The following is a 60,526-nucleotide window of genomic DNA, read 5'->3' on the forward strand; positions in this document are numbered from 1 at the left end:
TTGTCCTCGTCCTCCTCCTCCTCCTCGTCCTCCTCGTCCTCCTCCTCCTCCTCGTCCTCCTCCTCCTCCTCGTCCTCCTCCTCGTCCTCCTCCTCGTCCTCGTCCTCCTCCTCGTCCTCGTCCTCGTCCTCCTCCTCCTCGTCCTCCTCCTCCTCCTCCTCCTCCTCCCCCTCCTCCTCCTTCTTCTTCTAAAGAACACAGAGAAGGTGGTGTAGAGAGTCTCTGTGGCTCAGCCTCCTGAGAGGTTGGACTGTCCCAGTCTGTACTGACTGGTTTTGTGTCAACTTGACACAAGCTGAAGTTATCACAGAGAAAGGAGCTTCAGGTGAGGAAATGTCTCCATGAGATCCAGCTGTAAGGCATTTTCTCTATTAGTGATCAAGGGGGAAGGGCCCATTGTGGGTGGTGCCATCCCTGGGTTAGTAGTCTTGGGTTCTATAAGAAAGCAAGCTGAGCAAGCCAGGGCAAGCAAGCCAGTAAGCCACCTCCCTCCATGGCCTCTGCATCAGCTCCTGCTTCCTGCCTTGCTTGAGTTCCAGTCCTGACTTCCTTGGTGATGAACAGCAGTATGGAAGTGTAAGCTGAATAAACCCTTTCCTCCCCAACTCGCTTCTTGGTCATGATGTTTTGTGCAGGAATAGAAACCCTGACTAAGACAGTGGGCAACTGTATGTTTTGAAACACTACATAATGCTTTTTTAAAAAAAGTGCCACTGAACTATGTTAGTCAGCTTCCACTGTAATGAATTCCTAAGGTAATCAACTTATTAAAATATCAGAGTTATTATGGCTTAGCTTTTGAAGCTTCAGATTATGAGAGGTTAGCCCCATTGGATTTTGCCTTATGTAACCATATACATCTCAGGCAAAAACATTCACTTTATAGCCAGAAACAAGTGGGAAGGGCTGGAGAGCAGAGTTTCACAATTTCCTTCAGGGCTCACCCTATGACCTAAAGGTCTCCTATCGGGCCCTGACCTTCAGTTTCTATCACCACTCTGCGATCTCATCATTGCAGACTTTCCCTCTCTTCTTTTCAGTCTAGTTTAGTCAGACCCCTCACAGGCCTGAACCTTTACTTCTCCTATCAGTGTCCTCACCTCTCTCCTCATCAACCCAACACTAATCATGAGAGCCAATCTGTTTCTTTTTCCTTTCTTTTTCTTTCCACTCGTATTCACAGTAACTAGTATATCATCACACGTGATATTATCAGTCTTCTTTTATTCCCTAAAATGATTGGTGTTTAAGGGCTAATTGATTTTTTAATTTGCTATCAATCCATTTTCACAGCTTTATCCCTGGAGAGTGAGTATTGTTTCAGAGTAGCATGCTCCTCTGAGGGAAGTATTAAGGATAGATGCTGGTGCTCCCAACAACCATCTACCAGAGGAATGACACCCCGGTCTTACTAAAACCTAGTTCTTCCAAGGCACTGCAAACACCTCCACTAAAAAAAGAAAGGTGAATTAAAAATTTAAAAGTTAAAAAAAAAACCCAAACCAATCAATTTGTAAATTCCAATTTAAAAACATAAGTAACCCGAGAAAACAAGAGGATGTATCTTCTCTGAAAGCTACACGATGCAGTAATGGCACCAATAACAGTGATTTAAATGAAAAACCAGACAAAGAACTGTAAAGAATGATTATAAATACATTCAAAGAAATAAAGGAAGGGACACAAGTAAGCTCCTCAATGAATTCCCAAGAGAACAAAAACAAGTGAATTAAATAAGGAAGTCAATACAGGATGTGAAAATGTAACAATAAAGAGATAGAAATACTAAATAGAAACTGAAGTGAAATATTCACTCCACCAGATAAAAAGATCGTGGGACAGCCTCAGAGGTAGAGTGAACCACAAGGAACACAGACTATCAGGCATTGAGGACAACACAGAGGAATTGGAGCACTTTGTCAGGGACAACGACAAATTAATAAAAAAATAATTACTAATCGAAGCTGTGAGATCTCTGGATACTATGAAAAAAAAAAACCTGTAGCTGTTATTTACAGGCATGGACAAAGGAGAAGGATTCCGTGACGAAGGCATTGGAAACATTTTCAGTAAAATCTTCTCTCAAAGTTACAAAATGCAGTAATGGCCCCAAGGAGAATGACTTAAATGAAATCCCAGACAAAGAATTCTAAGAACGATTATAAATATCCTCAAAGAAATAAAAGGAGGACACAAATAAGCTCCTGAATGAATTCCCAGGAGAATAAAACAGCTGCGTTAAATAAGGAAGTCAAAACGGGATGTGGAAATGAAACAGTAACGAAAAGCAATATTGAAGAGAAACTGAAACGAAACTCAGAAATATCAGAAAACTTCTAAAGTCTAGGGAAAGAGATGTGCATCAAGGCACAGCAAGTGTACAGAACAGCAAACAGGCAGGACCACTAAAGAAGTTCCCAGGTCGTCTTCATAGTTAAAACACTAAAGGCACAAATGAAGAAAGCACGTTGAAAAGTACAAGAGAGAGGCCAAGTCATATATAAAGGTAGGTCCACAAGATAACAGCTGATCTCCCCATCAAGTTATCTCATAACCGAAGGAGAAAGAAAACCGTTCCACGACAAAAGGAAGCTAAGGAAATCGATAACCACTAAACCAAGGTCTACAGAAGGCACTGAAAGGACTTTTTCTTCAGACTGAAGAGAAAAGTAACCACACTCAAAGGCTTGGAGAAAGAGAAAAGGATGCTGTTATCGTAGTTAAGCAAAGGAGGACCAAGTCAATTCCAAACACTGCAAGCTCAACAAAGCGGCCCCCTCTGCGCCCCTTAACTACTTTATTAAGTATCCCAACATCTCTTACTCTGTTTCTCAACAATGTCCTTCATTCTTCAGCTTGTCCCCTTTCAGCCAAGTGTTACCAGCTTTCTTTTCTTTTTCTTTTTTTTTTAGTATTTTTTAATATATATTTTTATTAGGTATTTTCCTCATTTACATTTCCAATGCTATCCCAAAAGTCCCCCATACCCTCCCCCCCCCAATCCCCTAACCACCCATTCCCACTTTTTGGCCCTGGCATTCCCCTGTACTGGGGCATATAAAGTTTGCCTGTCCAATGGGCCTCTCTTTCCAGTGATGGCCGACTAGGCCATCTTTTGATACATAGGCAGCTAGAGTCAAGAGCTCCGGGGTACTGGTTAGTCCATAATGTTGTTCCACCTATAGGGGTGCAGATCCCTTTAGCTCCTTGGGTACTTTCTTTAGATCCTCCATTGGGGGTCCTGTGATCCATCCAATAGCTGACTGTGAGCATCCACTTCTGTGTTTGCTAGGCCCCGGCATAGTCTCACAAGAGACAGCTCTATCTGGGTCCTTTCAGCAAAATCTTGCTAGTGTGTGCAATGGTGTCAGCGTTTGGAAGCTGATTATGGGATGAGTCCCGGACATGGCAGTCTCTAAATGGTCCATCCTTTCATCACAGCTCCAAACATTGTCTCTGTAACTCCTTCCATGGGTGTTCTGTTCCCAATTCTAAGAAGGGGCAAAGTGTCCACACTTTGGTCTTCGTTCTTCTTCAGTTTCATGCGTTTAGCAAATTGTATCTTATATCTTGGGTATCCTAAGTTTCTGGGCTAATATCCACTTATCAGTGAGTACATATTGTGTGAGTTCCTTTGTGAATGTGTTACCTCACTCAGGATGATGCCCTCCAGGTCCATCCATTTGCCTAGGAATTTCATAAATTCATTCTTTTTAATAGCTGAGTAGTACTCCATTGTGTAAATGTACCACATTTTCTGTATCCATTCCTCTGTTGAGGGGCATCTGGGTTTCCAGGTTCTAGCTATTATAAATAAGGCTGCTATGAACATAGTGGAGCATGTGTCCTTCTTACCGGTTGGCACATCTTCTGGATATATGCCCAGGAGAGGTATTGCGGGATCCTCTGGTATTACTATGTCCAATTTTCTGAGGAACCGCCAGACTGATTTCCAGAGTGGTTGTACAAGCTTGCAATCCCACCAACAATGGAGGAGTGTTCCTCTTTCTCCACATCCTCGCCAGCATCTGCTGTCACCTGAATTTTTGATCTTAGCCATTCTGACTGGTGTGAGGTGGAATCTCAGGGTTGTTTTGATTTGCATTTCCCTGATGATTAAGGATGTTGAACATTTTTTCAGGTGATTCTCTGCCATTCAGTATCCCTCAGGTGAGAATTCTTTGTTCAGCTCTGAGCCCCATTTTTTAATGGGGTTATTTGATTTTCTGGAGCCCACCTTCTTGAGTTCTTTATATATATTGGATATTAGTCCTCTATCTGATTTAGGAAGGTAAAGATCTTTTCCCAATCTGTTGGTGGTCTTTTTTGTCTTGTTGACTGTGTCTTTTGCCTTGCAGAAGCTTTGCAACTTTATGAGGTCCCATTTATCGATTCTCGATCTTACTACACAAGCCATTGCTGTTCTATTCAGGAACTTTTCCCCTGTACCCATATCTTCGAGGCTTTTCCCTACTTTCTCCTCTATAAGTTTTAGTGTCTCTGGTTTTATGTGGAGTTCCTTAATCCACTTAGATTTGACCTTAGTACAAGGAGATAGGAATGGATCAATTCGTATTCTTCTACATGATAACTGCCAGTTGTGCCAGCACCATTCGTTGAAAATGCTGTCTTTTTTCCACTGGATGGTTTTAGCTCCCTTGTCAAAGATCAAATGACCATAGGTGTGGGGGTTCATCTCTGGGTCTTCAATTCTGTTACATTGGTCTACTTGTCTGTCGCTATACCAGTACTATGCAGTTTTTATCACAATTGCTTTGTAGTACAGCTTTAGGTCAGGCATGGTGATTCCACCAGAGGTTCTTTTATCCTTGAGAAGAGTTTTTGCTATCCTAGGGTTTTTGTTATTCTAGATGAATTTGCAGATTGCTCTTTCTAATTCGTTGAAGAATTAAGTTGGAATTTTGATGGGGATTGCATTGAATATGTAGATTGCTTTTTGCAAGATAGCCATTTTTACAATGTTGATCCTGCCAATCCATGAGCATGGGAGATCTTTCCATCTTCTGAGATCTTCTTTAATTTCTTTCTTCAGAGACTTGAAGTTCTTATCATACAGATCTTTCATTTCCTTAGTTAGAGTCATGCCAAGATATTTTATATTATTTGTGACTATTGAGAAGGGTGGTGTTTCCCTAATTTCTTTCTCAGCCTCTTTATCCTTTGTGTACAGAAAGGCCGTTGACTTGTTCGAGTTAATTTTATATCTAGCTACTTCATTGAAGCTGTTTATCAGGCTTAGGAGTTCTCTGGTGGAATTTTTAGGGTCACTTATATATACTATCATATCATCTGCAAAAAGTGATATTTTGACTTCTTCCTTTCCAATTTGTATCCCCTTTATCTCCTTTTGTTGTCAAATTGCTCTGTCTAGGACTTCAAGTACAATGATGAATAGGTAGGGAGAGAGTGGACAGCCTTGTCTAGTCCCTGATTTTAGTGGGATTGCTTCCAGCTTCTCACCATTTACTTTGATGTTGGCTACTGGATTGCTGTAGATTGCTTTTATCATGGTTAGGTATGGGCCTTGAATTTCTGATCTTTCTAAGACTTTTATCATGAATGGGTGTTGGATTTTGTCAAATGCTTTCTCCGCATCGAATGAGATGATCATGTGGTTTTTGTCTTTGAGTTTGTTTATATAATGGATTACGTTGATGGATTTCCGTATATTGAACGAACCCTGCATCCCTGGGATGAAACCTACTTGGTCAGTAAGGATGATTGTTTTGATGTGTTCTTGGATTCGGTTAGCGAGAACTTTATTGAGGATTTTTGCATCGATATTCATAAGGGAAATTGTTCTGAAATTCTCTATCTTTGTTGGGTCTTTTTGTGGTTTAGGTATCAGAGTAATTGTGGCTTCATAGAATGAGTTGGGTAGAGTACCATCTGTTTCTATTTTGTGGAATAGTTTGTGAAGAACTGGGATTAGATCTTCTTTGAAGGTCTGATAGAACTCTGCACTAAACCCATCTGGTCCTGGGCTTTTTTTGGTTGGGAGACTATTAATGACTGTTTCTATTTCTTTAGGGGATATAGGACTGTTTAGATCATTAACCTGATCTTGATTTAACTTTGCTACCTGGTATCTTTCTAGAAACTTGTGTATTTCATCCAGGTTCTCCAGTTTTGTTGAGTATAGCCTTTTGTAGAAGGATCTGATGGTGTTTTGGATTTCTTCAGGATCTGTTGTTATGTCTCCCTTTTCATTTCTGATTTTGTTAATTAGAATGCTTTCCCTGTGCCCTTTAGTGAGTCTGGCTAAGGGTTTATCTATCTTGTTGATTTTCTCAAAGAACCAGCTCCTCGTTTGGTTGATTCTTTGAATAGTTCTTGTTTTCACTTGGTTGATTTCGCCCCTGAGTTTGATTATTTCCTGCTGTCTACTCCTCTTGGGTGAATTTTCTTCCTTTTGTTGTAGAGCTTTTAGGTGTATTGTCAAGCTGCTAATGTGTGCTCTCTCTAGTTTCTTTTTGGAGGCACTCAGAGCTATGAGTTTCCCTCTTAGAAATGCTTTCATTGTGTCCCATAAGTTTGGATATGTTGTGGCATCATTTTCATTAAACTCCAAAAAGTCCTTAATTTCTTTCTTTATTCCTTCCTTGACCAAGGTATCATTGAGAAGAGTGTTGGCTTTCTATTATTTATGTTGTTATTGAAGATCAGCCTTAGTCCATGGTGATCTGATAGGATGCATGGGACAATTTCAATATTTTCGTATATGTTGAGGCTTGTTTTGTGACCAATTATGTGGTCAGTTTTGGAGAAGGTACCATGAGAAGAAGGTATATCCTTTTGTTTTAGGATAAAATGTCGTGTAGGCATCTGTCAGATCCATTTGTTTCATAACTTCTGTTAGTTTCATTGTGTCCCTATTTAGTTTCTGTTTCCATGATCTGTCCATTGGTGAAAGTGGTGTGTTGAAGTCTCCCACTATTATTGTGTGAGGTGCAATGTGTGCTTTGAGCTTTACTAAAGTTTCTTTAATGAATGTGGCTGCCCTTGTATTTGGAACATAGATATTCACAATTGATAGCTCATCTTGGAGGATTTTACCTTTGATGAGTATGAAGTGCCCCTCCTTGTCTTTTTTGATGACTTTGGGTTGAAAGTTGATTTTATTAGATATTAGAATGGTTACTCCAGCTTTTTTCTTCATACCATTTGCTTGGAAAATTGTTTTCCAGCCTTTCATTCTGAGGTAATGTCTATCTTTTTCTCTGAGATGAGTTTCCTGTAAGCAGCAAAACGTTGGGTCCTGTTTGTGTAGCCAGTCTGTTAGTCTATGTCTTTTTATTGGGGAGTTGAGCCCATTGATATTAAGAGATTTTAAGGAAAGGTAATTGTTGCTTCCTCTTATTTTTGTTGTTAAAGTTGGCGTTTTGTTCTTGTGGCTGTCTTCTTTTAAGTTTGTTGAGGGATTACCTTCTTGCTTTTTCTAGGATGTGTTTTCCATCCTTGTATTGGTTTTTTTTCTGTTATTATCCTTTTAAGGGCTGGATTCATTTAAAGATAATGTGTGAATTTGGTTTTGTCGTGGAATACTTTGGTTTCTCCATCTATGGTAATTGAGAGTTTCGCTGGGTATAGTAGCCTGGGCTGGAATTTGTGTTCTCTTAGTGTCTGTATAACATCTGTCCAGGCTCTTCTGGCTTTCATAGTCTCTGGTGAAAAATCTGGTGTAATTCTGATAGGCTTGCCTTTATATGTTACTTGACCTTTTTCCCTTACTGCTTTTAGTATTCTATCTTTATTTAGTGCATTTGTTGTTCTGATTATTATGTGTTGGGAGGAATTTCTTTTCTGGTCCAGTCTATTTGGAGTTCTGTAGGCTTCTTGTATGCTCATGGGCATCTCTTTCTTTAGATTTGGGAAGTTTTCTTCTATAATTTTGTTGAAGATATTTGCTGGTCCTTTGAGTTGAAAATCTTCATTCTCATCAACTCCTATTATCCGTAGGTTTGGTCTTCTCATTGTGTCCTGGATTTCCTGGATGCTTTGAGTTAGGATCTTTTTGTATTTTGTATTTTCTTTGATTGTTGTGCCGATGTTCTCTATGGAATCTTCTGCACCTGAGATTCTCTCTTCCATCTCTTGTATTCTGTTGCTGATGCTCGCATCTATGGTTCCAGATTTCTTTCCTAGGGTTTCTCACATCTATGGTTACAGATTTCTTTCCTAGGGTTTCTATCTCCAGCATTGCCTCACTTTGGGTTTTCTTTATTGTGTCTACTTCCCTTTTTAGGTCTTGGATGATTTTATTCAATTCCATCACCTGTTTGGTTGTGTTTTCCTGCAATTCTTTAAGGGATTTTTGTGCTTCCTCTTTAATGTCTTCTACCTGTTTAGCAGTGTTCTCCTGTATTTCTTTAAGTGAGTTATTAAGGTTCTTCTTGATGTCTTCTACCATCATCATGAGATATGCTTTTAAATCCGGGTCTAGCTTTTTGGGTGTGTTGGGGTGCCCTGGACTGGGCGAAGTGGGAGTGCTGGGTTCTGATGATGGTGAGTGGTCTTGGTTCCTGTTAGTAAGATTCTTAAGTTTACCTTTTGCCATCTGGTAATCTCTGGAGTTAGTTGTTATAGTTTTCTCTGTGTAGAGATGGTTCCTCTGGTGATTCTGTTACCCTCTATCAGCAGACCTGGGAGACTAGCTCTCTCCTCTGAGTTTTAGTGGTCAGTGCACTCTCTGCAGGCAAGCTCTCCTCTTACAGGGGACCTCCCTTCTGGCCAAAGATGAAGGCCCAAAACAGAACCTTTCCCAGAAGTTGTGTTGCTTTGGCCTGTCACGGAAGCTCTCAGGTTCTGTGTGCACACTCTCACCTGTGCAGACTACTTTTCGGCGGAGTCTCGGAACCAAGATGGCTCCCGCCGATCCTGAGGCAAAAGCCTCCCAGGTCGGGTGGACACCTGCCCTCTGGCCGGGTAGGTGGTCGGATGTCTGGAGCCCGAAAAGGGAGCTGCCTCAGAAGCTCTTTGGCTCCCGCCTGTCCCAGAAGCTGTCAGCTTCTGTGTGCACACTCTTACCTGTGCAGACTACTCTTCGGCGGAGTCCCGGAACCTGTTACCAGCTTTCTTGACACATCTGCTTTGCCTTAGTTGTGGGGAGCTGATGAAGCCCTAAGTGAATGTGTATTGTTGGCATGATCATGGTTATATCAAGAACCCCACTGGCTCAGGCCCATGGGAACAGCAAAACCTTCCCATGGCCAGGCTCGGTCAGGCAAATCCATTCACTGGTCCATGTGTTAATGTTGACAGAGTGTACAGAAAGCATTGACTTACCCCAGTGTTTTCCTTCTAAGTGTTTAGAGCCTGAGATTGCTCATCTACAGAGTTCCAGCCCCCCAAGAATAACTAAGCCCTCTTTGTTCTGCATGTTACAAGCACACTGAGTTTCTGGGTTGGGTAGTAGGTGCTCTCCAGCAAAGCTAGTGCAGCCTACCGGATCCCAACTTGTTTTGGATGTGTGCCTGTCATATTTTCATCCCCATGTCTGCCCCTAACTGTTTCTCAGGACCCTGTAGTTCAGGATGCCACACTTTGTGATTCCAAAAATTCTGACTGACAAAGACATGTCTTAGTGTCCTCAGAAACCAAGGTAGTTGCCAGGGTGATAGCTAGTGCTTATACATTTGTCAAACGAATTAATAAGGGGATTTCTGTCAGCTATTGGCATAGAGTCATGTATAGTCCTGTTTCTACTCATTTCTAGGAGACATTCCAGTGCAAACTTTCTGACTCTTGTTTACACACCACTAGTGCAGTGGTAGATAATGCTGCTGCAGTTATAGGTGTTAAATTCTTCAGCAGAATTAGCTGAGGATGTAGGTCAGTGGTAGAGTACTTATCTAGCAAGTATGATGCCCTGGGTTGTAAGTTCCTACACAATTCTTAGACCTGCAAAATTTATAGTCAGAAATCTATAAATATTAACTTGAGAGTTGCACTCTGAAACTGAGAGCAAGGACAGATACAGTGAAGGAGGGACTGAGGCATAAAACTAACCAATGTCTGGAGACCTATGTTCTTAGTCTTCAACAGAATCTACAAAGGAGCATGAGCTGTGGTATGAGAGGCCCCTGGAGGAGGGCAGAAGTTTTATTTATCAGATTTCTTTATATTCAGATGAAATTCAGGTAACCTGTCTTATAAAGGAAGGCATTATTTACACAAGGTTGATTAGATACATTTAATGAAATGTTATTTTTAAATTTTAGCTGTGTGTGTGTTACACATGTGTGTGTAGGCATGCCATATATACATGCAGATGCCAGAGGAGAATGATGGATGTTCTATTGTGTTACTCTTTGCTTTATTTCCCTGAGTTTTTCAGTAACAAGACAACTAATGAGATCTTCCTGCCTCTGTCTCCCACAGTTCTTGAATTACAGGCATCTATGGCTATAATTTCTGTATTTTTTCTTAAATATTGTAACTGAAAATTTGAACTGAGGTTCTCATACTTGCATAGCATGCACTCTTATCCATTCTGGACTCATTGCACAACAGAGGATGGGAAACAAATCCAATCAAACTTCAAGAATGTTCTACCTCAGTGAAACTTCTAAGAGCCCAGTGGTGTGGGGATGGCAGAGCTGTTTCTTATAGGTTGAATGATTAATTGCTGACCTAGTCCCTCTTATCACCAAGAAGTAGAATGTCTCATGGGCCTATTTGGATTTGACAGAATAGGATATGCTAAACTCTCATGAGAAGAGAAAGGGAAGGGAAGCTACTTGAGGGAGCAGAGCAGAGAGAGAATGGAGACAGTCTTACTGGGATAGTTGTACAGCAACAGGTTACAGAGAGAGATTAAGCTAGACACAGGTGAAGACAGAGCCAGAAGACTAGAACAAATTGCCAAAAGTTAGTATAAGGTTAAATGGAGCAATTCAGGAGAGGGAGGGAGGGAGGGAGGGAGGAAGAGAGAGAGAGAGAGAGGGAGAGAGAGAGAGAGAGAGGCAGAGAGACACAGACACACGCACACACAGACACACACACACACACAGAGACAGACAGACAGAGACACAGACAGGGACACAGACAGGGACACAGACAGAGACAGAGACAGAGACAGAGACAGAGACAGAGACAGAGACACAGACACAGACACAGACACAGACACAGACACAGACACAGACACAGACACAGACACAGACACAGACACAGACACATAGAGAGAACATTGAATCAGCCAACTTGGAGAAGAGTTTGAGGCAGAACAGCCTAGTCAAACCAGCTAGGCAGAGTTCAGAAAGAACTAGAAAGGGGTGAGTTTATTCAGCAGCAAGTTTCAGGGGCTGAAAATATTCTTGGTCTAGATTAGATTGTACAGATGTTAGAAGCTTCCCAGACTAGGCCTTGAGAGACCGACTGTTCAGTGTTCAAGAGTATTGGCTATCTTCTAGAGGACCCAAGTTCTGTTCCCAGCTCCCACATCACGGCTCACAACCATTTATAAATTCCAGTCCCAGGGGATCTGACATCTGTGGCTTTTGTGGAAACCAGACACATACACATTCTTTAGTGAGTTTTACTTCCAGGTTGTAATTACTATGTTTTCCTGTTGTTGGGAAGGTTTGTGTAATCTAAGTCCAATGGGCAGTCCTTGGTTCATAACTCCAAAGATAATTTTATGATTCATAGTCATATGCATCTGACCCAACTTCCCATCTCAACTGATCAGGGAGAAGAAAGGTCTACATGGCAATTAACCAAGGTTGAAAGTATTTCCCCAAACACACAGCACAGTAAAGGCTTGACTCATGTAAACAGTTGCACCACCTAATTAATCATGGCATTCCCAGAAGCAAAATAGATTAGGTTTCAACTACGTTTTTGCTTGATCTCTATAAGCAAAGGAACTTCAGAGAAGGCAAAGAAAAGTTACATTGAATTACAGTAAAGTTACACTGAATTACTTCAATAGAGAATCAAGGTCCCCTCAATTAATTTTCAATCTTGAGTCAGTTACAGACATAGATCCCCTCAGATGAGAGGAAGGCCAGGCCTCCTTGAGGCAGAACCTCCTACAATACCAGAAAGTTTATAGTATTTATGAAGGTAACATCACATTGGAGAAAAGTAGGCGATCAGACTTCCTCTTACCCAGGAGACACAGCCTCTGAATTGACATTGATTTCAGAAGGTTGCAGGCAGGGCAGTGCCCAGAGTCAAAGAAGAGGCTTATGAGAGTCAGGCCATTGATAGAGGTTGTTTTTTTTGTTTTTGTTTTTGTTTTTTGTTTTTTGAGGCAGGGTTTCTCTGTATAGCCCTGGCTGTCCTGAAACTCACTTTGGAGAGCAGGCTGGCCTCCAAAGATATAGGGTGAACTCAAAAATCTGCCTGCTTCTGCCTCAAATGTTTAGCCAAAGTCTGACTCACACTGGGTCCAGTGGCTCCCTATACTTATCCTATGGTTATTTTCCCAGTTCCAGAATGCATACTTGGGATAGATACATTTAAATGTTGGCAGAGTCCTCACATTGGTAACCTGATCTATGGTTGGGAAGGCCAAATGCAAGTGAATAGAGCTGCCCTAGTCAGGGAAAATAATGAGTCAAAACCAGTGTGCAAAGCCCAGAGGATTACAGAAGTTTGTGCCACCATTGAGGACTTGGAAGATATAGGGTGATGGTTCTCCCCACATCTCCTACTGGCCTGTGTAAAAGACACAGGGAACATAGAGGATGACAGCTGTTCACCACAAACTTAATTAAGCACTGACTACATTTGCCACTGCTGTTCTAGATGTGGCTTCATTCTCTCAGTAGACAAGCATATTCCTGGCACTTGGTATGAAAACATTGACCTAGCAAGTGCTTTTTTTTTTTCTTGATACTTTATTTTAAGAGTTCACTAATTCTGTAGCCTGGTGTCCTAACTTAGTTTGCAATAATCTTGATCACTAGTATCTTCCACAGTGATCATACTGGTCTATTTTACTGAGGATGTTATGTCTTTCAGACCAAGAAAGAGGTGAGTGACACCACTTTGGACTTGTTGGTAAAGCATATGTACATCAGATGATGAGAAAGAAACTGGACCAAAATGTAAAGATCTTTTACAACAGTGGAATTTTTAGAAGTCCAGTAGTGTGGGACAGACAGAGCTATTTCTTTTTCTTTTTCTTAAAGATTTGTTTATTTATTTTATGAATATGAGTACAGTGGTGCTGTCTTCAGACACACCAGAAGAGGGCACCAGATCTCATTAGAGATGGTTGTGAGCCACCATGTGGTTGCTGGGAATTGAACTCAGGACCTCTGGAAGAACAGTCAGTGCTCTTAACTGCTGAGATATCTCTCCAGCCCCAACAGAGCTATTTCTTAGAAGGTGAATGAGAGGTTGTGACATTTGGTCCCTCCCACAACCTAGAAAGAATCATGCTGCCTTCTGGTCCTTTTGGATTTGGAGGCAGCCTATTCCTCAGTCAGGTGTGTTACTCCAACACATATACCAAGTGTCTCAAAAGGCTGCTGGCTTTAAGTAGGACCTGGAATAAGAGTTTTTTTGTTTTTGTTTTTGTTTTTGTCTTTTTGAGACAGGGTTTCTCTGTATAGCCCTGGCTGTCCTGGAAATCACTTTGTAGACCAGGCTGGCCTTGAACTCAGAAATCTGCCTGCCTCTCCCTCCCGAGTGCTGGGATTAAAGGCATGCGCCACCACTCCTGGCTGTTTTTTGTGTTTTTTTTAAACTTCTTTTTTTGTTTTTTGTTTTTTGTTTTTTTGTTTTTGTTTTTGTTTGTTTGTTTTTTTTAAACACATCCAGGCCACTGTGCAGGATGCTAGGGCAATTGTGCTTATGACCAGCAGACCTGATGGAGCTTGAGGTGTCAGTGGCAGACAGGGATATTGTTTGAGGTGTTTGGCAGGACTCCGTAGGAGTATCCCAATGGAGGTTCTTGGAATTTTGGTGACAAGTCCTACTGTCAGCTGCCTGTCAAGTCCTGCATGGATGCAGAAGGGACTTTGTGACACAGTACCCACTCCTGGAGCAAAGACAACAGGGTATGGCCTCCACCAGTACTGACAGGTGCTAGGCATGAAGCTTGTTTTTATACCATACATATTTTCATGTTCCTCCTTCAGGGAATGCTCTCCCTGTTAAGGTTAATGACTCCATTATAATTAGAAACAGCATGAGTCCAGGAGGCAAGAATGTATTCTTCAGCAAAACAGTAAATACTGTGTGACCTTCAAGACAGCCCTTAAGGCTGTGGAAAAGAACTCTGAAAACATGGGTTCAAGACTATATAACTTCTTAATTATGCAAAATATAAGAGCACAATATGAATTTTATGAGGGGCTTCATGGGCCTAAAACAAACAAACAAACAACAAAGGCAGCTGCACTAATGAGCCAGCTCATCAGAAATATATGAGGCAGGTATATTTCTGAGTTCAAGGTCAGCCTGGTACAGAGCAAATTTAGGTCCAGTCATAGTGGGAATGGTGATCCCAGAGCTTGATGTCACCCAGCTAGCTTATGGTGTGTGCTTACAAAGGTAGGTGGATCTCTAATTCATTTGCTTTGTTAAAAATTGTATTTGTTGTCTTTTCCTAAGAATCAAGGGGCTCAGGTCATAAAACTCTGATTCATGGAATACTCAAAAGGGAACCTGGGGTAAGGATTTAATTGATATGTAAATAAAGACTGGGATTTGGTCTATAAGAGCTGAACTATCTAGATGAGTAATCCAGAGAGCTGTCTCTCCAGCAGAAGACAGAGTTTTCTGCTTGCACCCTTCACTGACTTCAAGTCATTTCTTCTCCTGCTCCCAAACACCCCCTCCTCAGGAGCCCCTCTCCAAGACAAAAGGGGTAATCCTTGGCATGTGCTGATAGCCATTCTCCCTTTGAGAAGCATCTCTCTTTTTTTTAATTAGGTATTTTACTCATTTAGATTTCCAATGCTATCCCAAAAGTCCCCCATACCCTCCCCCCCATCCCCCTACCTACCCTCTCCCACTTTTTGGCCCTGGCGTTCCCCTGTACTGGGGCATATAAAGTTTGCAAGTCAATGGGGCTCTCTTTTCAGTGATGGCCCATAGGCCATCTTTTGATACATATGCAGCTAGAATCAAGAGCTCCGAGGTACTGGTTAGTTGATAATGTTGTTCCACCTATAGGGTTGCAGATCCCTTTAGCTCCTTGGGTACTTTCTCTAGCTCCTCCATTGGGAGCCCTGTGATCCATCCACTTCTGTGTTTGCTAGGCCCTGGCGTAGTCTCACTAGAGACAGCTATATCTGGGTCCTAGAGAAGCATCTCTTGATCTGCTATTCTGCCTTACTTAGTGGAAAATGAGCATTTGACAATGATCTACAAAATTATCATGTGACATGATGGGCTGTCAGTCAAGAGCTGTGTGCTACCTGATCCACCAAACTGCCTCATTGGACATTCACAGCAGCAATACACTATATAGATGACTGGATCTAAGCAGATGCACAGTGCACAGTGAAGTTACATGAATAAGTTGACAAAGCCTGTGTACTACTAACAGTATGCCTTCTGTCTCCAAGCATGCACCTTAGGTCTTATTGGATGTGATTTATGATTGATTGCGAAACAGAAGCTTATGGCCTGCTTTACAGATGGTTCTGAATGCTCTGCAGAGTCTTCCCAGAAGTAGTGCCTGTAGCATCACTGTTCTATCCTGTAGAAGACATGAAAGACACTGGGAAAGGGAAATCTTCTCAGTGGACATAATTTTGGAGAGCAAACATGGTCTTGATCACATACTTTTTTTGGTGTAAAAATGATCATATGTGGTATTATATACTGATGTTTATATACTGTTGTAGGTAATGATTTGTTTGGATAGTCAGAGACTTGGATATGTTATTGGAAAATCAGAGTGAGTGACATTTAGGGAAGAAGTATGTGGGTAGACCACTCCAAATATGAGGATATTTGTGTCTCATATAGTTGCTCACCAAGCTTAGCATCAGCAGAGGATTTTAATAGCTAAATATATAGGTGGACTGGTGAGTTTTAATTCATCTTCTACTCCTTCTCTATTATTGGCTCATGGGGCACATGACCATACTTGCCATGGTGGCACAGATGGGAGGTACACATGGGTTCAACAGCATGGACTTCTTTTCACCAAGACTGACCTGGTGCAGTTGCTGCTCGGTGTTAAATCTGGCAACTACAGAGACTAACTCTGAGTTCCTGGTAACATGCCATTCTGTTGCATGACCAGTCAGAAGCTAGGTGATAGGTGGACTGCATCAGTTCACTTCTATAGTAAAGAATGGCAGTGATTTGTTCCCATTTTAAGAGATACTTCTTCTGGTGATGGATTAGCCTTTCCTGAAGGTCAATGATTCAGACAAAGTACAGTTTTTTGGATTAATAAGAGCTTTTGTAGTATTCCACATATTGTTTCTGACCAAAGAATTCACTTCATATACATAAAGAAGTACAATGATGGGGTTATTAGTTACACTTCTATTGTTGTGATAAAATACCATGACCAGAAGTAACTTAAAAGAAATAAAGTTTATTTTTACTTATGGTTACAGAGAGCTACATCCAGAATGGCAGGGTTGGCATGGTATCAGACAGGCATGGCAGCAGGAACAGGGAGCTGGGAGCTCACATAGCAATCACACACAGGGAGCAGAGAGAAACAGGAAATTGGGTGGGGGTGTAAGCCCTCAAATACCAGCCTTGAGATGTACTTCCTTCAGTAAGGCTGGACCTAGACATTCTATGATCTCTCCAAACTGCACCACCAGCTGTTGGTCGTTGTTGAAATGCACAAACCCATGAGGAACATTTCTCATTCAAACCACCATGTTCTTCATCAGCATGAAGCAACTGACTTGAATAAATGGTAGGATGGCTTTTTTAAAGACATAGATACAGTGCAGGAAAATTAATAGGAACAGAAACTATATTGAGGTAACTGAACCTCAACTCTCCCTCAAGGTGGATCCTGTTTTCCAACCTTTATATATGTACATTTATGTGAAAGTAACTGTGCAGATCCCAGAAAACTAGAAAGGAATGCATGATAAAGGAGGAAACAGAATCTTTAGTGGAAGTAGACTGTTTGTGATATGAAACTGTAATGGGGAATGCTGGGAGTGGAGAGGTGTGAGGAGGTATGGCCAGGACACAGAGGAGAGGAGTCAACACAAACTAAGGATGCTTGAAAACACCACACGGAAACATGAGTCTTGATAGGGGAACAAACATAAAATAAACAGTTTAAATAGACGAACCTCCAGTAGGTAGAAAAAGCTGTCCAGTAACCCCGAGTCCTGGGTTTTTTTTTTTTCTGGGTTGTTTAATAAAAACCTGTGTCAGGAATGAGATTCTTTCCTATGGGTTGTTGGTCAGGGAGTCTCACGGGAGGGGGCAAGAGCTGTCTCTGGTACTGTTTGCTCACCAGGACTAGGTAGCAAAACCAGATTGCTGAAGATGCCCCATCTTTTGATCACAAGACAGAAAACCAAGCTAGAACTTGGCTAGAAATCTCTTTCTTGCTGGCTATCTCTCGCAAAGCCAGAAGGTGATATGCAGGCTTTTGGGGGAGAAGTGTTATCAGTATTCTTACTTAGATGTGGACCCTGTGCTCAACAATTATGACAGACTAGATAAGATAAACCCACCAGTACAACCAACAGAAAGGGATGCTCATCCAAAAAGGCTTTGGTTGGGAGGTTATGTTTCCCAATAGGGAAGTACTGCTGCTGCTGTGCTAGATGGACATGATGTTCCCATTAAGTTGAGTCCTAATAACTGTTTATGTTCAGGGGATAGGAGTTATCTGCTTGGGTCAGTGAAATTTCTTTGCACAGTGGTCAGTGGTGTCTGAAGAGATAAAACTGCTCAATATACTCAGAAAACGTACCACTTATTTATTGTCCAGCAATAAATAAGACATCTATTAAGTCACATACAAGTCTCAGTGAGTATCACAGAAAGAAGGTGGGAAAACTGTCTTACATGGAGGAAGGGAGTTGGTGATGTTGGTTGGGTGATGACTTCTGGGAAAGATATGACTGCTGCACTCTTGGACTGACCGTAGCTATGATTACGTATGCAAGACATGTATAACATTAGTCCTATACTGTCAATATTCTATTTAGGGAACAAGAGATACTTGTTGATCCCACCCCTTCCTGAGGGTTTATTTATGGTAGTTGGTGGTTGATAGGGAAATGAGACAACTCTACTTCAGGTATAGATGTTGGCAAGGTGCTCATGACCCTGTAAAGAAACCTTAATGAAATTCTCTGGGTTGTTAAAAAAAAACAAAAAACAAAAAACAAAATTGAGACCTAAAAGTAGAGGAGTCGCTAGTTTGGAAGAGAAGGACAATTAATGGGAGTAGAAGGAGACAGAAGAGGATAGTAGGGCTGAATAGGAATAAAGTGCATTATGCACATGCATGAAAATGTCATAATGATTTCCATCCTCTGTTTGTAATTGATTTATGTTAATAAGAACATATCTCTGGTTCTACCTTGAAAAAAATGCAGTTATATAGCCAGCAAACTGGCTGCAGGCTGGAATGCTGGGGTTCTCCAGAAGGTGCAGTGTGCTCAAATCAGTGCCCAATATATGGTTTCTCCCATTACTCAGGCTTCACAGGTCCAGGATGGAGATGTGGAAATGGAAATGGCACCTCATCAGCATCCCCATTGAGCCACCAGCCAAACTTTTGCTTTATGTTCCCACAAGCTTATGCTCTGTTGGTCTAGAAGTCTTGATTTCAGAAGGGGGGTGCTTTGGCCAGGAAGCATAGGGGACATCCCACTGAACTGGAAGCTAAGACTACTCTCTAGCCACTTTGGAAGCAACAATACAGTTAGGAGGGGTGGTTGACCCAGACCAAAGGGAAATTGGACTCCTTCCCCACAATGGAGGTAAGGAAGATCATATCAAATGCAAGAGATCTGCACTGTGATTAAAGCCAATGGGAAACTACAACAACTCAACCCAGGTAGGATGATACATAACCCAGACCCTTCAAGAGTGAAGGCATTGGTCACTTCTCCAAGTAAAGGACCAAGAATGCCTGATGTGCTTGCTGAGGGTGGAGGGACTAGGAAATGGGTGTAGAAGATAGTTATAACTCCAGGTAAGGTTATGAAATCTGTTATAGAAATGGGGATTGTTAGTGCCAAGAATGTTTCTGTCCCAATTGTGTTCAGACTATGTTTGAATAGATAGATGCATTTATTAATCAAATATCTGTGTTTTCGTTCCTTTTGTGTTCCTTTATCCAGTAATGTAATGACTGAGATGCTATCAGTCGTTAAATGTTCTTAAATTTATCTTGTCATAGTTAAGCCATAGGACAATAAAAGACCACATTCCTCCAGGGACCTTGCCAATTTTCTGAGGAAAATACAGTGCATTTTCACTGGTAGTGAGATAACTATATAGCATTGGTCTCAAGTAAGAAACACATTTCAAAGAAGCTCCTCCCCTAGAGGTGGCCCTTTTCAGTGGTAACCACCTACATAAAAGGAAGTCTTCTGGGGGAAACTCTGCTGTTTGCTGGCCTGCTTCACTTCCTGCTGCTGGTGAGGGTGTTAATCCTTGCTGCAGCTGTGCATCCTCGCTGACATCAGACTCCAGTGTCTCCGGGATCCAGTGGACATTGAAGATCGGTAGCTCTCCAGGAGTCTTCAAAGCACCAGGTTTGGAAGTGCTGAGGCTTCTGGCTTTGTAACCTGAACAGCTCCCAGGTTCCAGCCATTGTTGAACTGGGCTGTGTGGACCCATCCAGCACACTGTAAGTCATTCTTGGAAGCCCTCTCTTATATATCCACTCTATGTTGGAGAACCCTACCTAAAACAATCTGTTGATCTGTTGTTTTCCCCAACCCCCCAGCAATGCTGGGCACCCAGCACTTCATCAGCTATCATTTTCTCTCTCAATCTTTTCTGCATAGCTCAGTGGGGCCTGCTGTAGAAAAAAGATAAAGAACAATGCTATATGACCCTTGGTTTGAGAGAGTAAGTGGGTTATATTTCAACCCAGGTCCTGGGGCTCTGGGAGGGCCAACGATTCATTCCAGGTCCTCCCACACTTCTTGTCTGTCATATTGCCTCTTTCCCATAATCATTTACAACAAGAAAGCAAATTTTGCCTTTCGTTATTTATCATATTAATCTGTTGACAATCTTTCTACTTCTTATTCTTAATGGAAGCATCAGTCTTCTTGGACAGGTCAGTTTTGTGTTTTCTGAGAAGAGACAGCCATAAAACTTCTCCTTTGCCCCACATGACTGAATGGCAAATCAGCCAGAGTTAGCCTTGAGTTTGTTTTTCAGCAGGTGATAACAGGAGATGGAGAAGTCAGAGGGAAGAAAATCTGTTTTCCAGGCCACAGTGGAGAATGGCATGGAGAACCCAGGTCTCGAGCTCATGGTAATTCAGTATGGTGGCTGCTGTGCGGCTCTGGTTGCTTTCTCAGTCTCTAGATCCCCTGAGAGGACTGCACAGCTGATCTCATATTTACCTGTGCTTGTAGGAAGGTGTAAATCTTGAGCAAAGATACACCCTGGAGGAAGTGACACAGGTACTCAGTCTGGAGGATGGCTTGGGTCATTCCTCTTTCTGGAGGTAAGGGTGGTCTGGATTCCAGCTTAGTTAGCCACCAAGAAACTGGGGGCGGGGGCAGGGAAGAAAAGTGACTGAGAACAGATCCAAGCTACTCATTCTTAGATTGCTTAACTCACAGATAGGACCAGGATCACTGCATGTTACTACATAAGCATGTGTATTTTATAGAATTAACTGAATGTCAGCCCATGACTTAGACAAGCCCATCAGTGCCTGCTGGGACAACATTAAGAAAAGAATAGCAAAGGCAATAACAGTAAATGGCTAACATTGATTGAGCACTACTATGATGAACAAAGTACATTTTTGTAGACACAAAATTTCATCCTTTTGTTAGCAGTTTAACAGTCACTAATGTAAATTCTATGGTCAGTCTGCTTAGAGCCATAGCTGAACTCGGCCCAGGAGTGTCCTGGTTCGTTTGTTTTGTTTTGTTTTTCTTGTTTGGGTTTGGATCTTTTCTTTTTCTTCTTTTTTTTTTCTTCTCTTTGCTTTTTGATACAATGTTACTACTTAGTTATAGCTGGCTTGGTACTCATTTATAAGCTAGGGTGCCCCGTTGGATTTACTGGTATGCTCTTGCCTCAAACTCCTGAGGGCTGGGATTAAATTCTTGCTGTTAAGTACATGAGTAGAATTTCATCCTGGTCTAGTGTTACACACCTGTCAACTCTGTACCTTGAAGGCTGATACAGGAAGATGAGTTCTGGTCTTAATGAGTGTAAGAATAGCCTGGGAAGTATAGTAAGATGCTCTTTCACCCCTCCCCCCATCAAAGTTTCTTTTTCCTCTTTAAGCACAATTTAGACATGAATGTTATTGATATTTTTTGCTTACCTGCCAAGGATGATTGCCACTTGGCACACTAGTGTGCTGATCTGAGACCTCCACCATCACACAGCAGGACTGATGATTCTCAAGGGCTTGAATTCTTTATTTAATATATGTGAGTGCACTGTCGCTGTCTTCAGACACAACAGAAGATGGCATCAGATCCCATTACAGATGGTTGTTTGTCACCATGTGTTTTCTGGGAATTGAACTCAGGACGTTTGGAAGAGTAATCAGTGTTCTTAACCACTGAGCCATCTCTCCAGCCCATGCTTGCACTCTTTAAATTCTAGTTGAGCTTTCCATTTCCCACTCAGGCTTAATGTCCTCTCCTTCTGAAGATGCTGTGCTTGTCATCCACTGCGATAGATGTGGGACTTAAGCCCTCATTCTCCTGTTTCCCTGTTATTCAAATAGCACCTATAATTTTCCTTGCAAAAGAAATAAACCCAGGGGCACAGCCTGAAATGGGCATGAGGCATAGTCATGAGATAGAATCACTTTTCTTGGAAAACTCCACTGCCTGTCAGAACAAATGCTACCTCCAACTTGAGGAGAGATGAGTTCTGGAGGAAGAAGCTGAGGGTAGGTTGGAAAACCCACTGTGTAGGTTCTTCATGTCTGCCTGTCCATCTACTTATTTATGTATCTATATATTGATGTATCTATGTGTTTATCTATGTATCTATCTATGTATCTAGTATTTATGTACCTATATACTTATGTATATATCTATATATCTATTGATGTATATACGTCTCTATCATCTACCAATTTATCTATGTATCCTTCTATCTATCTCTCTATTGGGACATTCTTATTCTGTCACTCAGGCTGGCCTCAAAACTTTTCTGGGCTCAGCTGGGCATACAGCTGTGACTCATCTCACCTAGCTTGGTACTTTGTTTCTTTAGACTTTTGGTATTACTCCTCCACAACACAGTAAAGATCAAATACTGGCTATCTTCTGTGAGGGCTGTATCAAGTAAGGATGTGGGTGTTTTGTGGAGGAAAGTCTTCTCCCAGACAACACACCTACGGAGACTCGGTAGTGGCTATGTTCTGGTTTAGGTCCTTTCTTATTGTATTTGGAGTGAGATGCTTTAGAACTAGTTATTTCCAGCTCCTCATAGCTATCACCTCTGATTTAAATATGCTGGCCTTCTCTGATAGACTTTGCCCTGGCTTACTCCTTTTTTGGCTTTACACACTGGTTATTAGCCTCTGTTTGTGTGTGAGGCACAGTTGCCATTCTCCTTGTATGTATGTGTAAATTTCTCTATTCTCTATGCAACAAGATAATCCAGCTCTTAGGTTCAAAACCAGTTGTGTAAAAAGAATAACTCATTTGAGCTAGCACAGAATATCTGTCAGCTGTGAGAGGGCTGTCCTCCCATACAGACACTTGGAGGTAGAGGCACAGTGCCAGTGTTCACTCACCTAGCAGTTAAACGTCTCAATTCAATTTCTACTTATAGCACTGATACAACTGCTCAAACCGTACCATCATGTAGGTAAGAGCTTGGTTCTGTTAGCAAGATGCTGGACCAGGCGAGATACAGAGTTCACGGACCCTTGTGTGTGTGCTTCTGTGACTGCTTGTTTAGTTTAAAAGGTTGCATTGTTTTTTCTTTTTCTTTTGGATGTATAGTCCATCATTTTTTTTTCTTTTTCATACTCAGTTCCAACCTGGTTTTCTAGGATTCCATTGTTCATGGGTTTTGCAAATATTTAGGTGATTTCTGAAGTACTTGGAACTTCCCAGGAAATGGTGGTTTGTGGTGAGGAGGTGAAACCCTAAGCTTGTGCTTTCTATTGACGCTTAGACTCAAGCATGTCCCCTCCTCTTTTGCAGTGGCTTTGCCCAACAGGTATTTAATTGGGTTTCACCGTGTGAATTAGGAAACAGGTAGCATATTTATTTATTTACTTTTTAAAATATTTATCTATTTATTTATTATATGTAAGTACACTGTAGCTGTCTTCAGACACACCAGAAGAGGGCATCAGCTCCTTTTTTTTTTTTTTTTTTTTTTTGGGTTTTCGAGACAAGGTTTCTCTGTATAGTCCTGGCTGTCCTGGAACTCACTTTGTAGACCAGGCTGGCCTTGAACTCAGAAATCTGCCTGCCTCTGCCTCTCGAGTGCTGGGATTAAAGGCGAGTGCCACGATGCCCGGCTAGCATCAGCTCTTATTAAGGATGCTTGTGAGCCACCATGTCGTTGCTGGGATTTGAACTCAGGACCTTCGGAAGAACAGTCAGTGTTCTTAATCTCTGAGCCATCTCTCCAGCCCCAGGTAGCATATTTAAACTAGAATAACCAGAAGAGAGTTTACTCATAAAGAGGCCATTATGTGCAAATAAAGTATAATGACAGGTGTGTGAAAATACCATAATAAAACCCAATACTGACCTAAAAATAGAATTAAGAAAAAACAAAAAGAATGGCTAGAGAGGTGGCTCAGTGGTTAAGTACATCACTGCTCTTTCAGAGGACTCACCATCAGTACCTAGAGGCCACATCCAGTGGCTTACATCTATCTGTGATCTTAACTCCATAAGCTCTGGGGTTTCCTCTGGACTCTGCATGCACAATTCTCACCTCCACAAATATACATGTAACAATAACAAACAAAGATGGACATTTGAAAATGTTATGAAGTAGAGCTGAGTCACGGGAAGGATGGTACTTGATCTAAGGTTTGAAACAGTGAACACAATCTATTTCTAGACCAGAAGGGTATTGTGCAACAGAACCTGGTAGTATAGTCAGATCAGAATCCCTCCCTGCTTAGATGTGAACTTTATGTATTGTGAGCTCTTGTGAGGTCCCATTGGCAGAAACTCACTAGACAAGCCAAGGGGTTTGGAGCTCAGTGGTATATCCTCACAGATTGAACTCCCAGGATCTAAGCAGGGTGGAGTGAGGACCTGGAGGAGCAAATAAAAGACCTGGAACTCATGGGAAGTCTAGAGTCAAATTGCTCTGTATACTTTGTGAGTGATATTCAGACTGCAAGCGCAGCCATCTTCATGGTTATTAGAGGATCACTTCTGTCAGGTACTGACACTGTAAACTTTCTGACTCATTACTTTTCTCCTGAGCACAGATGGTGTCAGAGGCCTTGAGATCCCAAATTTCCTACTGAAGTGATGGGTTTAGACAATCCAAGGGTGATAAGAACAGTTTTGCTCTCTCTTTTACTTCCCTGTATCTGAGCAGGTACACCCTGTTGAGGCAAGTCAGGGTTAGTCAGTGAAGGGTGCAAGTAGAAAACTCTGTCTTCTGCTCGAGAGACAGCTCTCTGAATTACTCATCTAGATAGTTCAGCTCTTACAGACCAAATTCAAGTCTTTATTTACATATCAATTAAATCCTTACCCCAGGTTCCCTTTGAGTATTCCATGAATCAGAGTTTTATGACCTGAGCCCCTTGATTCTTAGGAAAAGACAACAAATACATTTTTTAACAAAGCAAATTAATTAGAGATCCACCTACCTTTGTAAGCACAGACCATAAGTTAGCTGGGTGAGATCCAGCTCTGAGATCACCATTCCCACCATGCCTGGACCTAAATTTGCTCTGTCCCAGGCTAACCTTGAACTCAGAAATCTACTTGCCTTATATCTTTCTGACGAGCTGGCTCATTAGTGCAGCTGCCTTTGTTTTTTTGTTTGTTTGTTTGTTTTAGGTCCATGAAGCCCCTCATAAAATTCATATTGTGCTCTTATATTTTGCATAATTAAGAAGTTATATAGTCTTGAACCCATATTTTCAGAGTTCTTTTCCACAGCCTTAAGGGCTGTCTTGAAGGTCACACAGTATTTACTATTTTGCTGAAGAATACATTCTTGCCTCCTGGACTCATGCTGTTTCTAATTATAATGGAGTTATTAACCTTAACAGGGAGAGCATTCCCTGAAGGAGGAACATGAAAATATGTATGGTATAAAAACAAGCTTCATGCCTAGCAGCTGTCAGCACTGGTGGAGGCCATACCCTATTGGCTCTGCTCCAGGAGTGGGTACTGTGTCACAAAGTCCCTTCTGCATCCATGCAGGACTTGACAGGCAGCTGACAGTAGGACTTTTCACCAAAATTCCAAGAACCTTGCGAAAGAGAAGACTATGGCCTGCTTTACAGATGGTTCTGAATGCTCTGCAGAGTCTACCCAGAAGTAGGTACATGTAACATCACTGTCTTATCCTGCAGAAGACATGAAAGACACTGGAAAAGGGAAATCTTCTCAGTGGGCATAATTTTGGAGAGCAAACATGGTCTTGATCATATGCTTTTCTTGGTGTAAAAATGATCATATGTGGTATCATATACTGATGTTTATATACTGTTGTAGGTAATGATTTGTCTGGATAGTCAGAGACTTGGATATGTGATTGGAAAATTAGAATGAGTGACATTTAGGGAAGGAGTATGTGGGCAGACCACTCCAAATATGAAGATATTTGTGTCTCATTTAGTTGATCACCAATACTTGCATCAGCCAAGGATTTTAATAGCCAAATATATAGGTTGACTGGTGAGTGCTAATTCATTTCCTATTCCTTCCTCATTATTGGCTCATGGGGCACATGACCATACTTGCCATGGTGGCACAGATGGGAGGTGCACATGGGTTCAACAGCATGGACTTCTTTTCACCAAGACTGACCTGGTGCAGTTGCTGCTCGGTGTTAAATCTGGCAACTATAGAGACTATCTCTGTGTTCCTGGTATCATGCCATTCTGTAGCATGATGAGCCAGAAGCTAGGTGATAGGTGGATTGCATCAGTTCACTTCTATAGTAAAGAATGGTGACCAATCCCTTCCGGTCCACTCCAACACTGGGGTGCCTTGTCCTCTGAGTCTCCGGACACCCGCAAGGACCCACACAGGATCCCCCATGGCATCCTAAGACCTCTGGTGAGTGGAACACAACTTCAGCCAGGAGGCAGGTTCAAACACCAGATATCTGGGCACCTTCCCTGCAAGAGGAGAGCTTGCCTGCAGAGAGTACTCTGATCACTGAAACTAAGGAGAGACCTAGTCTCCCAGGTCTGCTGCTAGAGGCTAACTTAATCACCCGAGGAACAAGCTCTAACCAGAGAAAACTATAACAACTAGCTTCAGAGATTACCAGATAGCGAAAGGCAAACGTAAGAATCCTACTAACAGAAATCAAGACCACTCACCATCATGAGAACACAGCACTCCCACCCCACCTAGTCCTGGGCACCCCAACACACCCAAAAAGCTAGACCCAGATTTAAAAGCATATCTCATGATGATGGTAGAGGACATCAAGTAGGACTTTAATAACTCACTTAAAGAAATACAGGAGAACACTGCTAAACAGGTAAAAGACCTTAAAGAGGAACCACAAAAATTCCTTAAAGAATTGCAGGAAAACACGACCAAACAGGTGATGGAATTGAATAAAACCATCCAAGACATAAAAAGGTAAGTAGACACAATAAAGAAAACCCAAAGTGAGGCAAAGCTGGAGATAGAAACCCTAGGAAAGAAATCTGGAACCATAGATGTGAGAAACCCTAGGAAAGAAATCTGGAACCATAGATGGGAACATCAGAAACAGAATACAAGAGATGGAAGAGAGAATCTCAGGTGCAAAAGATTCCATAGAGAACATCGGCACAACAATCAAAGAAAATACAAAACACAAAAAGATCCTAACTCAAAACATCCAGGAAATCCAGGACACAATGAGAAGACCAAATCTATGGATACTAGGAGTTGATGAGAATGAAGATTTTCAACTTAAAGGGCCAGCAAATAACTTCAACAAAATTATAGAAGAAAACTTCCCAAACCTAAAGAATGACATGCCCATGAACATACAAGAAGCTTACAGAACTCTAAATAGACTGGTCCAAAAAAGAAATTCCTCCCGACACATAATAATCAGAACAACAAATGCACTAAATAAAGAGAGAATATTAAAAGCATTAAGGGAGAAAACTCAAGTAACATATAAAGGCAGGCCTATTAGAATTACACCAGACTTTTCACTAGAGACTATGAAAGCCAGAAGAGCCTGGGCAGATGTTATACAAACACTAAGAGAACACAAACGCCAGCCCAGGCTACTATACCCGGCCAAACTCTCAATTACCATAGATGGAGAAACCAAAGTATTCCACGACAAAACCAAATTCACACATTACCTTTCCACGAATCCAGCCCTTCAAAGGATAATAACAGAAAAAAACCAATACAAGGACGGAAATCACGCCTTAGAAAAAGCAAGAAAGTAATCCCTCAACAAACCAAAAAGAAGACAGCCACAAAAACAGAATGCCAACTCTAAAAACAAAAATGATAGGAAGCAACAATTACTTTTCCTTAATATCTCTTAATATCAATGGACTCAATTCCCCAGTAAAAAGACATAGACTAACAGACTGGCTACACACACAGGACCCAACATTCTGCTGCTTACAGGAAACCCATCTCAGGGAAAAAGACAGACACTACTTCAAAGTGAAAGTCTGGAAAACAATTTTCCAAGGAAATGGTCTGAAGAAACAAGCTGGAGTAGCCATTCTAATATCTAATAAAATCGACTTCCAACCCAAAGTTATCAAAAAAGACAAGGAGGGACACTTCATACTCATCAAAGGTAAAATCCTCCAAGAGGAACTCTCAATTCTGATATCTATGCTCCAAATGCAAGGGCAGCCACATTCATTAAAGACACTTTAGTAAAGCTCAAAGCACATATTGCACCTCACACAATAATAGTGGGAGACTTCAACACACCACTTTCATCAATGGACAGATCGTGGAAACAGAAACTAAACAGGGACACAGTGAAACTAACAGAAGTTATGAAACAAATGGACTTAACAGATATCTACAGAACATTTTATCCTAAAACAACAGGATATACATTCTTCTCAGCACCTCACGGGACCTTCTCCAAAATTGACCATATAATTGGTCACAAAACAGGCCTCAACAGATACAAAAATATTGAGATTGTCCCATGCATCCTATCAGACCACTATGGACTAAGGCTGATCTTCAATAATAACATAAATAACGGAAAGCCAACATTCATGTGGAAACTGAACAACACTCTTCTCAATGTTCTCTTCTCAACTGAACAACACTTCTTCTCTTCTTCCATGGTCAAGGAAGGAATAAAGAAAGAAATCAAAGACTTTTTAGAGTTTAATGAAAATGAAGCCACAACATACCCAAACCTATGGGACACTATGAGAGCATTTCTAAGAGGGAAATTCATAGCTCTGAGTGCCTCCAAAAAGAAACTAGAGAGAGCACACACTAGCAGCTTGACAACACATCTAAAAGCACTAGAAAAAAAGGAAGAAAATTCACCCAATAAGAGTAGACGGCAGAAAATAATCAAACTCAGGGGTGAAATCAACCAAGTGGAAACAAGAAGAACTATTCAAAGAATTAACCAAACGAGGAGTTGGTTCTTTGAGAAAATCAACAAGATAGATAAACCCTTAGCTAGACTCACTAGAGGGCACAGGGACAGCATCCTAATTAACAAAATCAGAAATGAAAAGGGAGACATAACAACAGATCCTGAAGAAATCCAAAACACCATCAGATCCTTCTACAAAAGGCTATACTCAACAAAACTGGAAAACCTGGACGAAATGGACAAATTTCTAGACAGATGCCAGGTACCAAAGTTAAATCAGGATCAAGTAAATGATATAAATAGTCATATATCCTCTAATGAAATAGAAGCAGTCATTAATAGTCTCCCAGCCAAAAAAGCCCAGGACCAGATTGGTTTAGTGCAGAGTTCTACCAGACCTTCAAAGAAGATCTAATTCCAGTTCTGCACAAACTATTCCAAAAATAGAAGTGGAAGGTACTCTACCCAACTCATTCTACGAAGCCACAATTAATCTGATACCTAAACCACAGAAAGATCCAACAAAGATAGAGAACTTCAGACCAATTTCCCTTATGAATACCGATGCAAAAATACTTAATAAAATTCTCGCTAACCGAATCCATGAACACATGAAAGCAATCATCCATCCTGACCAAGTAGGTTTTGTTCCAGGGATGCAGGGATGGTTTAATATATGGAAATCCATCAATGTAATCCATTATATAAACAACTCAAAGACAAAAACCACATGATCATCTCGTTAGATGCAGAAAAAGCATTTGACAAGATCCAACACCCATTCATGATAAAAGTCTTGGAAAGATCAGGAATTCAAGGCCCATACCTAAACATGATAAAAGCAATCTACAGCAAACCAATAGCCAACATCAAAGTAAATGGAGCGAAGCTGGAAGCAATCCCACTAAAATCAGGGACTAGACAAGGCTGCCCACTTTCTCCCTACCTATTCAACATAGTACTTGAAGTATTAGCCAGAGCAATTCGACAACAAAAGGAGATCAAGGGGATACAAATTGGAAAAGATGAAGTAAAAATATCACTTTTTGAAGATGATATGATAGTATATATAAGTGACCCTAAAAATTCTACCAGAGAACTCCTAAACCTGATAAATAGCTTCGGTGAAGTAGCTGGATATAAAATTAACTCAAACAAGTCAATGGCCTTTCTCTACACAAAGAATAATCAGGCCGAGAAAGAAATTAGGGAAACAACACCCTTCTCAATAGTCACAAAAAATATAAAATATCTTGGTGTGACTCTAACTAAGGAAGTGAAAGATCTGTATAATAAAAACTTCAAGTCTCTGAAGAAAGAAATTAAAGAAGATCTCAGAATATGGAAAGATCTCCCATGCTCATGGATTGGCAGGATCAACATTGTAAAAATGGCTATCTTGCCAAAAGCAATCTACAGATTCAATGCAATCCCCATCAAAATTCCAACTCAATTTTTCCATGAATTAGAAAGAGCAATCTGCAAATTCATCTGGAATAACAAAAAACCTAGGATAGCAAAAACTCTTCTCAAGGATAAAAGAACCTCTGGTGGAATCACCATCCCTGACCTAAAGCTTTACTACAGATCAATTGTGATTAAAAACTGCATGGTACTGGTATAGTGACATACAAGTAGACCAATGGAATAGAATTGAAGACCCAGAAATGAACCCACACACCTATGGTCACTTGATCTTCCTCAGTGGAAGAAAGACAGCATTTTCAACAAATGGTGCTGGCACAACTGGCGGTTATCATGTAGAAGAATGTGAATTGATCCATTTCTATCTCCTTGTACTAAGGTCAAATCTAAGTGGATCAAGGAACTCCACATAAAACCAGAGACACTGAAACTTATAGAGGAGAAAGTGGGGAAAAGCCTCGAAGATATGGGCACAGGGGAAAAATTCCTGAATAGAACATCAATGGCTTGTGCTGTAAGATCGAGAATTGACAAATGGGACCTCATGAAACTGCAAAGCTTCTGCAAGGCAAAAGACATTGTCAATAAGACAAAAAGGCCACCAACAGATTGGGAAAGAATCTTTACCTATCCTAAATCAGATAGGGGACTAATATCCAATATATATAAAGAACTCAAGAAGGTGGGCTCCAGAAAATCAAATAACCCCATTAAAAAATGGGGCTCAGAGCTAAACAAAGAATTCTCACCTAAGGGATACCGAATGCCTGAGAAGCACCTGAAAAAATGTTCAGCATCCTTAATCATCAGGGAAATGCAAATCAAAACAACCCTGAGATTCCATCTCACACCAGTCAGAATGGCTAAGATCAAAAATTCAGGTGACAGCAGATGCTGGCAAGGATGTGGAGAAAGAGGAATACTCTTCCATTGTTGCTGGGATTGCAAGGTTATACAACCACTCTGAAAATCAGTCTGGCGGATCCTCAGAAAATTGGACATAGTACTACGGGAGGATCCCACAATACCTCTGAACCTCAGCTCTCCCTCAAGGTGGATCCTGTCTTCCAACCTTTATATATGTACATTTATGTAGAAGTAACTGTGTAGGTCCCAGGAAACTAGAAAGGATTACATGATAAAGGGGAAAACGGAATCTTTAGTGGAAGTAGAATGTCTGTGATTGAAAGGGGAATGCTGGGAGTGGAGAGGTGTGAGGAAGTGTGGCCAGGACACAGAGGAGAGGAGTCAACACAAACTAAGGATGCTTGAAAACACCACACGGAAACATGAGTTGTCATAGGGGAACAAACATAAAGTAAACAGTTTAAATAGACGAACCTCCAGTAGGTAGAAAAAGCTGTTAAGTAACCCTGAGTCCTGGGTTGTTTAATAAAAACCTGTGTCAGGGATAAGATTCTTCCCTATGGGTTGTTGGTCAGGGAGTCTCACGGGAGGGGGCAAGACCTGCCTCTGCTACTGTTTGCTCACCAGGACTAGGTAGCAAAACCAGATTGCTGAAGATGCCCCATCTTTTGATCACAAGACATAGAAAACCAAGCTAGAACTTGGCTAGAAATCTCTTCCTTGCTGGCTATCTCTTCCAAAGCCAAAAGGTGCTACGCAGGCTGTTGGGGGAGAATTGTTATTCACACTCTTACTTAGCTGTGGACCCTGTGCACAACAATACTGACAGACTAGATAAGATAAACCCACCAGTACAATAGTGGTTGTGGTTAGGTTTTGTATCAACCACCAGGAAGGAATTCACAGTTAAAGGCCTGTGGTTAGGGAGGTTATGTTTCCCAATAGGGAAGTACTGCTGTTGGAGTGCTAGATGGACATGATGTTCTCATTAAGCTGAGTCCTAATAACTGTTTATGTTCAGGGGATAGGAGTTATCTGCTTGGGTCAGTGAGATTTCTTTCCACACTGGTCAGTGGTGTCTGAAGAGATACAAGTGCTCAATGTACTCAAAACAAGTGACCACTTATTTATTGTCCAGCAATAAATGAGACATCTATTAAGTCACATACAAGACTCAGTGAGTATCACAGAAAGAGGGTGGGAAGAATCTCTGAGATGGAGGAAGGGTGTTGGTGATGCTGGTGATGCTGGACGGGTGATGACTTCTGGGAAAGATATGACTGCTGCACTCTTTGACTCACCATAGCTATGATTACGTATGCCAGACGAGTATAACATTAGTCCTGTACGGTCAATATTCTATTTAGGGAACAAGAGATACTTGTTGATCACACCCCTTTCTGAGGGTTTATTTATGGTAGTTGGTGGTTGATAGGGAAATGAGACAACTCTACTTCAGGTATAGATGTTGGCAAGGTGCTCATGACCCTGTAAAGAAACCTTAATGAAATTCACTGGGTTGTTAAAAGAAAACAAACTTGAGACATGGAAGTAGAGGAGTGGCTAGTTTGGAAGAGAAGGAACATTGTTGGGAGTAGGAGACAGAAGAGGATATTAGGGCTGAATAGGATCAAAGTTCATTATGCACACCCATGAAAAAATAATGATTTCCATCCTCTGTTTGTAATTGATTTATGTTAATAAGAACATATCTCTGGTTCTACCTTGAAAAAAATGCAGTTATATAGCCAGCAAGCTGGCTGCAGGCTGGAATGCTGGGGTTCTCCAGAAGGTGCAGTGTGCTCAAATCAGTGCCCAATATATGCTTTCTCCCATTACTCAGGCTTCACAGGTCCAGGATGGAGATGTGGAAATGGAAATGGCACCTCATCAGCATCGCCATTGAGCCACCAGCCAAACTTTTGCTTTATGTTCCACAAGCTTATGCTCTGTTGGCCTAGAAGTTTTGACCCCAGAAGTGGGGGTGCTTTGGTCAGGAGACATCCCACTGAAGTGGAAGCTAAGACTACTCTCTAGCCACATTGGAAGCAACAATAGAGTTAGGAGGGGTGGTTGACCCAGACCAAAGGGAAATTGGACTCTTTCCCCACAGTGGAGGTAAGGAAGATCATATCAAATGCAAGAGATCGGCACTGTGACTAAAGCCAATGGGAAACTACAACAACTCAACCCAGGTAGGATGATACATCACCCAGACCCTTCAAGAGTGAAGGCATTGGTCACCTCTCCAAGTAAAGGACCAAGAATGCCTGATGTGCTTGCTGAGGGTGGAAGGACTAGGGAATGGGTGTAGAAGATAGTTATAACTCCAGCTAAGGCTATGAAATCTGTTATAGAAATGGGGATTGTTAGTGCCAAGAATGTTTCTGTCCCAATTGTGTTCAGACTATGTTTGAATAGATAGATGCATTTATTAAGAAAATATCTGTATTTTTATTCCTTTTGTGTTCCTTTATCCAGTAATGTAATGACTGAGATGCTATCAGTCGTTAAATGTTCTTAAATTTATCTTGTCATAGTTAAGGCATAGGACAATAAAAGACCACATTCCTCCAGGGACCTTGCCAATTTTCTGAGGAAAATACAGTGCATTTTCACTGGTAGTGAGATAACTATATAGCATTGGTCTCAAGTCAGAAACACGTTTTGAAGAAGCTCCTCCCCTAGAGTGGGTGGCCCTTCTCAGTGGTAACCACCTACATAAAAGGAAGTCTTCTGGGGGAAACTCTGCTGTTTGCTGGCCTGCTTCACTTCCTGCTGCTGGTGAGGGTGTTAATCCTTGCTGCAGCTGTGCATCCTCACTGACATCAGACTCCAGTGTCTCCGGGATCCAGTGGACATTGAAGATCGGTAGCTCTCCAGGAGTCTTCAAAGCACCAGGTTTGGAAGTGCTGAGGCTTCTGGCTTTGTAACCTGAACAGCTCCCAGGTTCCAGCCATTGTTGGACTGGGCTGTGTGGACCCATCCAGCACACTGTAAGTCATTCTTGGAAGCCCTCTCTTAGATACACACTCTATGTGTTCTTTTCCTTGGAGAACCTTATCTAAACAATCTGTTGATCTGTTGTTTCCCCCAAACCCCCAGCAATGCTGGGCACCCAGCACTTCATCAGCTATCATTTTCTCTCTCAATCTTTTCCGCATAGCTCAGTGGGGCCTGCTGTAGAAAAAAGATAAAGAACAATGCTATATGACCCTTGGTTTGAGAGAGTAAGTGGGTTATATTTCAACCCAGGTCCTGGGGCTCTGGGAGGCCCAACAATTCATTCCAGGTCCTCCCAGACTTCTTGTTTGTCATATTGCCTCTTTCCTATAATCATTTACAACAAGAAATCAAATTCTGCCTTTCGTTATTTATCATATTAATCTGTTGACAATCTTTCTACTTCTTATTCTTAATGGAAGCATCAGACTTCTTAGACAGGTCGGTTTTGTGTTTTCTGAGAGGATATGGCCGTAAAACTTCTCCTTTGCCTCACATGACTGACAAACAAATCAGCCAGTGTTAGCCTTGAGTTTGTTTTTCAGCAGGTGATAACAAGATATGGAGAAGTCAAAGGGAAGAAAGTCTGTTTCCCAGGCCACAGTGGAGAATTGCATGGAGAACCCAGGCCTGGAACTCATGGTAATTCACTATGGTGGCTGCTGTGTGGCTCGGCTGCTTTCTCAGTCTCTAGATCCCCTGACAGGACTCTGCATGGCTGATCTCATATTTACCTGCTCTTGTAGGAAGGCGGAAATCTTGAGCAAAGATACACACAGGAGGAAGTGACACAGGGACACAGCCTGGAGGATGGCTTGGGGCATTCCTCTCTCTGGAGGTAAGGGTGGTCTGGATTCCAGCTTAGTTAGCAACCAAGAACCTGGGGGTGGGGGCCACGGGAAAAAAGTGACTGAGAGAGATCGAAGCTACTCATTCTTAGATTGCTTAACTCACAGACACCATCAGGATCACTGCATGTTACTACATAAGCATGTGTATTTTATAGAATTAACTGAATGTCAGCCCATGACTTAGACAAGCCCATCAGTGCCTGCTGGGACAACATTAAGAAAAGAATAGCAAAGGCAATAACAGTAAATGGCTAACATTGATTGAGCACTTCTATGATGAACAATGGACCTTGTACATTTTTGTAGACACAAAATTTCATCCTTTTGTTAGCAGTTTAACAGTCACTAATGTAAATTCTATGGTCAGTCTGCTTAGAGCCATAGCTGAACTCGGCCCAGGAGTGTCCTGGTTCGTTTGTTTTGTTTTGTTTTTCTTGTTTGGGTTTGGATCTTTGCTTTTCTCTTCTTTTTCTTTCTTCTCTTTGCTTTTTGATAAAATGTTACTACATAGTTATAGCTGGCTTGGTACTCATTTATAAGCTAGGGTGCCTCGTTGGATTTACTGGTATGCTCTTGCTTCAAACTCCTGAGGGCTGGGATTAAATTCTTGCTGTTAAGTACATGAGTGGAATTTCATGCTGGTCTAGTGTTACACACCTGTCAACTCTGTACCTTGAAGGCTGATACAGGAAGATGAGTTCTGGTCTTAATGAGTGTAAGAATAGCCTGGGAAGTATAGTAAGATGCTCTTTCACCCCCCCCCCCATCAAAGTTGCTTTTTCTTCTTTAAGCACAATTTAGACATGAATGTTATTGATATTTTTTGCTTACCTGCCAAGGATGATTGCCACTTGGCACACTAGTGTGCTGATCTGAGACCTCCACCATCACACAGCAGGACTGATGATCCTCAAGGCCTTGAACTCTTTATTTAATGTATGTGAGTGCACTGTCACTTCTTCAGACACAACAGAAGATGATATCAGATCTCATTATAGATGAGTGTGAGTCACTATGTGTTTTCTGGGAATTGAACTCAGGACGTTTGGAAGAGTAATCAGTGCTCTTAACCACTGAGCCATCTCTCCAACCCATGCTTGCACTCTTTAAATTCTAGTTGAGCTTTCCATTTCCCACTCAGGCTTAATCTCTCCTTCTGAAGATGCTGTGCTTGTCATCCACTGGGATAGGTGTGGGACTTAAGCCCTCATTCTCCTGTTCCTCTGTTATTCAAATAGCACCTATAATTTTCCTTGCAAAAGAAATAAACCCAAGGGCTCAGGCTGAAATGGGCATGGGGCATAGTCATGAGAGAGAATAGCTTTCCTTGGAAGACTCCACTGCCTGTCAGAAACAAATGCTACCTCCAATTTCAGGAGAGATAAGTTCTGGAGGAAGAAGCTGAGGGTAGGTTAGAAAACCCACTATGTAGGTTCTTCATGTCTGCCTGTCCATCTACTTATTTATGTATCTATATATCAATGTATCTATGTGTTTATTTATGTATTTATCTATGTATCTAGTATCTATGTATCTATGTATTTATTTATATATGTATCTATTATTTATGTACCTATGTATTTATGTATATATCTATTGATGTATATATGTATCTATCATCTATTTATCTATGTATCTATCTATTCATCTATCACCTATCTATCTATCTATCTATCTATCTATCTATCTATCTATCTATCTATCTATTGGGACATTCTTATTCTGTCACTCAGGCTGGCCTCAAAACTCTTCTGGGCTCAGCTGGGCATACAGCTGTGAATCATCTCACCTAGCTTGGTGCTTTGTTTCTTTAGATTTTTGGTATTGCTTCTCCACAACACAGTAAAGATCAAATACTGGCTATCTTCTGTGAGGGCTGTATCAAGCAAGGATGTGGGTGTTTTGTGGAGGAAAGTCTTCTCCCAGACAACACATCTACGGAGACTCGGTAGTGGCTATGTTCTGGTTTAGGTCCTTTCTCATTGTATTTGGAGTGAGATGCTTTAGAACTAGCTATTTCCAGCTCCTCATAGCTATCACCTCTGATTTAAACGTGCTGGCCTTCTCTGATAGACTTTGCCCTGGCTTTCTCCTTTTTTTGGCTTTACACAGTGGTTATTAGCCTCTGGTTTGTGTGTGAGATGCAGTTGCCATTCTCCTTTGGATGCTGTGTAAATTTCTCTATTTGCTATGCAACAAGATAATCCAGCTCTTAGGTTCAAAACCAGTCATGTAAAAAGAATAACTCATTTGAGCTAGCACAGAATATCTGTCAGCTGTGAGAGGGCTGTCCTCCCATATAGACACTTGGAGGTAGAGGCACAGTGCCAGTGTTCACTCACCTAGCAGTTAAACGTCTCAATTCACTTTCTACTTAGAGCACTGATACAAGTGCTCAAACCGTACCATCATGTAGGTAAGAGCTTGGTTCTGTTAGCAAGGTGCTGGACCAGGCAAGATACAGAGTTCACGGACCCTTGTGTGTGTGCTTCTGTGACTGCTTGTTTAGTTTAAAAGGTTGCATTGTTTTTTCTCTTTTTCTTTTGGATGTATAGTCCATCGTTGTTTTTGTTTTTGGTTTTTTTTTTCTTTTTCATACTCAGTTCCAACCTGGTTTTCTAGGATTCCATTGTTCATGGGTTTTGCAAATATTTAGGTGATTTCTGAAGTACTTATTGAACTTCCCAGGAAATGGTGGTTTGTGGTGAGGAGGTAAAACCCTAAGCCTTTGCTATCTATTGTCTCTTAGACTCATGCATGTCCCCTCTCCTTTGGAGTGGCTTTGCCTAACAGGTATGTATTTGGGCATAGTTTTAAGCCAGCTTCACCATGTGAATCAGGAAACAGGTAGCATATATATTTTTTTAAAGATTTATTTATTTATTTATTATATGTAAGTACACTGTAGCTGTATTCAGACATACCAGAAGAGGGCATCAGCTCTCATTAAGTATGGTTGTGAGCTACCATGTGGTTCCTGGGATTTGAACTCAGGACCTTTGGAAGAGCCGTCAGTGCTCTTAACCTCTGAGCCATCTCTCCAGCCCCAGGTAGCATATTTAAACTAGAATAACCAGAAGAGAGTTTACTCATAAAGAGGCCATTATGTGCAAATAAAGTATAATGACAGGTGTGTGAAAATACCATAATAAAACCCAATACTGACCTAAAAATAGAATTAAGAAAAAACAAAAAGAATGGCTAGAGAGGTGGCTCAGTGGTTAAGTACATCACTGCTCTTTCAGAGGACTCTGGATCAGTACTGAGAGGCCACATCCAGTGGCTTACATCTATCTGTGATCTTAACTCCATAAGCTCCGGGGCTTCCTCTGGCCTCTGCATGCACAATCCTCACCTCCACAAATATACATGTAACAATAACAAACAAAGATGGACATTTGAAAATGTTATGAAGTAGAGCTGAGTCACGGGAAGGATGGTACTTGATCTAAGGTTTGAAACAGTGAACACAATCTATTCCTAGACCAGAAGGGTATAGTGCAACAGAACCGGTAGTATAGTCAGATCAGAATCCCTCCCTGCTTAGATGTGAACTTTATGTATTGTGAGCTCTTGTGAGGTCCGATGGGCAGAAACTCACTAGACGAGCCAAGGGGTTTGGAGCTCAGTGGTATATCCTCACAGATTGAACTCCCAGGATCAAAGCAGGGTAGAGTGAGGACCTGGAGGAGCAACTAAAAGACCTGGATCTCATGGAAAAATCTAGAGTCAAAAGTGAGAGCATTGCTTTGTGTACTTTGTGAGTGATGTTCAGACTGCAAGAGCAGCCACCTCCAGGCTTATTAGAGGATCACTGCTGTCAGCTACTGACATTGTAAACTTTCTGACTCATTACTTTTCCACTGCGCACAGATGGTGTCAGAGGCCTTGAGATCCCAAATATCCTACTGAATTCATGGGTTTAGATAATCCAAGGGTGATACAGCTTTGCTCTTTCTTTTACTTCCCTGTATCTGAGCATGTACACTCTGTTGAGGCAAGTCAGGGTTAGACTTCCTGCAGAAGATAAGGGGAGAGAGGTGAGACTGAAGAAGGAAGGATATAGGGGCTATGGTTATAACACGTTCAAGTGTAAGTTAAGTGGGATAGGCACCAATAGAGAAGGAGTCCAATACTGTGTGGACCAAGATACCAGACCATTTAGTAGCTGGTCCCACCAGTGGCTAAGCATCATACCTTTCCACCATAGTCAGACAGGTCACTTCTAGCTGGGTTCACTTTCTTTGGAGCTTCCAAGAGTATGGGAGTGGGATGATTTTGCACACATAGCTTCAGTGTGCTAAGGACACTTAGGTTGGCAAAGGCAGATAATGGGGTCAGGTAAGGCACAGCCTCGGATGATGATGGAGTGCTTAGATTCAAGAGCCAGGCTACTCAGAGACAAGCTCTCCTCCTGACAACTACTGTGACCTTGGGAAAGTTACTCAGCTTCCTGGTTTTCAGATTGCAATAGCAACCACCTCCAGGATTATTAGAGGTTCAATGTTAGTATTTGCAACTTCTTTGAGCCCAAACACATGGAAAACACTATACAAAGCAGTCTTGAGTAGTTCTTGCTGGGCATCCTCTCTCAGGCCTGTCAACCTAGAGACCCTTGATGTTAGTGCTGTTTTCTCTCCTATCTGCCGAAGTATGAAGAACTGCTCAAAGTGCTAGCTCTGTGTGGTGTTAGGGTGCTGTGATAGAATAGCTTCTAAGAAGGACAGGCAGAATATGGAAGGCAAGCAATGTCTGTCCTTAAGATAAACACAGAACATCATCTGTTTCTGTGGTAGAAGACACCAATGACATAGCTACTGTATGAGGAGTCAGCCTTCCTGACCTGATGCACAGGTGAAAAGTCAGAGCTGGCCTTTGGGGGCCTCGTTGGAGTACTACAAACATCTGCATCTGATTAATTTTCTTTATTAACTAAGAACAATCTTTGCCTGGCCCATCGAGTTCAAAGAATTGCACAAACAGGATGAAGTAATGCTCACATTTTAATTTTGGCTTCTCAGCAGGAGGATTTTTCAGCCTTTCACGAAGGCGAGAAGTTTCTTTGAAAGACATGCTGGTTTATTCAGAAAGATCCTGCTTGGTCTCTTGTGTTTAGGTGAGATCATGAGAATTCATGGAGGGTAAAACACGAGCATTTTCACAACTGTCAACTATGTCAAGGCTATGGCTGGGTGAAAACTAATCGTACTCATAAGTTAACCTAAAGGCTCTATGAGGTACAGATCTAACTGCATGTAGGTAAAAATAATTTATTGCCTCAGACCCAGAAGGATAAGTAAAATCCAAAGATAAGCTACAGTTCAAAACCACACTATTTGACAGGTTTAAATTTTTAAGAATAAAAAAAAATCTTTTAGTTCACCTCCTTTTTAGTGCTTGGATTTGATTCAGGGCTCATGTCTGTAGTATTTATGAAAGATACCCTTATACATAACTCATTTACTGCTTTATACTTAAAATCAGTGCTATACACTATTTTTGGAAGACAGAAAACCTTGTTTATGTACGCTGTCAGGGGCATGTGGAGCATTGATTAGGAGTAGCTGGGATGGTGAGATCACAAATTATCCTTTGGGGTGAATCTGAGGCCCAGAGGGAAGCATCATGTGGCTTTTCCTTGTAGTGCCAGTCTCCTTACATGGCTTTATTCAAGAAAAAGTTCAATCACTTGACATCTCAACATTGCTGCAGTAAAAATCAAATTAACAAAGAGATGTCTAATTTCCAGAGTCTGACAGTGGATGTGAACCACATCTATGGCAGAGACTGGGGACAACAGCTAAACCGGAATGGGTTGAGACTCTCCCAGGAGCAGAGAGGAATGGCTTCATTCTGCATGGGGGCTCGGCCTTCCTGACCCCCACTCTTCCCCTTCTCTTCACAGCTTATGCTGCCTACTTCCTGGCAGCGTGCATCCTGAACTTCCAGAGGGCACTGGCCTTGTTTGTCATCACCTGTCTTGTGATCTTCATCCTGGCTTGCCATTTTCTGAAAAAATTCTTTCCTAAAGAACAACTAAGATGCTTGAAGCCTCTGGAAAACACCCACCTGAATCTTTGGGCAAAGCGGTAAGTGTGTCAATCAGCTTTTGTTGCTGTTCACAAAGTACCTAAGAATAATGCAAAAGCTATCCTGGCTCCCAGTTTCAGAGGCTTAGCGTACGGTTGCTTAGCTCCATCAATGTTGGCTGCTGATAGGGTAGAATATCATGGTGGGAAGTGAACAGGTGAAATAAACTGTTCACATCATGGAGGCCAGGAGGCAAGGATGTCAGTAGGGTAAGGGTCCTGGCACAAGGTGTCCCAGTAATTGACCTGCACCAGTTAGGTCTCACCTTCTATAGTTTCCTCCACCTCCTAACAGTCCTTTAAATTGTGAAAGGGTCAGTGGATTAACTCACCAATGAGGGCTTTCCTTTCCCCTCCCTTTCTCTTTCTTGTCTTTTATTTTTCTTTATCATGAGACAAGGTCTCTTGTCCAGGGTGGTCTCAGAACTCTTTATGTAGCCAAGGTTGTAGCAAAGGATGACTCTGGACTTCTGATCCTCCTGCCTCCACCTCTTGAGTGCCATGATTACACATGCACTACCACACTCAGTTCATGGAATGGTGGGGATTTAAGCCAAGGCCTTGTGCATCTTAGACAAGAGATGGCTGATCATCAAAACCATCTCTTGAATATCTTCTTTTGACAGTTCCTGAGTGGCCTCCAGGCTCTTACCTATGCAAAGGCCAGGTTGCCTCTTCCTGCCCTGTGATTTAGCTCCTTCCCCTCTAGTCCTCCAGAGCCCCTCTACCTGTTTTTGTCTTTATAGCCCCTCAGAGCAGTGGCTGTCAATCTTCCTAATGCTGTGACCTCTAAATTAAGTTCTTCATGGTGTGGTAACCCCCAACCAGAAAATGGTTTCATTGCTAACCTAATTGCAATTTTGTCACTGTTATGTATCATAATTACATGATGGTTATTATAACGTAAATATCTGATATGTATGTTATCTGATATATGACCGCCCGAAGGCGTCTTGTCGCACAGGTTGAGAAACACTCTTAGAGTCTAGGCGCAAACTTGCTCATAAACATAAATGAACTGTTTTTTCAATTCTATGTGTATGAGTGTTTTGTCTGCATGTATGCATGTGTGCCTAATGCATGACTGGTAACCACTGTGTACAGAAGAGTGCATCAGATCCCTTTGGGCTCGAGTTACATACAGATGGCTGGTGAACCACTGTGTGGGTGCTGGGAATTGATCCTGAGTCCACCACAAGCATAAGTATTCTCAGGTGCTCAGCCAGTTCTCCAATCCCAAATCCCAATCTTAAAATCACATTCCTTATGCCTCCTCTTCCTAAGGTTTGCAACACATGACTGACTCCTTATTTATCTTGGTAGGCTAGGGATTGGACCCAGGGTCTTGTAACTTCTAGGCAATGCTCTGCTAAGCTATATCTGCAGCCTCTAGTCTATGTAGTAAAGGCTTTAAGTCCGTAGATGGTGTATTTGATCCTAGCCTTTGGAGTGGTTAAAAAAGGAGTAGCAATCCACAGGGGACCAGCTCATCATTTTCTTCTGTTTTCAGTATTTGGATTAGTCACTGGAAGCACCTTCATCCTTCATGGATGAGTCTGTACATCACATTTTATTGATATGTCTGTATGAGAAACGAGAAGTTATGTGGTTTGTATCCTCAGATCAGACACTTATTTATGTAAATTGGGAGGGGGAAGCAGATGCTAGGGTGCTACCAGATGATTCTCAAGGTCCATCTCTGTCTAACGAGGAATAAGCTCTTGCATTATCTCAGGGATTCTCTGACTAGGAGCTTCTCTGCTGTTCATCACCTGAGTTGGTGACAGAGTGTTGTCATTCCTCCTCCAGGGTGTTCGTAGGACTCTCTGTTGTTGGCCTCATCCTCTGGCTGGCTCTCGACACAGCTCAAAGACCAGAGCAGCTGATCTCCTTTGCAGGAATCTGTATGTTCATCCTCATCCTCTTTGCCTGCTCCAAACACCACAGTGCGGTGAGTTGGGGGGGGGATTTAGCTTGGGCATAGAAACACACAGCAAGGGCTATGTGATTGTAAAGTGTCCGTGCCAGGTACTCATGATAAAGACAGAGATAACCAATATTTTCTGGAATCTTCCTCTGACAGGTTTATTCCTATGCGAGTTTGAAAGCTTTTAGAGACATTTGGTCTGTTAATTGTTACTGTGGTATATATGAATCTAGTCAGCATTAAAGAAAAATAAAATCAAATAGGAAGAAAGGAAGGAAGAAAGGAAGAAAGAAAGAAAAAGAAAGAATGGAAGAAATAAAAAGGAAGAAAGAAAGGAAGGCAGGCAGGAAGGAAGAAAACAGATCATGTCAGAGAATCATATGGCATTGTGCAGGATTGATGTTTGCATACGCTATTTGCATGTATGTGTCTTTACTGTAATCTAACTTATTTTAAAAATCAGTATGGATATATTTGCCTATTTACAATATCATCATACTTTTTCTTACCCTTCTTCCTGTTCCCTGTGCTATTTTTGTGGTGGAACTCCATGGCTGAGAGCGACTTGGAGAGTAAAGGGTTTTATTTGTCTTATGCTTTCCCATCACTGTTCATCATCAGAGGAAGTCAGAACAGGAACTCAAACAGGGCGGGATCCTGAAGGCAGGAGCGGATGCAGATGCAATGGAGGGGTGCTGCTGACTGTCTTGCTCAACATGGCTTGATCACGTGCTTTCTCATAGAACCCAGGACTGCCAGCCCAGGGGTGGCATCACTCACAATAGACTAGGCCCTCTTCCATCTAATTAAGAATGCCATACAGTCTTGTTTCCAGCTCAATCTTATGGAGGCATTTCTCAATTGAGATTACTTCTCCTTAGATGACTTTAGTGTGTGTCAAGTTGACATAAAACTAGCCAGCACAGCTATGTTATCTGAGACTGTTACCACCCTCACTGAGCCCCACTCCCAGCACATGGTTGAATTAGGCAATGGCTGAGCAAGGTTTGTAACTCATGCTGGAATATTTTCTTTTTGGTCCCAGGTGTGCTGGAGGACGGTGTTTTGGGGCCTGGGCCTTCAGTTCATCTTTGGAATTTTGGTCATCAGAACTGAACCTGGATTTAATGCATTTCAATGGCTGGGAGATCAGATCCAGGTACAGGGAGTTGAATGTCAGAGTTTTTCTTTACCAGGAACCCCAGAGAAGGTTGATTTTAGGGAAGCAGAGGGCTTTGGAACTACACCGTAATGATGGTGTGGCAGAATCTGGTCAGGTAAAGAGAGAGAGTAATGGGGTTCAGGTGAGAATACAGAATCTAGTTGGGTAGAGAGAATAGTGGGGCTCAGGTAGTATAAAAATGTGGTCGGGTAAAGCGAGAGAGTAATGGGGTTCAGGTGAGAATACGGAATCCAGTTGGGTAGAGAGAATAGTGGGGTTCAGGTAGTATACAGAATGTGGTCGGGTAAAGAAAGAGAGTAATGGGGTTCAGGTGACAATGTAAGTGTAGAGAAGTGATTTGCTGAGTCTGTCATTTCGTGACCAACTTTTGGGACATGGCTCACAGGTGGTCACACCTGAGTCCAATCCCATCTTTCTCTGTGGCCCGCCTGTCCTAACTCTTGTCCCTTTTCTTCCCACTTCAGATTTTCTTGGCTTATACTGTGGAAGGATCCAGTTTTGTTTTTGGTGATACACTGGTCCAAAATGTTTTTGCTTTTCAGGTAAAACTTGTTTTGTGGGCAGGAATGACAATGCCAGTGAAGGACAGGGGAATAGAGATGGGAACAATGTGTGTGTTCACAAGACCAGAAAGCATTTACCAACTTGATCCTGGAGAGGAGTCTACTCTTTCCCCATGATCCTTACCATTATGAAATTGGTTTAAAGTTGGGTGCGGGGAGAGGCTCAGGAAATAGTCTGTGTTTAATGCTGATAGTTTGATAGCCTGCAGTGCATTCTGAGTTTATTCCTAAACTACACTGCATCCAATTCCCTGGTCATTCCCAGAGCTCTGTTTAGAAGCCTGCAAGACCTAGCTCACGACACACTGAGCACACACAGTACAATCTCTCACACGCTGCCTCCGTTCTTGTTGCAGTCTCTGCCAATCATTATTTTCTTCGGATGTGTGATGTCTATTCTTTACTACCTGGGCCTTGTGCAGTGGGTGATTCAGAAGGTGAGGCATTTGGTTTCCACAAAAGGACCTTCAGCTTGGATCTTTCAGGGGGAATGAATGAGTTTATACTTACACATTGGGGGAGAAAGTAAATACATAGGATATGGAGAATGAGAACCAATTTGAAAAGGCAATCTCTCTGAAGCATCCTGGTATCAAATGATTGCCCAGGCCTGAGATAGGCTGGAGGCAGAACATGGTAAGAAGCTCTTTCATACTGGGTTGAATTTGCTTGTTCTAGAAGCCCCAAGGCCTGAGCTCTGGCTAATATGTTTGCAACTTGTTCTGTTACTCTGGGCCACACTATTTCTCCAGGCTTCAGTTTCTTTAACACTAAATGGAATAGCAGGGAGGGGTTTTGTTGGACACTATTCAAGACTCCTGCTAATGTTGAAGATTTATGTGTCTGGTTTCTTGTAGGTTGCCTGGTTCCTGCAAATTACCATGGGTACCACTGCTGCAGAGACCCTGGCCGTGGCAGGAAACATCTTTGTGGGGATGGTAAGTACCCTGGAGCCTTCTGTTTTTCTAATCTCTCAAGAACTGAGAGCTTGGCAGAGAACAAATTTGGAAAGAGGATTTTCCCTCTCCTGTCCCTCCCAACCTCCTTCCTTCCTGTTTTTCTAAGACAGGGTCTCATGTAGTCCAGGCTGACATCATACTCACTATGTAGTTGAGGTTGAACTTGAATTCTTGATTTTCCTGCTTCCCCCCGTCTCAAGTGCTGAACATATACACATGTGTCATCACATGGCTTGAAAAGCTCATTTTTCTTATGGAAGTCAGATAAATGGAGACCATGGGGCAGTCAGTCTTTATGAAAGAATCCTCAGAGGGTCAAGGAGAACTCGATGCCTAATGCACAGTCCAGACACACTATCCAGCTTCTTATATAGGGGAATGTCCTAGTCTAAGCCTTATCCCCTCAGGAGCTGGGAAGGATGGTTGAGCTACCTCTGGTTTCTTGCTGTGATTCACCGTGATTTTTCTGAGGTCTCTGAGGAGGCAATGGCTTGTCTTGCTCAGAACTGTCAGGACTCTTCTTCACACAGCATCTTTCTCAGTGTATCCATCTGTGTGGAAGAGCATGTGTTTGTGTGCAATAGATGTCTTTCTCTTTGCTGTGATTAAATACCTTGGAAAAAAAAGGTGTATTAAGAGAAAAAGGATTCATTTTGACTCACGGCTTGAGAGTACAGCCACCCTATTGGGAAGAGCTTGGTGACAGGAGCTTAAGGCCACTGGTGCTTGTGCCCAGCACCCAGGACCCAAGCCTAGGAAATGTCCTAACCACTTTTAGAATGGGTCTTTCTGCTTTAATCTAATTAAAATAATCTCTCACAGGCTGACCTATCAAGATAACCCCTCACAGGCATTCCTAGAGTCATTTTGAGGAGATTCTATCAATTATTGATAATCAACATTAACCATTTCAGTGTTAAATCTATGCTATTGACTGGTCAAATCAACATTAGGGACAATAGTTTTTCAAATGAGTAAGAAGTTAACAATTGGGGTCTTTTTCTCCCAAAGCCTTGGGCTGTTTATCTGCTTTTGATCTGTTTTCACAGTACTTTTGGATTCTTTTATCATGACCTTACATTTTGCTAAAATTATCTATAATCAGTTGAACTTTTCCAGCTAGACCTAATCATCTAAGAGCAGGGCCCTTGCCTTAGTGCTCTACTAAGCTAATCCATCGTTTTGCTGACACTCATTAAAGGATACATGACCTAATAGATTAAGGCTAGGTCATTTCCTCCTTGAATCTTCCTAATTAATAAAAATTACAGACATTTCATTAAAAAATTATATTTTGTTTAATGACTCTTCCTCTCTCATCTCTCCTCTCTTCTCTGTCTCTCTCTCTGTCTCTCTCTCTGTCTCTCTCTCTCTCTGTCTCTCTCTCTCTCTCTCTTTCGTATGTGTGTAAGTAGTCATGTATCATGGCTCTCATATGGAGGTCAGAGGACAACTTGTGGATGCCGGGTTTTTCTTTCCTTATGGGTTCTAGATATTGATATCAGGTCTCCAGGCTGAACTTTGTTGTTGGCTTGACATTATTTTCTTATTATTTCATACAGCATTAGCTTAGATAAGCTATTTTCAGTTCCTTTAATACATGCTCTGTAGACATCTAGTGTGTGGTCAGCAATGGAACTGTACTCTATAATTTACTCACTAAGCTCATGGACTTAGACACCGAAAACAAAGTAAATGAACACCAGTTGTCTACAGTATTCTATAATATGCTAGAGGAACACGTGAAAACAGGACCTCATGGAGATGGTTGGGCAGGTTTTTGTCCACTGACTGGAAGGGCATGTATCTGATAGGTCCATTCTCTATCTGGGATAAGCACTTTGACTTGGGGAGTGATACCCTCTTGGTGTGTGACTATTTTTCTTTGTTTTTAGACAGAGGCGCCTCTGCTCATCCGTCCCTACCTTGCAGACATGACCATCTCTGAAATCCATGCAGTCATGACTGGAGGCTTTGCTACCATAGCAGGCACAGTGTTGGGAGCCTTCATATCCTTTGGGGTGAGGCACAGTCAACATAATTGCTCATGGTGCACTCATGTTGAGGCCCCACAGTGGTGCTAATCCCCATCTGGCTTTACAGATTGATGCATCATCCTTGATTTCTGCCTCAGTGATGGCTGCCCCTTGTGCACTTGCCTTGTCCAAACTGGTATATCCAGAAGTCGAAGAGTCCAAGTTCAAGAGCAAGGAGGGACTGAAGCTGCCTCGAGGGTGAGCTGGGGACAGTTCAGGAGATGATAAGGTGTGCTACCTGAGGAAGCCCAGGGTGCTAGAGACTTCCAGCTTCCCCAAAGGAAGAAGGTCTGTCACTCCATGTCCCCTTTTGCTACCCTGCTTCCAGCTAATCATTTTCAGTCTTTGTTTTGTTTCGACTTAACCTTCCCACCTGGCATTAGTGGGATATTATACAAATATTCTATGTCCTTGGCATCAGACTTTCATGCAATAATATCTGAATCACTTCAGAGTAATCTCCACTATTATAATTACTGAGGATTCCCAGCACCCCTCAAAATGGCTGGCTACCCATTTCTTCCATTTTAGGGTCTATAGAGCTGCTCCTCTCTGAGGAGCTGAGATTACTGTAGATAGCATATTCTTTCTCTGTGCCCAATAACCACAGGGAAGAGAGGAATATCCTGGAAGCTGCAAGCAATGGAGCCACAGATGCCATAAGCCTTGTTGCTAATGTTGCAGCCAACCTGATTGCCTTTCTGGCTGTATTGGCCTTCATCAATGCTACCCTCTCTTGGCTGGGGGAAATGGTGGATATCCATGGACTCAGTTTCCAGGTAAAGTCTTATATGTGTTGGGCATGTTTTCCTGACTCTCAGTAAACTGAAAGCCTGAGGAGGAGAAGGAGGTAGAGGAAGGAGAGGCGGCTAAGTGTCTGGAGCAGCTCCTGGTGCCTGACTTCTGTTGTCTACTCTTCCTTTCCCTTCTTTCTCAGGTCATCTGCTCCTATGTCCTAAGGCCCATGGTTTTCATGATGGGTGTACAGTGGGCAGACTGCCCACTGGTGGCTGAGATAGTGGGAGTCAAGTTCTTCATAAATGAATTTGTGGCCTACCAGCAACTGTCTCAGTACAAGAACAAACGTCTCTCTGGAGTAGAAGAGTGGATCAATGGCGAGAAACAGTGGATTTCTGTAAGTGACAATCCAGCGAATTACAGAGCGAGAGGTTTGGGCCAGGCATATCTAAGGGAAGGTACAGCATGCCACATAAACATTGTGGGACTGCAAATGTTTCTCAGTGTCCCAGCCTATGCATGAGACAAGCAGAAGCACGTTTGTCAGGACCCAAGCTCCTGCTCCAGGTCTCTGTGTTAGTTCTCTCCTGAAATCTGACCCAACTTTGATCTATGAGATAATTGTTGCTTCCTTACACTAGGACAGTCCAAAGAACATACCTTCTCCTGGATGTCCTGATGACCCTTTATCTACACATTCAAACCTCTATGAAACAATTTTTCTCTCTTAGCATCTCTAGGTCATTTTCTCTGTATCTTTAATAAGAACCCTACTGGGCAAGGAGTCTGGTGGTATTACCATATCATGACAATGGTTGTAAGACAGGGGCTGGTTGTTTTCTGAGTATCTTTTGTGTATTCTTTAGAATACTGTAAGAAAGATTTGGTGTGCCTTGGAACTTCTAACATGGTTCTGAGACCCACCAGGACTAAATTTATCTACTTGTTTTCTCTGCTCTAGGTGAAAGCTGAAATCATTACAACATTTTCCCTCTGTGGATTTGCCAATCTTAGTTCCATAGGAATCACACTGGGAGGCTTGAGTGAGTTGTTCAATTCCCCCAGGTCCTCAACATGCCAGGCAGATCCAGCCTTTGCTCACTGCACAGCTGAGGCTAGATAGAGAATCTGGAGTGAAGTGGACCTCGCAGGCCACATGTAGCTCAGAGCTAATGCAGTCAGCTCACTATGGTATATCCTTTACAACCAATGCTTCATCTGCCTGCTCTCCTTTCTGCCAAGGCACAAACAGGTTTTATTTTTAGTTTCCTATAAGGAAGAAGCTATGAACATTATATTTCTATCTTGCTGTTAAACTGCCAAAAGTTCTTTCTGAAATTAATCTTCCCAACAGTTTTTTCTTTTATAAGAGTGATATTTGCACAGGAATTTTAAAAAGCCAAAGGAAAACAGGAGACAAAGCAGATAAGTGGAGTCAGTGAGCATCATATCTTGCTGGGCAAAAGCTGAGAGTCCGGTAGTACAGAGAAGCCATTAGTACGTGAAGCAGAGGTGTTCAGGGTGCTGACTGTGAGTGATGGTTGCAGGAATACCAGGAGAGGGGTGGTGGTCTTGGAGGATGATCTGTGTGTGGGTGTGCATGTGTGCGTGCGTGTGTGTGTGTGTGTGTGTGTGCGTGCGTGCGTGCGTGCGTGCGTGCGTGTGTGTGTGTGTGTGTGTGTGTGTGTGTGTGTATGTGGTGGATCTGTAGGTGTGTTTGTGTGTCTCTCTGTGTGTATGTGTGTCTCAGAATTCCGAGCTGAGCACTTGGAAAAACAAAGTTACAAAGTCTAAGAAGAAATATAGGAAAAGAGTGTGTTAAAACGCCACTTCTGGCAATAATATCTGGGGTAGATTCACTAAATTTATGTCCCTGATAGCTAAGGAAGCAGTTTCTTTTGGTCCTTTTCCTCTCTGTAAAATACTCATCCACACTGCTGTATGTCTGCCAGGTGTTAGCTGTGACTCTGGACTGAGGTGAGATGGATGCTCTCCTGTCCAGTCCTTTGGCTCAAATTCTACATGTAATTCCTGAAACAGTTTCTTTTTGGTCCTTTTCCTCTCTATAAAATACTCATCCACACTGCTGTATGTCTGCCACATGTTAGCTGTGACTCTGGGCTGAAGTGAGATGGATGCTGTCCTGTCCAGTCCTTTGGCTCAAATTCTCCATGTAATTCCACTCTGGACTTACTGGTGTAGACCTCAACTGGCTGACACAGGCATCTGTGCCTATGGGAGCAGCTCAGAGTCCTGCTTGATTGAGATTTATCTTGAATGCATTCCAGAACCACTGAGGTGAGGGTCAGACATACAATCCTTGATCCAGGAGAAGTCTGACTTATGTGTCAAGACTAATGTATGTATGTATGCACCTCTTAAGGAAGCTTTAGCAGGCTTAGGTGGTTGGTCGAAGAACACTAGTCTTCTGACCTGGTTTTTTCATTCTTCTAATGGGGACTGATGGGCTACACCTCCTTGCTGTGTGAGGAAGACATCAATTGCTTTCTCTTGTTGTCTACAGCATCCATGATACCCCAGAGGAAGAGTGACTTGTGCAAGATTGTGGTCAGGGCCCTCTTCACAGGTGCCTGTGTTTCCTTTATCAGTGCCTGCATGGCAGGTAGGTGCCTAAGTATTGTCTCTGGCAGAGACTACAGGATCTCTCTCAGAATGTTTATTTAACTAACCATCTACCCCACAGACACCTAATCTACGGTGTTACCAACTCCCATCCAAGCAAAACAGAACGTTGGAGTGCATGTGTCAAATCTGTCTCTTTAAATAACTATTATCTTCTCCATGCAGGAATCCTCTATGTTCCCAGAGGCGCTGAAACTGACTGTGTCTCATTCCTAAACACAAATTTCACCAATAGAACCTATGAGACATATGTGTGCTGCAGAGAGCTTTTCCAGAGGTAGGCAAACACCAGGGTTTCTGTTCCCCCCCTAGCATATCCTCTTATATGAAGGGAACTTCTGGATGTTGGGAGATGGAGGTCTTGAGTACAGAGTCTTGGAAGCTGTGTGGAGTGTATGAGACACAACATGGATGCTTGTGATTGATAGTCTGGACTCTTTTCTCTTAGTAGGTTTTATCTTCATTATTAGTCCTACTGTGTGTGGCAGGTTCCATTTATTGGTGTTGTATAGCAGAAGGGAAAGAAGTTTGGTCTCTTGGTTAAGAAGTTCCTGTGTTTATTGTGACTGAAATGTATGGAGTAGACAATGATGATTTTACAGTCGTCTAAAACTCAGATTTTTTTTCCAGATAGAAATAAAGCAGACCAGGAGAAGACAGATTTTAAATTGAAAAGATAAACTTGAATTCAGATAGTGTGAAGGTTACCTTGTTTACTATATTCTAGAATATGAAAGGAACCTATCACTGAGCCCAAGGAATGAGTTTTGGGACACATAGAAGGAATGAGGAAGTAGAATATTTGATGTGGTAAAAGCCAAAAAGGTGCATGCTGGTAGTAGCCTGCAGGTGAGTGGGGAGAGCTCTAGGAAGCAAGACTGAACCGTTATAGAAAGGCCTTGCATGAACACCTCGAGGAGTCCAATTTTGACCTGCAGGATTCTGGACCCCAGCATGGTGAGCTGTGCTTTATGGAAGGGTGTTTGGTAACAAGGAGAGCAAACGCATCACTGTAACAGTCTTAGCAAGAGAGTAAGACACTTAACAGATACAGGCACCACAGAAGGGAGAGTCGATAGGAGTGACCCTCAACTTCATAGAAGAAAGGCCCAGGGTGAAGAGGGGAAAGAATGGTCTTTTCTGACTTGGGTCTGTGTGTCCATCACAAGGAGGAACAAGAAATAGGAGAGAAGGCTAAAGGCATGGCCTCTTCTGGTTCTGGATATGTTATTTTGGAGGTACCTGAGTGACTGGCATATAAAGTGAGTCACAAGTCAACTGGAGTCTGAGGCTCAGGAGAGAGGTCAGATCTGGAGCCTGATTAGGAGGCAATGTGTATGTCCTTGATGTGTCCCTGTTCTTAATCAGATGTTAGCTGTAGAACAGGTTAAGAAACAAAGTAAAAGTAAGTGAATTGCAAATTTCATTTATTGTTAAAGCAGAATTTATAAAGTGGCTAGATTGTTTGTCTGGTGGAGTTCTAATGTGTATATTCTCAGTGGATTTTCTAAAGACATATTCTAAGAATGGTTGGCATCTAGAAGCCCAGAGAAATATTTTCAGGGGCTCAAATACCATATAAATCCACTCACAAGTCAGCTGGAGTCTGGCTTAAGTAGCTGTTCAGATGCAGCTCTTGCAGGTGGACTAACAGGCTGCTGTCCTGGAGGGCCTGAGTTCTATTTCCCCATGCACACTGAGGGCTTCCAACCACCTACATCTCCAGCTCCAGAGGGTCCCATGCTTAAGTCCTCTGCAGGCACCTGCCCTCACATGCACACACCCACACCTGCACATGGAATTAGAATATGAGAAAAATAACAGCTGGATTTGTCTTTCTTTCTGTCTGTCTGTCTATATGTAATGATAATAAAAAAGTGGATATTAACTTGAGAGTAGAGGATAATATGGGAGGGATTCAAGAGAGGATAAATGGGAGGGGCTGGAGGGAGGAACATGATGGAGAGAAGTGATATAATTCTGTTTCAGTTTGAATAGAATGAAAATCAAAAATTGAGAAAAAGAGAAATAACTTTGTCTAATTAATTTGTAGCAATAAAGTATAAACAGTATTTCTTTCTCAAAAGGAAAGTGGCCCTAGTTATCAGCTTTTTTTTTTTTATTAAATTAAATTCTGGATCATGTATAAGGTCTAATTTTTTTCTCAACTGTTTGGAAATGCCAGACATTTGTAACTGACCTGAGGTTAGGAGCTGGGCTCTGGGCAGACAATGGTCAGGGTTCTGTTCTAGCGTCGACTAAAGCGTGAGAAGCCAAGTTCGTTCAGTTGGATCTCATGTCCTGGTTATGACAACAGATCTATGCACAGTAGGTTTGTTCTCAGTTATTTGGAAAACTTGTCGATTGTTTTGCCTTGTTTGTGTCTGACCCCTGTGCATCTGGTTTTATCATTTCAGTACTTCGCTGAATGGCACCAACATGCCTTCTTTCTCAGGCCCCTGGCAAGACAATGTGTCCAGCCTCAGGAATCTTGCTAGCTGCTGTGACCTCTATACCAGCACTGTGTGTGCATGAGGCTGGTGGGCCGCTCCAAGACAGTTCTCATAGAACAGATTCATATTACCAAATACATTTTCATGTACTTCCTATTCTCTGAGAACCCCACTAAACTCCACAAAGTGAAATTTCTGAGCTCACTATAGCTCTGTATAAAAATCAGCCCTTACCTTTCCAGCGGCATGACATGAAATTCCGGTTACCAGACATGAAATTCATTATAGACCCTCTTGAGCCAAAGTATGGTGGGCATGTAACTGAGGAGAAAATATGTGTGTGGTGAGGGCTAAGATCCAGGTTCAACCCCGGGCCTGGCCCAGAGTGGGGAGAGTGGGGAAATCAAAGTAGATGCTTAGTTTTAACTTGGGAATGGTGGCAAACCCCGTGGTCTCTTACCTGTAGGCTCACAGCTAAGGGGATTACCTCAGATTCAAGGCAAGCCTGGCCCAAACATGACATGTCCTAGTGTAGGAGTGGATGTGAGGGGAGATATTTTTAAAGTTATATTGAAACATGTGTGAATTTAAAGACACACATTCTTTTTGTATTGCCAAAGACTTATAAACACAAGAGCTTCTTTTATTTTCATAAAGAAATAAAAATGATTCCTGTAATAAAGTGTTGTTTTATTTATTTATTTATTTATTTATTTATTTATTTATTTATTTATTTATTTATTTATTTATTTGAGGCAAGGTTTCTCTGTGTAGCCCTGGCTGTCCTGGAACTCACTCTGTAGACCAGGCTGGTCTCGAAATCAGAAATCTGCCTGCCTCTGCCTCTCAAGTGCTGTGATTAAAGGCCTGCACCACCACTGCCTGGATATAAAGCATTTTTTAAAAAGTAAGCATTTTTAAAATTGTGCGTGTGAGTACAGGTGCCAGAGGAACCCTGAGATGGGAGCCACCTGGACCTGGAAGTATAGGTGGTCCTGAGACACCCAATATGCATGCTGGGGACTACACTCCTGTCTGCTGCAGGAACAGTATACCCTTAACCACTGAACCTTCTTGTAAGCCCCAATACATAAAATCCTAAGGAATATCCATAATTTACCAGGCTCTTATTTTGATTTGGTATTCTCATTCAGTGCCAGTTACCTGCAGTTCAGGTTTATCTAGAATCCTTTAAAATAGTTTTGGACCATCTATAAGAATTACCCTACAAAAAGCTGGCCAGATAGCCTGAGTTAGACCCCGGGAGGATTTCTCTCAACAGAAATGGGTAAGGGGCACACATACAAGGGCTACTTAACTCTGTAACTCCAGCACCCTCACTACAGCACTCACACCAGGGCTATTTAACTGTCTCTCCAGCACCTCACTATTCTTGGCTTCAGCTCCTCAGTAAGGGGCCAAGTGTGGGTGACATATGACTTGAATCTCTGTGAGCATGAGGTCAGATTGGTCTACAGGGTGAGCTTCAGGACAGCCTGGGCTACAGAGAGAGACCTTGTCTCAACAAATCAGAAGGAAAAACAAATAAAAATGCAAGAGACTCTGCTGGATTTATGATCTGGTGCTGGTGCCATTCTAAAGAACCCAGGAACAGCCCAGTGGAGGGGGTGGCAGAGGCAGTGCCATAGACAGCAATGCTTCCACGGAGCTACCCAGAGCAGTCACAGATCACAGAGAGGCTGGGTGTCCAAAACATCTAGGAATGATTGGGTCATCATCAATAGGTTAGAGGGTAACCTTTCTGTCCAAGTATGCAGGCATGAATCAGCAATCAGAGGCTTGCTGTGTCAGAAATCAGGTCTGTACTGCCACCTTTTGGAATCTGGAGATTGGCCTCAAGTCTTAAACCTGTGTGCTAGCACCTATACCCATTAGTCTATGTTGTCAACCCAAGATTGTTTTTCTCATCACTGTACACTGTGTCATGCCACCTACCCATGAGCGTGATCATTCAGTCACCATACACAACTACTGAGTTTCCTTAAAAATCCCTACCTTCCTGGTAAGTGACCCTTCAAGGTCCCTACCCTCTCAAGTGAAAATAACTACAGCTTCATAGAAGGCTTGCTGTGGAAGATGCAGTATCTCCTCTCTAGCATCATCACTGTGACACAGAGATGCATAGCGAGTGTTGGCTCTCATTTCTCCTGCCTTCATTTGATTCCATATCTCCTGTCCTAAGTTTAGCAGTGCTAGAATGTGGATGTTTGTACCCCACTTCACTCATGTATTGAGACCCTGTCCAGGAAGTGTTAGTATTAGAGGTGAGAACTTAGAGTGTGTTTAGGTCATGTGGGTGGAGCTCTCATGAATGGGATCCATGCAATGATTGAAGAATCAGAAAACACTTTGTCCTTCTGCCTGTTGGTGAGTGATGGGCCTGTATATGGAATCGGGTCCTTAAACACCAACCTCTGCTGCTCTGATCTGGGATTTCTCAGCCTTCAGATTTGTGAGGAATACATTTCTATTGTTTAAGTGCCCTTTTGATTTAAGGTATTTTGTTTCTAATAGATCAGGCAAATGAAGGCGAATACTTTTTGCATACGTCTACCATAGACATATTTTACTTTCTCCAGGGGTACCTGGCACCCTGCCCCACATATGCCTAACTCCTCTCCTACCTAGTCTCAGAAGGGCGGGATTAGAGGATGGGTCCATTTGGGCTGGAGTTTGCTGAGGGTTACAGACTAGAAGTCCTTGCTCTGGTTAAGATACAAGTCTAAAGTTCAGAATTGATGGAGCCATATACTGTCTTAAATAATGATGGTAAGCCAAGGAGCAGGGGTAACCAGGTCATCAAATGGCTCCAGTGGGAATACTAGTTCCTTGGAATGACCTGTCCTGGGGATGAGAGGTTGGCCACCAAGGGTGAAGTTGAGGAAGCATTTCAAGAAGAAGTAGCAATTTCCAGGATTGCACGCAGTGCAATTTATCCGAGAGATACCTATGGACAGACACACATACTGACTGATAGTGGGACAGGAGTGTTAATGCACCTCAATCAGAAGCAAGGGTTTAAGTGAGACAAAGGTAGACAACAGCAAACAAGAATGTGCCCGTCCGTTCTCAGAGAGGATTCTTGTGTCAGTCAAGTAATAGGGTAGGGGCTAGCAACATGGCTCAGTGTGTATCAGTGCTCGTTACATTTTTTTTTTTTTTTTTTGGTTTTTCGAGACAGGGTTTCTCTGTATAGCCCTGGCTATCCTGGAACTCACTTTGTAGACCAGGCTGGCCTCGAACTCAGAAATCCACCTGCCTCTGCCTCCCGAGTGCTGGGATTAAAGGCGTGCGCCACCACGCCCGGCAATAAGTTTTTTGTTTTTTGTTTTATTATATGTAAGTACACTGTAGCTGTCCTCAGACACTCCAGAAGAGGGAGTCAGATCTCGTTATGGATGGTTGTGAGCCACCATGTGGTTGCTGGGATTTGAACTCCTGACCTTCGGAAGAGCAGTCGGGTGCTCTTACCCACTGAGCCATCTCACCAGCCCAATTTTTTTTTAAGAGTAAATTTTTGTCTCTATCTCAAGGTTGGCCTCTGTGGCAGTCATTGCCAGATTAGCCATGACTGTAAGAATTTTCCCCACGTGTTTGGAGAACGAAACAAAACAAAATACAGCAAAATGTAAAACAAGTTAAAACAAGTTAAGTTTGCCTATTCATGTCAGATAGTCTATGGATGAATAGGTGGTGTTCAAAACCCTCAGAGACCTACGGAAGATGTCATTAAAGGATGTTTTATTATTTTAAGGATTTTTGGGTATGAGACATGTCACCTCCATACATCACCTCCACTTCTACCTCAGAGAAGATGATGAACATCAGAGACTCCTTATGTTTGCTTCAAATCGGGCAGGCTGCCAGGAGGCAAAATTGTTCCTTGATTCAACCACTGACAAAATGCTGTCCACCATGGACAAACATGGACAAAAAATGGACAAAATGAAGGAAATATCCTTCATTCAATGAGGAATTCAAATCTGAGTCATGTTGCCATGGAAAGCTAATCTTTGCCTTGTGTTTATGAAGTACTCAGCTCCGTAGACATGTTTACCTCTCTTGAGGGAACAGCAGCTCCTGACAAGAAGAAATAGGATTTCAGCCAAAATCTCAGGTCTCTATGCTCATTAAAAAATGCTTCAGCTGGACATGGTGGCACACGCCTTTAATCCCAGCACTCGGGAGGCAGAGGCAGAGGCAGGCAGATTTCTGAGTTCGAAGCCAGCTTGGTCTACAAAGTGAGTTCCAGGACAGCCAGGGCTACACAGAGAAACCCTGTCTCAAAAAAACCAAAAAAAAAAAAAAAAAAAAAAAAAAAAAAAAAAAAAAAAAAAAAAAAAAAAAAACCAAAACACACACACAAAAAAACCAAACCAAAAAACAAAACAAAACAAAACAAAACAAAAAAAAGAGTAGATTCAATAATCTACCTCTTTCCCCTATTATTTCTATATTATTCCTATCTCTTCCTTTCTTTCTCTTCAACCCTTTTTTCCCTCCATAAGAAAGAAGTGATAGAGAAAAGAAAAGGAAACAGAGAAGTCCCTGAGTCTAATTTTCTATACCTTGTTTTCTCCTTAATCAAGACCATTGGATAACTTGCAGCCAACCCCCGTAAATAACAATAACCATCCATAACCCATTGAATGAACATAAAACCATCTACCCCACCTTTTGTGAAATGGGCTGTCATTCTTTTAAGACTGCTTCCTATTGATTTTGGATATAGTTTTTCCTTTTTGGGGCCCCAGAAAAAATTGGTTCTTTTGCTCTGAAAACACATCAACTCTCACAAGTAATATATGTTTTTCCATTAACATATGTATTGAATGTCTAGTGTGCACAGACCAGTTAAAGGTGATTCTTTGTTCTTTGTTTGAGCAAGTAAAAGACATCTGACTTCCTTAAGTTAGTTTGGATTGTATAAGTGAACTATAATATAAATCTCCATCCAAACCATGTGAAAGGATGGCATGTAATAATATGTTAGGAGGACTTTGTAGCCAATAATATTTATTAGCTATTGTCTTAGGGTTTTTACTGCTGTGAACAGACATCATGAGCAAAGCAACTCTTATAAACACAATATTTAATTGTGGCTGGCTTACAAGTTCAGAGGTTCAGTCCATTATCATCAAGGAGGGAGCATGGCAGCATCCAGGCAGGCATGGCACAGGAGGAGCTGAGAGTTCTACTTCTTCATCTGAAGGTTGCTAGGAGAAGACTGGCTTCTAGTCAGCTAGGAGGAGGGTTTTAAATCCTATGCCCACAGTGACACACTTTCTCCAAAAAGGCCACACCTTCTCCAACAGGGCCACACCTCCAAATAGTGACACTCCCTGGGCCAAGCACATTCAAACCACTATAGCTAAATATAGATTTTTAAGTCTCAGCCAGTCTCAGAGATGTAGAAGCAACAAGGTACATATTATCTGCCTTGTTGATCTTGTTAATTTCTTTCTTCCTGTCTATAGTCAAGATCTTCAGGAGTCTCTCCCTGTCATATCAGATTTTTATCAATTTGGATCAAATCCACAGGTTTTTTTTTTTCTGTAGAAACATATATAAAGCCTTTCCCCTAGCTAATAATTTCCTTCCCTGTATTCAGATATAATGACATTCTTAGTATATACAGGCCGATTAAGCTCAGCAGGCTTTTCCATAGTACAATGTTTCTTAGCAGCTGTTGTTTTTTGTTCATTAGCATCAAGACATTTAAAGTCAATAATGCACTGTGTAATCTATCTGTATGTACTCTGGGAATCTTTGTTACCCATTTCTGTTTGTTAAGAATCTCTTTTAAAGTACAATTGGATCTCTCTATAACTGCTTGTCCTGTAAAAAACTGAGGTACACCCATAGTTAGCTTTATATTATAATATGCAAAAGTTGTTCCATTTTTCCAGAGACATATGCTATCGCATTGTCAGTCATGATTTGTATAGATATCTCCATAATTGCTATAGATGTTAATAAATTATAATGGCAGAATCAGTCTTTTCAGAACACAAAGCAGTTGCTCATTAAAATACTGAATATGTGTCTATAGTATGATAAACATATTACAGTTTACCAAACTCTATAAAATGAAACACATCCAATTGCCAATTTTCATTTCTTTTTTTATTAGATATTTTCTTCATTTACATTTCAAATGCTATCCCGAAAGTCCCCTCTACCATCCCCCCCTCCTGCTCCCCAACCCATCCACTAATGCTTCTTGGCCCTGGCATTCCCCTGTACTGGGGCATATGATCTTCGCAGGACCAAGGGCCTCTCCTCTCATTGATAGCCAACTAGGCCATCCTCTGCTACATATGCAACTAGAGACACAGTTCTGGGGGGTACTGGTTATTTCATATTGTTGTTCCTCCTTGGGTACTTTCTCTAGTTGATTACACTGGTGATCTCTTCAAATTTAAGCTTTGTATCTCAGATCTAGGAAAGCCACCGCGGTGAAAGCTGTAGTGCAAACAGGACAGCATCTGCTGCCACCGATCCTGCAGTCTCTTGTTCTTACTTTGAAGCACTCGCAAGGCCAACAAAACAGTAAGGCAGCAGCACAAGATCAGTCCGCCAGCGATCACAGCTGCGCCAAACCACAGTTCTTTGAAGGAAGTCAGCTCCTGCATCCTAGTGATGAGTTTTCTGCTGCTGTCATGCTGATACTGGTTTCCTTGTCCTGAGGCTTCGCTCTTGGGAGGAGAGAGGACTTCATGCAGTCCTCGGGAATTGCACATGTTTTCGTGACAGCATTCCAAAGTGGGCATGGCAGGGCCAGAGTGGTTTAGGGCCTGCTTGTCTTCGCAGATGTCTGTGCTGTGCTTGCATGTAAGTCCAGACAGCTGTGGATGAGTGGGGAATTGGTGTCCTGAGGATCGAGATGTCTGGAGAAG

The 60,526-nt window shown here is 42.0% G+C and overlaps 1 protein-coding gene and 1 pseudogene across 9 annotated transcripts in view; one reads left to right on the forward strand and one right to left on the reverse strand.

Moving 5' to 3' along the window:
* The first annotated feature begins 19,507 nt into the window (after positions 1-19,507).
* Positions 19,508-54,303, forward strand: Slc28a2 (solute carrier family 28 (sodium-coupled nucleoside transporter), member 2). 8 transcript variants are annotated; one of them, NM_172980.4, is made up of 20 exons: positions 19,586-19,786; positions 33,005-33,356; positions 33,971-34,157; positions 34,710-34,806; positions 34,911-35,002; positions 40,037-40,131; positions 40,921-41,104; positions 42,914-43,055; positions 44,077-44,190; positions 44,679-44,756; positions 45,134-45,214; positions 45,635-45,715; positions 47,632-47,757; positions 47,840-47,970; positions 48,383-48,551; positions 48,710-48,907; positions 49,472-49,553; positions 51,035-51,133; positions 51,319-51,430; positions 53,571-54,284. In NM_172980.4, the coding sequence occupies exons 4-20, from the start codon at positions 34,726-34,728 to the stop codon at positions 53,686-53,688; spliced, it is 1,983 nt and encodes a 660-aa protein (NP_766568.1). In that variant the 5' UTR covers positions 19,586-19,786; positions 33,005-33,356; positions 33,971-34,157; positions 34,710-34,725; the 3' UTR covers positions 53,689-54,284. The 8 variants fall into 8 exon arrangements, with proteins under 8 accessions (XP_030107523.1, NP_766568.1, NP_001343461.1 ...); NM_001356532.3 differs by having other exon boundaries at positions 34,713-34,806; NM_001379459.1 differs by having other exon boundaries at positions 33,275-33,356.
* Positions 54,304-59,733: 5,430 nt separating this feature from the next.
* The window catches only part of Bambi-ps1 (BMP and activin membrane-bound inhibitor, pseudogene (Xenopus laevis)), a 1,215-nt pseudogene continuing 422 nt past the window's right edge, over positions 59,734-60,526 (reverse strand). The window contains exon 1 of the transcript NR_027919.1: positions 59,734-60,526. This exon is cut by the window's right edge and continues 422 nt beyond it. The product of NR_027919.1 is annotated as a BMP and activin membrane-bound inhibitor, pseudogene (Xenopus laevis) (transcript).

This window comes from Mus musculus, chromosome 2 (assembly GCF_000001635.26).
Source record: "Mus musculus strain C57BL/6J chromosome 2, GRCm38.p6 C57BL/6J".
NCBI classification, from domain to species: domain Eukaryota; kingdom Metazoa; phylum Chordata; class Mammalia; order Rodentia; family Muridae; genus Mus; species Mus musculus.

Excerpts from the sequence above, each read along its gene's own strand:
- Slc28a2 (NM_172980.4), top strand. The coding sequence starts at position 34,726 with ATGGAGAAGTCAAAGGGAAGAAAGTCTGTTTCCCAGGCCACAGTGGAG. Across the intron at positions 44,191-44,678 it reads GGCTGGGAGATCAGATCCAG|ATTTTCTTGGCTTATACTGT; the intron begins GTACAGGGAGTT and ends TTCCCACTTCAG. Across the intron at positions 51,134-51,318 it reads TATCAGTGCCTGCATGGCAG|GAATCCTCTATGTTCCCAGA; the intron begins GTAGGTGCCTAA and ends TTCTCCATGCAG.